Below are 72,089 nucleotides of genomic sequence, written 5' to 3'. Positions count from 1 at the left end.
ATGATGGGACGCTGTGCAAAGACGAGCGAACACTGCATCAGGAAGTCTGCGCACGTCTCGACACAACCTCCGTACGGCTCTGGAGGGCTTTTGTATGCTTCAGGGGACGGGGGGGGGGGGGGGGGGGGAGTTCGTTGAACGACCACTGGAATGTCTGCATTCGGCACTCGGTCAGCAGGAGGAGGTGCTGCAGCAGCGTCCTGCGCATGCGCTTCCACCTGAGCGGTGAGAGCCTCCATCCTCCGATTGAGTATAACGTTCTGCTCGGTTACCAAGTCCAACCGAGCAGTGAAGGCGGTTAAGATTTGCTGCAGCTCACCTAATACGCCTCCTGCTGGCACCTGTACCCCTTGCATTTCCATTGGTGGTTCACTCGATGGTTGACGCCCCTCGGGATCCATGACGATTGGCCGAGAAATCCTGTTGGGAAAGTGTAGTGACACGGACCCACACTTTTATGTTGTACACAATTATTGCACAAAAAGGAAATAAATGTTTTGTTTTTGGAACCGCTTTCTGGTTATTCAGCGCTGGGTTCAGTCAGACGCAGGTCCGCTCCTCAACCCGCGTCTGCACATAACAAATGGACTAATAATGAAACCACCCTCTGGACTTGTACGATTACCTGTTTTCACCCGATCGAGGGGGCATTAAAAGGATTTGAAAAGAATTCTGCTAGCTTTTCTTCAAATTACATAAGCTGTCGTCTGCCAAGAATCGATACATTTCACATAGTCACTGTCACTTCAAACAACATTAAATTTTCAGGTAAGTAATGTTTTTATCTGAAAATCAATATAAAGCCCTGTTAGTACTCTATCCATGTTGCATACGTCTTGTTGAAATATCCCAGGAATCCAAAAAACTGACTACCTAATGGATCAGCTTTTTAAAAAGTGCTCAGTGATAATTAGTTATTTATAATCAAATCTGTGAATTAGGCAAAAATAATATCTATTTTTGTGACACTGATTACAGATCTTGAAGAAAGAATCAAATTTCTATGATATATATATATATATATATATATATATATATATATATATATATATATATATACACACGAGGTCTGTCCATAAAGTAACGTACCTTTTTATTTTTTCAAAAACTATATGGATTTCATTCATATGATTTTACGTCAGACATGCTTGAACCCTCGTGCGCATGCGTGAGTTTTTCCACGCCTGTCGGTGACATCATTCGCCTGTGAGCATGCCTTTGGAAGGAGTGGTCCCGCCCCATCGTCGGATTTTCATTGTCTGGAAATGGCAGAATGAAAAGGACTTTTCTTCCATCAGAATTTTTTCAGAAGCTGTTAGAGACTGGCACCTGGAAACCATTCGAAAAATTTATCTGGCTTTCGGTGAAAATTTTACGGGCTTCACAGAGAATAAGGACATTAACTACAGCTTTAAGGACCCCTTTAAGGACGGTCGGTGCGCCGCGCTCTGAGCTGCGACGACGAGGCACAAACCACTGGACCATTTCTAAATGGATCGCTCTGTGGTTACGAGACCATCGTGTGTTCTTTCTCTGGTTATCACAAGAGCTGGACATCAGCCATTTTCCGGCAGATTTCACTTTTAACAAGAGATTTTGTCATGGAAAGCCACGCGGAGGCTTCACGCGTCACGACCGATTCACTTTGGAAGCGAGACAAAGGAACACCTCAATTTCGGAGTGTTAGAGGACAAGTTGGGACATGCCTATCTCGGCTTTCAGTGCTTACCAGTCGAGTGAGTATAAGAGAACTTGTGGAGAGCTGGACATGTCCAAACTTGTCCTCTGACATGCCAAAACGGAGGTGTTCCTTTGTCTCGCTTCATCAGCGAATCGGTCGTGACGCGCGAAGCCTCCGCGCGGCTTTCCATGACAAAATCTCTTGTTAAAAGTGAAATCTGCCAGTAAAATGGCTGATGTCCAGCTCTTGTGATAACCAGAGAAAGAGCACACGACGGTCTCGTATCCACAGAGCCATCCGTTTAGAAATGATCCAGTGGTTTGTGCCTCGTCATCGCAGCTCTGAGCGCGGTGCACCGACCGTCCTTAAAGGGGTCCTTAAAGCTGTAGTTAAAGTCCTTATTCTCTGTGAAGCCCGTAAAATTTTCACCGAAAGCCAGATAAATTTTTCGAATGGTTTCCAGGTGCCAGTCTCTAACAGCTTCTGAAAAAATTCTGATGGAAAAAAGTCCTTTCATTCCGCCATTTCCAGACAATGAAAATCCGACGAGGGGCGGGATCACTCCTTCCACAAGGAGTGCTCACAGGCGAATGACGTCACCGACAGGCGTGGAAAAACTCACGCATGTGCACAAGTGTTCAAGCATGTCTGACGTAAAAACATATGAATGAAATCCATATAGTTTTTGAAAAAAATAAAAAGGACTGTTACTTTATGGACAGACCTCGTACATACATACATATACATAGAGAGAGAGAGGGAGAGAGAGAGAGAGAGAGAAATAATATGAACTGTTACTAATTTGTTGCTTATTTATAATTAGAGGTCCTGTAATGCATATTTCCATGTTGTATAGCATCTACTTTCATTGAATTAAAATGTTGTTTTATGAAAATTCAGTAAGGTATATCTTATATAATATTCCAGTTCTAAGGTGGAACTATGCTAGTATACTAAGGTAAATTTAAATATCTAAGAAGGAAGAGTAAAATAGAAGAGTAGAAAAGAGTAGAGTCATTAAATATCTCTCAGTATATTTATAATTGCAATGTAATACATGTTATACATGTTGTCAGTGCCACATAAGTCAGGAGAATAAATATCTTTTGTTGTATAAACATCACTTTTCTAACGAAATCATCAACCTCTGAAGAAAATTATTAAAATAATATTGCCCTATTGAATCTTACATTTTGACAGTATTTCAATCAAACCAAAAAAACGCTGCTTGGTCAAAGGCTTTGCTCTCATTATTACACATTTTAATTAAAATATGATACCTTGTATCAAAAGTTACTTCTGGCTGGCCCCGTTCATACACAGATCTGCATCACTTTTACACCTGATGCCCTCCCTGATGCAACTCTAGTTCTACACAAAGAAACACACACAGCTCCTGGTCTTACTGTCTCCCAGCCAAGTACTAATCAGCATCTAATCTGCTTAGTTTCTGAGGTGCGACAGGATCTGGTGCACACAGAGAAAACTGCTGCATCATTTCCATCAACAGCATATTTTCATTGTGCTGCATTTGTAAATAATAATATGTGATAAATGATTGTGAATATTTGTTGAAATATAATCCTTTTTAAAAAATTGTCTAACTGGAATTTGTCTGTCTTTGATGACACAGAATAACACAACCTTCGGTTTTGACCCAAGGGCCCAGAGATGTTGTTGTATAGTCTCTAACTGTAACCAGTGAGCAGACTCTGCTGGGACAGATTGGAAATATACTTCATCACATTGCTGGGGATCGTATTCCCCGAGCAGGATGCAGTGCGGTCAGTTTCACTTCATCAAGGACCACCCATCTCTGGGGTTTCTATTCTCTTTCTGCTCCGCTTGCTGTGCAGCTGCTCGCACCGTCCCGTTCCCCTGCTGCTGCAGAGGAGGAGGAGGAGGTGCAGGGCACAGAATGTTCACCAAGGTCTCACTGGGAGCCATGAAGGCTACCGTGCTTTCATCTCCTGCAGCAAATCACATCCATAGTTTCCTGCTGAATAAACACAATACTCACAGAATAAAGGGAGTATTGTGAGCACGATTCAAACAAATATCAGTGCATGATATTTGATCTGTAGTGGAGTTTTGTCCAGCTTTGGGTTAAACGTACAATTCTGCTTTCATCCAAACATCTCATCTTGTAAATGCAGAAGCCACACCTTAATCAGTGCACAAACAACCTAAAAAAAAAATAAATAAGGGAAGCACAGCCCATAATCCAACTAAAGTGCACGGAGACAGGCAGGCAGACAGATCACGTGATCAGCCCACAGAATGACGTCACTGCAGAGAATGTAGGACAAAGAGGGAGGAGAGCTGGCAGCCTGCTGTCCTCAGCAACATGGACGCTGGGAGAGACACCAACCAACAGCAGATCACACACACACACCAAAACACATTTTCTTAAACTGCCTACTACACTGATCTACATTTAATATGACAAATAAATATTTCTCAGCATGTGCCTGCATAATAAAGTAGCTTTGTTTAAAACATCCCTCTATTCAGAGGTTGTGATCAATTTCAAATTTCTTCCAGCATTTTGACAACAAAAACACACGCAGCATTTCTCATCACATAATAATCATCATTTAACCACAAAAAGAATGAAAGAGACAAACATTTTTCTTACTGCAGCTCCACCAAGTGTTTGCTGTGGAAACATATGGTCAACATGTAGAACTACTACTATTATTACAGTCGCAATTAGTATTACAGTAGCAATTACTGTAGTAATACAAGTAAAGCGATGGGCAGCGGCATGACGTTCGCTCATGGTACAGAGAGTCCCAAACAGGAAGTGCCAAATTTTGAGTCCACAGTGAAACGGGAAATGTCAAATGTCAAACATTTCCTGGATTGACAGATGACTTCTTATGGAATCTCGCAGGAACTCAGTGTCAAGTTCACACTGAAACAGGAAGTGCCAAATTTGGGGTCCACAGTGAAACAGGAAATGTCAAATGTCAAACACTTCCTGGATTGACAGATGACATCTCATGGAATCTCGCAGGAACTCAGTGTCAAGTTCACACTGAAAAAGGAAGTGCCAAATTTGGAGTCCACAGTGAAACGGGAAATGTCAAATGTCAAACACTTCCTGGAATGGGTGGAGCTAGAGCGGAGGCCAGCGTTGCGCTGGACTCCCCTGAAATCTGATTGGACAGATGATTGACATGTCACAGCACCACACATCTGGTTGAAAAGAGCTGCATTTTGAAATCAGTGAGTCACATTGACTGCTAGGTTCCACCTGTCCAGTAGTTAGTGCTGTGTATCACAAAAAGTTCTAATCCACCTTAGTTGAAGAAAAAATGTTTGCCTTAGATTGAACTGAACACATCATTTGAACCATGGACTAAAAAAACCACCAAGTTATATTGGTGAGTAAACGACAATATTTATGCCAGAAATGAGGTCCAGGTTGTTAAAAGTGGCATTTCTCCTTTAATTCAGGGTTGCCTTATATATAGTGTTTCTCCGGTGATTTTTAAAGAAGTAGGCAGCTGCTGATTAATAACCTCTTAATTTGCTGTCTGAGTGACACACGAGTTACAACTTTAGATAAATAAATCTAAGGTTATCTTCCTTAAACTCAAACTGAAAGCAAACCTCTACAACTTGATATAAATTAATTAAAAATAAAATCCAGCTTCTGTGAAGTGGTGTAGAGGAGGATTTTCTTAAAAGGACCTGATAGTTCAGCTACAATGTGACAGAAGCAACATTGAGATGAAAGCCTAGATTGATGTTTTGGTGAAAGAAACATTTGTATTTCTTCACAATTGATAAAGTGTTTTAATAATTCTCCCCACACTTTTGATCTGAGTTTTTAAATTCCTGTTCTTTGGTATGTTGTTTTTTTTCTGTTGTATTTAATCCTCTGAAAAGTTTCTGTGTAACTTGATGAGGATGAAAACGATGTTTTTTATTGCCTAATTAAAATATTGTGCTGCTAAGTGTTAACACATATAGGCCATGGTTCTTTTTTCTTAGAGATGAATTCTGTGTTTTTATTTAGTTTTTCTTTTATCAATTTTATTATTAACTTTCACTGTTATACTGTGTAGATTCTTTCCATGATACAATGGGCAATGATGAATGATTGCTACTCTTGATGTGGCAACGAAGTACTGTTCACATCAATTTTGCTATTGATATAGGTATGCAATGAAGTAACCGTTAATACACCATTGGGGGTACAGGATTATGGGGCTTTGTTTTGTCTAAAAGAGGGAGTAGCTAGTGTGTCTATAATTCAATTTGCCCGTACATGGAGAGACTCTGACATCACACACTTGCATTAATTTCTCGCTATATCACAGCACACTGCAACTGCCAATAATTTTAAAGTTAATTAATTAATGAATTGTTATAATGCGCCAAATCACAGCAAAAGCTGTCTCAAGGCCTACCTTAAAACAAGTCAACACAAAATTTAATAATAATTAAAAATGAATAAAAATTTTTCAAATACATAAAAACAGAAGTAAAAGAATAAAACAAATAAAAATCAAATCAAATCAATTTCATTTATATAGCACCAAATCACAACAAACAGTTGCCCCAAGGCGATTCATATTGTAAGGCAAAGCCATACAATAATTACGTAAAAACCCCAATGGTCAAAACGACCCCCTGTGAGCAAGCACTTGGCTACAGTGGGAAGGAAAAACGCCCTTTTAACAGGAAGAAAACCTCCAGCAGAACCAGGCTCAGGGAGGGGCAGTCTTCTGCTGGACTGGTTGGGGCTGAGGGAGAGAACCAGGAAAAAGACATGCTGTGGAGGGGAGCAGAGATCAATCACTAATGATTAAATGCAGAGTGGTGCATACAGAGCAAAAAGAGAAAGAAACACTCAGTGCATCATGGGAACCCCCCAGCAGTCTATAGCAGCATAACTAAGGGATGGTTCAGGGTCACCTGATCCAGCCCTAACTATAAGCTTTAGCAAAAAGGAAAGTTTTAAGCCTAATCTTAAAAGTAGAGAGGGTGTCTGTCTCCCTGATCCGAATTGGGAGCTGGTTCCAGAGAGAAGCCTGAAAGCTGAAGGCTCTGCCTCCCATTCTACTCTTACAAACCCTAGGAACTACAAGTAAGCCTGCAGTCTGAGAGCGAAGCGCTCTATTGGGGTGATATGGTACTATGAGGTCCCTAAGATAAGATGGGACCTGATTATTCAAAACCTTATAAGTAAGAAGAAGATTTTAAATTCTATTCTAGAATTAACAGGAAGCCAATGAAGAGAGGCCAATATGGGTGAGATATGCTCTCTCCTTCTAGTCCCTGTCAGTACTCTAGCTGCAGCATTTTGCATTAACTGAAGGCTTTTCAGGGAACTTTTAGGACAACCTGATAATAATGATTACAATAGTCCAGCCTAGAGGAAATAAATGCATGAATTAGTTTTTCAGCATCATTCTGAGACAAGACCTTTCTAATTTTAGAGATATTGCGCAAATGCAATAAAGCAGTCCTACATATTGTTTAATATGCGCATTGAAGGACATATCCTGATCAAAAATGACTCCAAGATTTCTCACAGTATTACTAGAGGTCAGGGTAATGCCATCCAGAGTAAGGATCTGGTTAGACACCATGTTTCTAAGATTTGTGGGGCCAAGTACAATAACTTCAGTTTTATCTGAGTTTAAAAGCAGGAAATTAGAGGTCATCCATGTCTTTATGTCTGTAAGACAATCCTGCAGTTTAGCTAATTGGTGTGTGTCCTCTGGCTTCATGGATAGATAAAACTGAGTATCATCTGCGTAACAATGAAAATTTAAGCAATGCTGTCTAATAATACTGCCTAAGGGAAGCATGTATAAAGTGAATAAAATTGGTCCTAGCACAGAACCTTGTGGAACTCCATAATTAACCTTAGTCTGTGAAGAAGATTCCCCATTTACATGAACAAATTGTAATCTATTAGATAAATATGATTCAAACCACCGCAGCGCAGTGCCTTTAATACCTATGGCATGCTCTAATCTCTGTAATAAAATTTTATGGTCAACAGTATCAAAAGCAGCACTGAGGTCTAACAGAACAAGCACAGAGATGAGTCCACTGTCTGAGGCCATAAGAAGATCATTTGTAACCTTCACTAATGCTGTTTCTGTAGTATGATGAATTCTAATCCCTGACTGAAACTCTTCAAATAGACCATTCCTCTGCAGATGATCAGTTAGCTGTTTTACAACTACCCTTTCAAGAATTTTGAGAGAAAAGGAAGGTGGAGATTGGCCTATAATTAGCTAAGATAGCTGGGTCAAGTGATGGCTTTTTACATAATGGTTTAATTACTGCCACCTAAAAGCCTGTGGTACATAGCCAACTAATAAAGACAGATTGATCATATTTAAGATCGAAGCATTAATTAATGGTAGGGCTTCCTTGAGCAGCTGGTAGGAATGGGGTCTAATAGACATGTTGATGGTTTGGAGGAAGTAACTAATGAAAATAACTCAGACAGAACAATCGGAGAGAAAGAGTCTAACCAAATACCAGCATCACTGAAAGCAGCCAAAGAGAATGATGTCTTTGGGATGGTTATGAGTAATTTTTCTCTAATAGTTAAAATTTTATTAGCAAAGAAAGTTATGAAGTCATTACTAGTTAAAGTTAAAGGAATACTAAGCTCAATAGAGCTCTGACTTTGTCAGCCTGGCTACAGTGCTGAAAAGAAACCTGGGGTTGTTCTTATTTTCTTCAATTAGTGATGAGTAGTAAGATGTCCTAGCTTTACTGAGGGCTTTTTTATAGAGCAACAGACTCTTTTCCAGGCTAAGTGAAGATCTTCTAAATTAGTGAGACGCCATTTCCTCTCCAACTTACGGGTTATCTGCTTTAAGCTGCGAGTTTGTGAGTTATACCACGGAGTCAGGCACTTCTGATTTAAGGCTCTCTTTTTCAGAGGAGCTACAGCATCCAAAGTTGTCCCTCAATGAGGATATAAAACTATTGACGAGATAATCTATCTCACTCACAGAGTTTAGGTAGCTACTCTGCCCTGTGTTGGTATATGGCATTGGAGAACATAAAGAAGGAATCATATCCTTAAACCTAGTTACAGCGCTTTCTGAAAGACTTCTACTGTAATGAAACTTATTCCCCACTGCTGGGTAGTCCATCAGGGTAAATGTAAATGTTATTAAGAAATGATCAGACAGAAGGGGGTTTTCAGGGAGTACTGTTAAGTCTTCAATTCCATACCATAAGTCAGAACAAGATCTAAGGTATGATTAAAGTGGTGGGTGGACTCATTTACATTTTAAGCAAAGCCAATCGAGTCTAACAATAGATAAATGCAGTGTTGAGGCTGTCATTCTCAGCATCTGTGTGGATGTTAAAATCGCCCACTATAATTATCTTATCTGAGCTAAGCACTAAGTCAGACAAAAGGTCCGAAAATTCACAGAGAAACTCCACAGTAACGACCAGGTGGACGATAGATAACAACAAATAAAACTGGTTTTTGGGACTTCCAATTTGGATGGACAAGACTGAGACAAGCTTCAAATGAATTAAAGCTCTGTCTGGGTTTTTGATTAATTAATAAGCTGGAGTGGAAGATTGCTGCTAATCCTCCGCCTCGGCCCGTGCTATGAGCGTTCTGGCAGTTAGTGTGACTCGGGGGTGTTGACTCATTTAAACTAACATATTCATCCTGCTGTCACCAGGTTTCTGTAAGGCAGAATAAATCAATATGTTGATCAATATTATATCATTTACTAACAGGGACTTAGAAGAGAGAGCTCTAATGTTTAATAGACCACATTTAACTGTTTTAGTCTGTGGTGCAGTTGAAGGTGCTATATTATTTTTCTTTTTTGAATTTTTATGCTTAAATAGATTTTTGCTGGTTATTGGTGGTCTGGGAGCAGGCACCATCTCTACGGGGATGGGGTAATGAGGGGATGGCAGGGGGAGAGAAGCTGCAGAGAGGTGTGTAAGACTACAACTCTGCTTCCTGGTCCCAACCCTGGATAGTCACGGTTTGGAGGATTTAAGAAAATTGGCCAGATTTCTAGAAATGAGAGCTGCTCTATCCAAAGTGGGATGGATGCTGTCTCTCCTAACAAGACCAGGTTTTCCCCAGAAGCTTTGCCAATTATCTATGAAGCCCACCTCATTTTTTGGACACCACTCAGACAGCCAGCAATTCAAGGAGAACATGCGGCTAAAACATGTCACTCCCGGTCCGATTGGGGAGGGGCCCAGAGAAAACTACAGAGTCCGACATTGTTTTTGCAAAGTTACCACACCGATTCAATGTTAATTTTTAGTGACCAGGTGTAACCAGGTGTCATTACTGCCGACTGTGAATTACAATCTTACAAAATTTACGCTTAGCCTTAACCAGCAGTTTCAAATTCCTTCGATGTCGCCTGCTCTGGCCCCCGGAAGACAATTGACTATGGTTGCTGGTGTCGCTAACTTCACATTTCTCAAAACAGAGTCACCAATAACCAGAGTTTGTTCATCGGCGGGTGTGTCGCCGAGTGGGGAAAAAAACGGTTAGAGATGTGAAGGGGTTGGCGGTGTACATGGGGCTTCTGTTTAGGACTACGCTTCCTCCTCACAGTCACCCAGTCGGCCTGCTTTCCCGGCTGCTCGGGATCTGCCCGGGGGGAACTAATGGCGGCTAAGCTACCTTGGTCTGCACCGGACTACAGGGGCCTGGCTAGCTGTAGGATTTTCCAAGGTGCGGAGCCGAGTCTCCAATTCGCCCAGCCTGGCCTCCAAAGCTACGAATAAGCTACACTTATTACAAGTACCATTACTGCTAAAGGAGGCGAGGAAATAACTAAACATTTCACACCCAGAGCAGAAAAGTGCGGGAGAGACAGGAGAAGCCGCCATGCTAAACCGGCTAAGAGCTAGTAGCTGCCGCTAAGCTAGCGGATTCCTAAAAACACGCAAAGTGAATAATGTGTAAATAATTTAGAGGTGATTCAGCAGAGGGAGTGCTTTAGTTAAGGCACGTGAAGATTATACTGTGAAACAAATCGTTATCTAGTTAACTAGATCAATCTAACTGTGCAGATTAAACAGCTAACAGATACAGCAAAACACAGCTGTGCTCCGGAACAGGAAGTGATACAATACCGCAGTGAGAGCCAACCACCAGTAGAGGCAGGATTCCCAAAATCCAAAAAGAAAAAACTATTCATAAGAAAGAAAATAAAAATAGGTTTTGAGTCTTGACTTGAAAATGTCCATGGACTCAGACTGCCTCACAGTCGCAGGAAGACTGTTCCACAGGGTGGGTGCACGATACGAAACGGCTCTTTGACCTGCTGACTTCTTCTTCACCCTGGGAACACAGAGAAGTCCCGCATCCTGCGACCGCAAAGCCCAGGCCAGCACGTAGAGTTCCACCAGATCAGGTAGATAAGATGGCGCCAGTCCATGAACAACCTTATAAGTCAATAGCAAAACCTTAAAATCTGCTCTCACAGAGACAGGGAGCCAGTGCAAAGATGCCAAAATGGGTGTGATATGTTCAGATCTTCTGCTACGTGTCAGAAGTCTGGCGGCAGTGTTCTGAACCAGCTGAAGATCCCTAATGCTGGACTGTGGTAACCCTGAAAATAGAACATTACAATAATCTAGTCTAGAAGAAACAAAAGCATGAATCTGTTGTGTTTGCTTTGTGGTGGTCATTCTGATAATTTCATGATGGACACTTAAAGATTCCCGTGATACTTGATGAGCGCCCTAATTTTCACTATTATTATTTGCTTCTCAACCTTTGTATCTGATCATTGCCTCATTCCATTTGATATGGCATTGTCATTGTTGTTGGTTGAGTGCAACAATGTCCGATGTATCCAACAGATGTATCTTCAGGTAAATTACAGGGGAAGTAATTAACTTCACATCCAGTGATCCTATGAATTTAAAGATCAGTGACAATTTGAACTATTGGATATAACACCTTGAATGGTAGTTCCCTCACACCTATGTGCCCCTGCCTTGTTGGCATGTTGTATCAGGCGAGTATGGAAGGCTGGATAGCTCATGACAGGTAAGATCCCACCTTATACCCTGGGACGACCTAACAGGCAGAGTCATGATTACTTGATCTTGTTTCAGTGAGGCCTTGACCATAGTCTGGCTACATGGGCACCATAAGGGAGCATCAGGATGGGGTCAGTTGATGTACCTACATGTTTGGCAGTACATTGACTTGATTGGGATATTGGATCATACATGAGAATTGAATTATTATGCCAAAATTATCTTAATTGTTGACATGACAGATTCATGTCAAGAGTGGGAGTTGTTAGATAATATCTGTGTTAATTCCTTATTTAAATTTTTTATGTTAGTTATCAAATACTTGCTTTTGTTATCTGTATAGAACTGCCTGGAACCTGGTTTTAACTGGTTCAAAGTCTCAACAGACAGTTAAGTTTAGCTTCCATTATGCATGTGCAAGCTTCAGATATTGTCTTTTATAAAAACCACTTGTTGGCTCAGTTCGGGGGCTCTTACAAGATGGAGCCCCTGTGTGGGACACATCTCTGGGGACCCAGGCCCTGTTTTTCATGGTGACTTTGAATTAATATAAAATTGAGAAATAGTTCAACTTTGTATTTTGTGAGGGACAGCATTACAATAAGAACCGGGTTGGACTAACACCATGATGATGTTTATCTGGCACTGCTAATTTATGAAAGAGTGACAGAAAATGTCTAGATGCAACCAAGAGATGATGCTGCCAACTATGATGATGAGTTTGAAGTGTACGATTCTGGTCCTACTGTTTGATCATTGTGATTAAAATGTGATGAGTGTGTACAGAAAACCTCCATGAAATTGTACAATTCTGATGTAGGAAATTATGGTTAAACAGGAGGGAAATGTTATAAAAGTTAATGTTGTTAATGCTATGTCAAATACAGTATATTTACCATTATAATTGTCTTAGTAATTGATTGAACAATGCCATGGAAGTGTACAAAGGGCACAGATAAGATTGATGAGGCATTCATCAGTGCATGATGAACAAGAAGGAAAGGACTATTCATCTGTTTGTCTTATGCTATATGATGAGGCGAGACAATGTTCATCAGTACATGATTGACGACCGGCAATGGACTTTGAGAGTGACTGTCTTATACTATCAAATGATTTCACTGAATGTACTTTATAACACCTTGGGACTGTATAGAAGTGGCATGAAAAGTGAATGTACTCGTATTTGTCTCCAGACCTACACTCTGTATGACAACTACCTTTAAAGCTTTAAATAAAAGATCTTATAAACTGAAACCTGTTTCTCATTTGTTGCCTGTGTCAAAGAGTTTTTAGGTAGGTCCTAACAGAGGCTCATCTCTGAAGTTCAAAATTTAGCAACAGTGTGGGGCAGTTTGTGTACAAGGTACTACGAAGACAAATGAGGATTTTAGAGGCATGGTTGTGGTGAGGATGAGGCTGTTAAAAGCCCATTATCCAAGCACCTGGTGCTCTGAGGACAGGACAGGTTATTTTGGACAGGTTATTTTGGACAGGCTATTTTGGCTCCGCTCTCTCGCGCCACTTTGTTGTGACAGTCCCACCTGTTTTATGCGCCGGACGCTGTATATAAAATAATTATTTTGTAGCGGAATAATCCTTTTCTGTCAGAGCTTGGCAGTTGAAATCACAGAGTACTGTTTCCTCTGGACCCTTTTTTCCGCTCTCTGTCTCATATGCTGAGGTGGAGAATGTATTTGGAACAGCTTAAAAGGTAAGGATTTGGAATGTTTTTATTGTTATAGCTTGGTAAAACAGTTGCATGTTCATTCCTTCGTTATAAGCAGCTGTAAAAGTATACAGCGACACAAGCCATTCGAGGCTGGATGGGGCTCAAATGGCAGGTCAGTCGTGGCCCATAAGAGGCTGATACGTGGCACATGTGAGGTACAGAGAGGCACATTGAGGCACCTTAGTAGCGGATACGTGATAGCTTAAATGTGGATCATTCTTCGAATAATCATTGACACACCCATGCGTGGCTCATTATTCATGGCTTATTATTCAGTGGGGCCAAGGCTTAACACACACACACACACAAAAAGAAAACAAATCCACACGCTGTAAGGCGTCTGGAGGCAGGAAGGGCCATTAGGCTGAAGAGGATGAAGTTAGGATGAAAACCTGGTCAAATTTTTGAGGAAGTACACAAAGTTTTTTTTTTTTTTTTTTTTTTTTTTTTTTTTGAAGTACACAAAGGCAGTGCATGGCCTCACAGACTACGTCAGAATTATTTTTGATCTAATTGACGTCAAAGCCCCAGTGACGAATACCAAAATGTAAGTCTCTTTTCTGTTGTTTATAAATGAATAAAATATGAAATGACAAGGATCTATTTTTGCCGTTATATAAAACAAATATGTTTTTCCATTCTTTCAATGGAACAAATATTTCATGAGGTGAAAGATGGAACACACAATTCAACGAGCCTTGTTGAATAGTACGCTCCATCTTTCACGTTATGAAATATTCATACCATTGAACTCATAAACATTCACTATTTGCATCCTATAAAATTGGTTAACTTTATGCACTTTCTCAGACACATATAGAAATAAAATGTATATGCGAAGGACTGTAAAGAATGGAATCAGATGTTTGACTTATGGGGGGGGGGTGTTGATGCAATGCATTCTGGGTCAATTTTACTTCAGAAATATGTTGCATCCAGCCCAGCCTCACAAGATTCAATCACTAGTTTTGGCCCTAACCCTAACTGTAACCATAACCCCAATTCCCTCCCCCTCCCCAACCCCGTGTCACCCCAAATTTTGTGATGCCATCATGAAATAATTTCATGATACCATCATAAAAATGTATCATGAACTATTTAACTTGAGATCGTGAGATCAGGTTGGCTACATCAGTCAAATGTGAAATTTCATGTCAAAATAATAGTGCATCTACATGAGGTGTTGCTACAAGCAGGTTTTATAGTCAGATCCTATAAGAGCTTCAGCCTGAACCCAGAAATCTTGGAATTAATCTATTCTATTACATAAAAAATAACTGAATTTGTATTACTCAACTGAGTTTTTGTTTTACATGAGTGTGTATTATATTTCATGTAGGATTTATCAATATGCATATATGTTGTGGACATGAATGAGCGAAGCTCCTCAGCATCTCACCATGTCATTTAGGTCCTTCAGACTTTATTTTGAGTAAATGCTTCAGGGGAGCATTAGCATGACAAAAACCTTTCAGCTTCTGGAGGAGCTCTGCCCCCATACTTCCCCACCTTTTTAAGCATTTGTCGTTTCTTTTTTTTTTTTTGCTTTTCAGCTGACCCCCTAATTACAGCCCTCTGAAAGCATTTTTTTTTTTTTTTTTTTTTTTTTTTTTTTTTTTTTTAAATGGAGCTGTAAATGAATATTCAATGTTTTCAGCTAGTTGACAGTAAGGATGTTCAATATGGCCAAATTATCGTATCTCAATATTGTCATAAATGTCACTTATATACATGGTGTACATATTCTAGAGCTGCTTAGGTGGGTAGGGAGAGTTCCCATGGGATAAAAAAAAAGCTTTTCAACCTACCATCCCTGGTTCTCAAGACCAGGCACCTAAGTGGCTCTACTCTCTTTTTTTAAAAGCTGAGTAGGTGTACCTTAGTAAACACTAGTAAAGTTCCACCTTAGATTTGTAATGTATAATAGAAGATATACCTTACTGAACTGTCATATCAATATGATATACGATATGACTATGATCTGACACAAAGTGCAGCAACAGTGAAAATTAAACATTCTTAAACAAAATAGTAATAATACCACACTCATTTTGCACTCATCAAATCAAATTTTATTTATATAGCGCCAAATCACAACAAACAGTTGCCCCAAGGCGCTTTATATTGTAAGGCAAAGCCATACAATAGTTACGGAAAAACCCCAACGGTCAAAACGACCCCCTATGAGCAAGCACTTGGTGACAGTGGGAAGGAAAAAACTCCCTTTAAACAGGAAGAAACCTCCAGCAGAACCAGGCTCAGGGAGGTGCGGTCTTCTGCTGGGACTGGTTGGGGCTGAGGGAGAGAACCAGGAAAAAGACATGCTGTGGAGGGGAGCAGAGATCAATCACTAATGATTAAATGCAGAGTGGTGCATACAGAGCAAAAAGAGAAAACACTCAGTGCATCATGGGAACCCCCCCAGCAGTCTAAGTCTATAGCAGCATAACTAAGGGATGGTTCAGGGTCACCTGATCCAGCCCTAACTCATCATAAGGTTAGGATACTGTGCCCTCCAAAGTATTGTAACACTTGGCATTTCACACATTTTAATTTGTTTATGCCATTTTAAATACAAGAAATGCAAAAAAAAAATAAAGAATAAAATTTTCTAAAATTATCTTCCTCAAACTGAAAGCAAATCTCTAAAACCTGATAAAACCTGTAAATAATAATCAGTTTTATTGCCTGTTTTCTTTAGACAAGTCAGGGGGTGGAAACATGAACATTTCCAAGTCACTGAATATGTCTTGGACTTTATTTACATCAATTATGAAGAAATACAAAAGTTTCTTTCACCAAAACATCAAATCGAGGCTTTCATCTCAAATGTACTGTCTGTCAAATTGTAGTATTGTAAAGTTTCAGGTCTTCTTTTTAAGAAAATCCTCTACACCACTTCATCTGGAAGCTGGATTTTATATTTTTAGTTCATTTATATCAAGTTGTAGAGATTTGCTTTCAGTTTGAGTTAAGAAGATAATTTTAGAAAAAATGTATTTGAAATGGAATAAACAAATTAAAATGTGTAAAATACCAAGGTTCAGTTTGTACAGAGGTCAGAAGTTAAAGTTGTTCCATTAATTTTGCTCCAGCTGTATTTGTGCTGAATCTGATGCTTGTATCACCATTTGAAGAACTGTTTCAGTTATCTGCTGTACTACTAAACCAACAGAGCATGAACCAGCTGTTAGCCTAAACGTGTATATAAGGCAACCCGAATTAAAGGAGAAATGCTGCTTTTAACAACCTGGACCTCATTTCTGCCATAAAATACGGTCGTTTACTCACCAATATAAGTTTGGTGTCATTAGAAGTCCATAGTTCAAATGACGTGTTTAGTTCAAATCTGAAGCAAACACTTTTCTTCTTCTACTAAAGTGGATTAGAACTTTTAGTGTTACACAGCACAAACTACTGGACAGGAGGAACCTAGCAGTCAATGTTACTCACTGATTTCAAAATGCAGGTCTTTCAACCAGACGTGTGGTGCCGTGACATGTCAATCATCTGTGTCCAATCAGATTTCAGGGGAGTCCAGTCAAACCCTGGCCTCCGCTCCACCCATGCCAGGAAATGTACAACAATAGATATTTCCTGTTTCACTGTGACTGAGGAAGTTGGCACTTCCTGTTTGAGTGTGAGCTTGCCACTGAGTTCCCACGAGAATCCATGGGGTCTCGTCTGTCAATCCAGGAAATGTTTGACATTTGAACATTTCCTATTTTACTGTGGATTTGAATTTTGGCACTTCCTGTTTAGGATGCCCTGTACCATGAGTTAACTTCACCCCGCTGCGCGACCCTAAGCTCATATAATTCACATACAGACAGACAGAGTATGGAATCTTGGAAACCTCCAAAATACTTTTAAAACCTGTTTTAATTGGTGGAGTAATTGCAGAGGTGGACAAAGTCAATGTTAAGTCATTCATCAGAAAGTCCCAAGTCAGCTTGCAAACAATTGGTGGTCATTATGACTTGAGACTTGACTTGGGAGTTGCTGATTCATGACTTGAGAGTGACTTGATGGTGACTTCATTCCACCTCTAATTGGGTGACAATTGTTTTTGCGCTCCAGGTTCTACAGCTATCCTACAGTGGTGCAAACAATCATTTATAGAAATAGTAAAATGGGCAGACGCAGAACCTACTGCACACGTCGGTCACTACGTCAGTCATTGTCCAAAACTGATCTTCAGCCTTGGTGGTGTTTTCTTTGCTTCTGTTTGAACAGTGTCACCGTTCAGACTTTCTCATCAGAGTCTCCACCACAAATGTTTTTGTTGTGCAGCACAATCATGAATGTTAGCAGTATTACCTTTTTGACTGCCTGCAGCCCGTCTCTACTGAGAAATAAGGACAATTATTACCACCATCACCAAAGAGGGAATGTTTTCAGTGCTGCTTGTCTGTCTCTTTGTCTGCAGGAATATGCAAAAACCACTGAACGGATTTTCATGAAACTTGGTGGAAGGCGGGGTGTGGGCAAAGGAGGAAAACATTCACTTTTAGAGCAGATCCAGAAATTTTTTGTTCACTTTCTTCTTTGTCCCTTGTTGTCTTAATGTGGGTGCCCTGTGTGCCTCATCCGTGTAACATTGGGGTTCTCAAGGGCAGTGCAGCGCTGCTGAAGTTGTTGGGCGAGCTGGTACCAGTCTGGGTCCCACTGCACTGCAAGGTGGTTTTTAAAAATTTTCAAATGAGGCAGGATGATTTAGCAATTTTCATACATTTTTCTGAAATCGATACATAATCCATCATGAAAAAGTCAAACATTCACATTATGAGACATTTCAACAATATATTTAATTGGTGCAGATCCATAAAAATCTGCATCAAAATATGAATTTTACATACTGAATGAGTATAAGATGAGATAGAAATCTATAAATCTTTTTACATGTTTCATTTCAGACTATGATTCAGAACCAATTTGAGAAATTCACTCAGTGAGGAAGCCAGTTTTCAGATTAATGCTCTCATTACCTCAGAAGAAGAACAGTCGGAGGTGATGCCTGTATTTTTCTTCTCTGTCACATTTCTCTTTATGGAACCTGCAGTTAAACATGCACTCTCTTGAAGCACATCTTGTTATTCTTTAGCTGAAATTGTGTGTTCTTCATGCACAGTTTATGCAGATGGTTTAAAATTTTGTGAAGCTTTATCATGGAACGATCTTCGGGGACATATCAGTGTGTCTCACTCTTGATTTTACAGTTTTTCGTCATGGCTTTGTCACAAATGTGAGGAATTTCTGAACCACAGACACCAACCCCCATTCCTCCTCCTAAGATCTAGCGAATGAATAAATGAAGTTGCTTGGATACAGCCAAGGATCTACATACCCCGCCTTTATCTGGGGTCACGTGATGCAGTTTAAATGGCAGCATTAACGGCTGCAGTGCAGCTGCTACTGTTGGGGGATGTGAGCTGTAATCCTTCTGCCTCATGTCATGAGCCTGCGAGTCGTGCTGCTTTAAATGACAACCAAAATCAATCATTTATGATGAAAATCAGTCAATGTGCCTGTTTGGTCCAAAAATATTTGAATATAGGCAAGGGTTTGTTGCTTAGCCATAACCACACGTCAGAGTTGAAGGTAAATAATGTAACTCGTGCTTTGTTTATTGAAATCCACAGAGAATAGAAGTGGGTGTTAGTGGGTAAGTTGTGAGCTGCTTTTGTGGTCCTTGTAGGTCACATGCCATGATTGGAGGAGCTCATTATAGTTGCACATATTTATGAATATGCTGCACATTTAGCAGTCAGTGAAGGTCAGGTCAGATCACATCTTCACATCTTCAGATCCAGTCTTCATGCATAGTCCATTTTGCAACGGCCTTAGTTGACCTTCATTGCTCTCATGGGTATAGCCGCACTGGTGCCAGCACCACAGAGAGGGATTGTCCACACCATCAGAGGGCACCATCCACCACCATCAGTTGGGCAATGTCCACACGGGAACGTCCGCACAATCAGTGGGCAACGTCCACACAATCAGTGGGCACCTCCCACATGAAGATCCGCAGCATGCAGCACTCTCCCATGTTTACGTGGGTTCCCTCCGGGGATTCTTCCCACTTCCAAAGACATGCTGTATGAATTTGGACCCCAAAAAGGCTGGGACACAAATGCAGAACTCACACAGAGGCATAGAATAAGTAAAATGACTTAACTGGGTAAACTGGCAAAGGTCGGGACACAAAAAGGGAAGGCAAGCATCAGCAGAAATGTCCAAATCAGGAGAAAAAAAGGCACGAGGTACAAAAAACAGAGCAATAATGAGAACTGTGAAAAGGCTAGTAGCGGCAACACAAGATATGATAAATGGTAAAGAAAGGAGGGAAAACAAAGGGCTTAAATAACCACAGGTGACGAGGGGGAAAATTAGGAACAGGTGTGAGAGAACAATCAGGAAGGAGGCATGGAAAACACAGGGGAAAGGACCCGCCCAGACCTAACCCCAGGCACAAGACAAGAGCGTGCAGTAAGAAAAATGCAAAGAAAACAAAACCTGAACCACAAAGCAAAGAAAAACCCAAACAAGAACATAAAGCCATACAAAACCCCAAACATGAATACAAAGAAAATACAAAACCTCCAAACATGAACATAGACCCACATGACACATGCAGGTTAGGCGAAGTGGAAACTTAAATTGACTGTAGGTGAGCATGCAGGTGTGAATGAGTTTGTCTGTCTATATGTAGCCTTGTGGTAGATAGTTTTCATTACAGACAATTTAGCAATAGAGAGTCTAAATATAAACTCTAATACTCAATACACAAACACTGCATATTTTCAACAAAATGTCCAAAGCATACAATAATCAATACATGACATATTGTAATGAGTATGATTGTAATTTTAATGAATATATTTGGTAGTTTTATCAAATGTATTCATTTTCTCAAATGTAATTTTATATTGTTGCACGTTGTTGGAAATTATACAGAGCAGTGCGTGAGGGTGCAGAGCCGCCGTGCGTAACAAGGATGATGACAGACGAGCACGGTGTGTTCTCATAGCCCATTCAAGCTCAGTTTTTGTGACTGCAAACAGGAAGTACACTTTCATCACCGGAACAGGAAGTACACAAGAAACACTATGGCTCCACCGAGGTGCATGATGGGAAGAACTTTTACCCCAGCGAAAGGCTGGCGTAGGAATATACTGAGCAAGCACCATTACCACCATAACTGTATACCTTTGATCAACAAATTTGTTCGGAAAAATTAATCAATATATTCCATTTGCATACTAATTAAAGACAGGACACATGCAGAAAACGGCGTTAGCTGGTTACTGCTTTCGCTGCATTTTTACAACCAGGTATACAGCTATACAGCCGTAACTGTATAGCTTTGATCAACAAAGTAGTTAGGGAAATTAATTAATCGATTAATTAGCCGTTCTTGTTCTAATTAAAAGGCAATGGTGTTGGGAAAGTGTAGTGACACGGACCCCACAACCGGGGGCGTAAATGAACGGACAATGAAAATGCCAAAGATAACAATTTAATGTTGTGAAAATGTGCACAACGGAATACAGATACAACTTTAGGTAACAGTCACTTAACAATAGTGACGTGTGGGCAGGCTCGAGGATAGGAGACGCCTGTCCAGAGAAGAGTCGGGCCCCCACACGATTTCCACTGCCAGCGGAGACCTGCAACACACCGGAGCCGCCAAGTCCTGAGTCCCCAGGTGGTACTGCCTCCAGCTGTCAGATCAGGTACTGCTGGCAGGAAGCACAAACAGATTATGTGGGTGTGTGGAACACCCAGCAACAGTCAGCAACTCACAGTTCCTTCCTGAGAGAAAAGTCCTCCACTTCCAGGTAGCAGGCGAACACAGTATGTGCAGTGCCTACTGTAACACTTAAGAATTTAGGAGTGGTATCGCCCAACTCCTCCAAATTCCTACAAAACCAGCTCCAAGCTGTAAGTTACAGAAAGTTACGACTGCAAACGTTCAGAAACAATTATTGGCATACGGCACCAGATCTGGCTGAGATGTTACCTGTTGGGTAAGCTGGATTTTCTCGGCAGGGAAGTGATGTCTCTGCCAGGCTTTATGGTGGATGGTGATGATGGGTTGAGTGGCGACAGCTGTCAGCTCCGGGTTCCTGGGGCTCCTGGTAGGCGACTGTGTCCTCTGGTGCCTGAAGCCTGCCTTCAGGCAGGGCGCCCTCTGGTGTTTGGGCCAGCAGTCCTCCTCTTCGGGTGACCCACACAACAGGACCCCCCCCAACGGGCGCCTCCTGGTGCCCGACTAGGCTTGTCAGGATGCCGCTGGTACAAATCGGCCAGGAGGGCCGGGTCCAGGATGAAGCTCCTCTTCACCCAGGAGCGTTCTTCGGGTGCGTAACCCTCCCAGTCCACCAGATATTGGAATCCCCAACCCCTCCGATGAACATCCAAGAGCCTGTGGAAGGTCCACGCAGGCTCGCCGTCAGTGATGCAAGCAGGAGGCGGTGCTGGTCCGGGGGTGCAGAGGTTTGAGGTTGGACACGGCTTGATCTTGGAGACATGGAATACGGGATGTATCCGCAGTGAAGCTGGTAGTCTCAGCTTCACTGCGGTGGACTGAGGACTTAGTGATGGTTGAATGGTCCAATGAATCTGTCCTTCAGTTTCTGGGAGTCCGTATGCAGAGGAATGTCTTTGGTAGATAGCCATACCTCCTACCCGGGCTGGTATGCATGGGCCGGGGTACGCTGGCGGTCTGCATGGCCCTTAGCCCTCGTCCGGGCCTTTAGAAGGGCAGAGCGGGCTGTGCGCCACACCCGACAGCACCTTCTCAGGTGGGCCTGGACCGAGGGGACCTCGACCTCTCCCTCCATGGCTGGGAACAATGGGGGCTGGTACCCCAAACACGCCTCGAAGGGGGAGAGGCCGGTCGCTGAGGAGACTTGGCTGTTATGGGTGTACTCGATCCAGGCCAGATGTTGACTCCAGGCCATCGGGTGCGCGGAGGTTACACACCACAGGGCCTGCTTGAGATCTTGATTCGCCCGTTCTGCCTGTCCATTTGTCGGGGGTGGTACCCGGACGAGAGACTCACGGTGGCCCCTAGTTCCCTACAGAAACTCCTCCAGACTTGCGAGGAGAACTGGGGACCACGATCTGAGACAATGTTTGTTGGGATACCATGCAGACGCACGACGTGGTGGACCAGGAGGTCTGCAGTCTCGTGAGCTGTCGGGAGCTTCGGGAGGCCCACAAAGTGGGCCGCCTTGGAGAACTGGTCCACTATAGTCAGGATGACGGTCATACCCTGGGACGCAGGGAGACCCATGACAAAGTCCAGGCCTATGTGGGACCAGGGGCGATGGGGCACAGGCAGCGGCTGAAGCAGTCCTTGTTCCTTTTTGTGTTCTGCCTTGCCCCTGGCACAGGTGGTGCAGGCCTGGACGTACTCCCAGACGTCAGCTTCCATCGACGCCCACCAGAAGCGCTGCCGGACCACTGTGTCGCGGCTCGTCTTTTTGGTCTTCTCAGGATGTCGTCTTTTAGATAACACAAACTAATTGCAAGTGATATGCTAGAAAGAGGACACAACACTTTAGAATAATTCAGCCTTAAGCAAGATAAAATGCACAGAGTTTTTAAGTTTATTTAAGCCTTCGACACAAAGCTTAGACAAACTGAGTCCTCTAGAGAGACTGAATATGACAACCGCGCTCGTCTATTTATTGGAGACCCGCGGGCATCGCTCCTCCTTCGACTTTTTTTTATTTCATTCCCAAGACATGGTTTTCTATTGGAAGCGTCCTCTAGTGAACCCTAAGCAGGTGTTAGGCCATTATTTCAATGTGACAAACGCTCCCATTAAAACATGAAGGATTTACAACTGATTTTTTTAAAAGACCTTCAGCCACAGGTGCAGCTGGCCTGAGGCCCCCTCCGCACGTGGCCTCAGCCACACGTGCAGCTGGCCTGAGGCCCCTGCACGCGGCCTGCGGGAAAGCACCTAAAAGGCCTTGGAAAGCCCCTGACAGACTAAATGACTAATAGAGCCCTTTTTTTGGGTTGAACACCTGCTAGTTCAACCAGAGGACATACAGTTCGGATCAGGACACTTGATAGTTCATCACAGTTCAAATATGGACCTAAAAATTCTTCTACAGTCCTCCTCTGGGACTCGAAAGAGTCCCATTACATCAACTATACTCTTGGGTTGTTTACTGACAAGACATCCTCATTTGTGCATTGCAATATAAAAGAAAAACACAGCACTCGACTTACTGATAACTCTGGTGCGGATATGAATATCAGTGATACTTCACATGGTAAATATATTGCAGTGCAGGTGAACCTACATAGGCACAAGGTGAGCAATTAGCTGGATTATATCAACACAAGGTGACATTCAAACATTGAGTTTTGGTGTAATTCAAGGCACTTAAAATGGCCACATAAACCAAGTTACAGCAACCTCTTAATCATGGCAAAGTAAAGGCCTTACATTGACATCAGTGCAACCAATCATCTTCTGGCATCTATTGACTCACTCAACCAGAGGCTCCAACCCATTATTCTTGGTTCTACATATTATTTTGTTAAAGAGTCACACATTTATTATTTAAATGCATCAAATAACCCCTACGTTACCACTATTTAGTCAACCAATCAAGAAACTATTCTAAGGTTAGCGCAGCTATGTCTAGTTAAATGATAAACACAATAAATGGTTTCCCTTCATGTCCGTCCTTAAGTCATTTGCCTTAGTCAATCATATAATGGTTTTCATTATAGGCCATTTCTCAACATTCTCCACTTTGTTTTTCTTCTTTTTCAGCTTGTTTTCTAATGCCCGTTTTGGCCAGACACCAAATTTAGGCAATGCATGTCTCTTGAGGCATGCTATAATTTAAGAAAAAGGGGTCCCTATGGTGCATCTTTACTACTAAATCTACAAACACGCCGTGTAAGGGTCCCCTTTTTATAACTTTGCAATGTGATATCTATGTGTATGCATTTAGCTTTATCTGTGTTACGCAGATGATGGTAAGGACAGACATTTACCCAACCTTCGTTACTAACATATCCTTCTTTGTTTTATTTACACTCAGATTTCTGAAACCAGTCCGCAATTCAAACTCAAGAACCAAGATCATAGTCCGTGGTCAGTGCCATTACATCAGTCCGCGCTCCTCAGCATTTACTCAGCATCTGAAGTTTTTGGAGAAGTTGGGGAACATGGGGAGGTTGGCCTTTCAGGGGTAGTGGGGGAAGGATCAGGAATTCTGGCTTTCAGACAGTCGTGCAGTTCTCTGATGGATCTTTCCAGCTCCTTGTGCTGCTTGGCCAGGTTGTACAGGGCCCCCAGAGAATTCTTGCCCACATTCAGGGTGGTGGTGGCCAGCCCTAGCTGTTCCCTTTCCATATGCTCCATCATGCAGGCTAGCATGTCCATACTAGACTGAAGACCACACAGTGAGTATGGAGGCCCTCCTGAGCACAAGAGATGTTGGCATTGTCACGGTGTATCCTGAACAGGTATGCAGCTGTCTGACTTAGTTGTGGCATGATTTCTCAAATAGCTCAGGGGAATGTGATTTGTGAGGGCAGGAGCTGCTCCAAGGTTTTTGGAACAGACTCTTGTGGAAGACGAAGCTCTCGAACCAAGATTGCCATGTCCAGTGGGGTGACCATGACCAGATTAAGGTTGTGCAGTCCAGGGGACAGGAAGTACAGGGGGAAGGCATTTCGTGTGTGGGGGGAGTATTGTTGATGTCGCACAGGCAAGTGGTTGGGACACTCTGGGCATTTAGTAGCCTGTACAAAGCTCCCCTCTGTCCTGTGGGTGAGTTTGGCTAAGGTCTACCCCTGCTGATCCTCCTCCAGAGGTACTGGGCTGATCAGAATATCTCTCCTGCCTTGGGGGTGGAAAGCTGGGGACAGGTCCTAGCAGTGAATTGGGTCTAGGATGCACTCGGGCGGTTGCTGCATATGGCCGACCTTGGCTGCCTCCCCTGGAGGGTATCGTTGCCCCTGGCACATGTGACTGTCTCCATGGCATCTGCGGAAGGGGTGTGTTCCTGAGTCCAAAGGGTCCTTCAGGTGATGGTGGAGTCCTCGGGCTGACTCTTGCTGCAGGCAGATTCTGTGAAGCCGTCATCGCCAGGTGCTGGAACGATGAAGATCCTTCTGTTGCCAACTGGTTTAGCTGCTGGATGGAAGGCGGCTGTGGCGACCAATCATGTCTCGACCATCCCTCCTGCATACCTCTTCTCAAACAGTTCTGAGAGTCCAATCAGACTTGATAGAGGCAGATCAGGCATAGGTCCCTGATCAGGGGAGTCTGGTCTCTCAATACTCCTGTGTCCTAGTAATATACATATACGTTCATTATTACAGCTCCATGTCATTCTTTCAGATTGTCTATCCTATCCCTCATTTTGTGGGTGCATGTGATGTGAATGAAATGTGCGTGCATGTCTTCTTCCTGTCTACAATATCACCAAGCACGGTCCATCCCAGTCCTCCCTATCTGGGGTGTACGCCACAAATTAGGGAGCTGGGGGCTGTCGGGGAGGATAATTGGTATTTCATCCATTTCCATATATTCTGGTTCTCTGTCTGTTTCGTTTGTGCTTTCTTCTAGGGCTCGGATGGCTAGCGTGGGAGCTGTCCTACTGTGGATGAAATCAATTTATTGACCAGAAATTTTATCAAGGGAATACCACAACATATTACCAGCAAGACCGCCACCCTGTTAGTGCCAAGATTACACTATCTGGTACAACCAGTCTTCCATGATATCCACCCTCTCCTTAGAGTCCCAAACAGTGAAAACAGTGGGCCAATATTCATTCATTCCCTACAATGTATCCAGAATCGTCAGTTTCATTTCCCTCCTATGGAGTTACTTAACAGTTCCTGTTGCATCTCCTCAAGTGTGATTAAAAGCTCTGTCAAATTTCCGTCTTCCCCTGTACGCATGGAATAGCTGTGCAACATTCGGTGGCTTTGATAATACAAACTCCTTGTTCATCAGCCATCATCATCTCAATAGCTAATCTATTTTGCATTGTCATTAGCGAGGTGGTGGCGTGCAGTTGTTCGGTTAAGGCTCCTACTGCTGCCAATGTCCAGTTCAGGTATCTTTGTTGATTATACCACAAGTAATTAATCCACTGCACCTCCTGGAACCTAGAACGGATTTTGGAGTAACCCGAACAGAGCCAATGCCCATCCCCATTTATCGTTCATCTGCTTTAACTCTGCTACTGTCTATGGCTTCTAACTGTCGGGGTATCCTTCTGGTATCCCGTTCTTACTGTGATGTTGTAGTCTGTTTTAAACGTCATTATTCCTCTTTTCTTACGAAGTTTCTGTGGCATGGGTTGTATTGAATTTGGCATTTCAATTACTGTTATAGCTCCTGTGAGCATCACAGGAGCACAAAGGCCCTTCCAATTAGGGGACAGCGATGACAGGAGTCCTTCTTTGTCTGCATATCCAAAAGATGTCAGCTAAGGGTACCGTTCCCTTAGCTAAATTTGGAGTAGATACCCATAAAGCATGGGTGAGATTCAGTCCAATTACCGACCCCCTGTGGCCGGTACTATTTGTTCACACTGTATGATGCTGCTGGCAGGGTGTGACAGACGGTAATGTTCCATGCTGTTTTGGCCGGTTTGTATTCTTGCTGCTTTTGCATACACTGTATGTGGTGTTTGGCTGGGTCGTCCTACCTGCCAATCGCTTATGTATTGTGCTACTAAGCCTTTAGCTATACAGAATGGGTGTATCATCCTTTCTCTATTTTAATCATAGGTGGAACGGTTCCTTCTGTACTTAGGGGCACTGGACAAAGTTTACTGCTTGGTCTGGGTTATGTTGGGGGCTCCTATAACAGTTGTTGATATCAGGTAGGGGTTTAGCCTGAGGTATCACACCTTTCCGGTGACAGGCTATGCAAGGCTTTTCACTGATCTGCCTAGCCGAAAATTTCAACCATTGGTAAATAAATTGGTCTTCAACCCTTGTGTGCGGGCTAGGTCTGTACGGGATCCCATCTCCCTAAGTGACTGTGTTTCTAGGCTTCTAATTGTCCTCTTTTCCTTGGTTTGATTTTTACCCATTTTGTGGCTTCATGTACTGTAACAGTTACGTCTTGCTTGGTTTCCCTGCATCCTCTTTTATCACAAATTACCTCTATGTTGAGTGTTCCCTCCTCTTCACATTTGATGCTAATGGCTTCGCCTAATATGTAATCCCCCAGCTTTCCCTGTATTCCTATGTTCTTGTAGGCTTTTGATTTAATGTATACCAAATTATATGTTTTTCCTGTGTTTAGAATGCCTTGTTAGCTGCTATTGCGGCCATGGCCACGGCACAGTCCGTTGTATGTTTTGGATGTCTATTTTCTCCCATACTGACCACCAGTAGTATTGTCAATCCCTTGAATAATTCCTTAATCATTGCTCTGATGACTGTTGAGATGTGCTACTAGATGTGCTACTAAGTGAGCCGTCACTAGATGAGCTGTCACTAGGGATGGTGGTGTATCTGTGCTTTGTCTGGGGTACTTCCTGCGGTTCTTCTGTCGGTAAATCTACTGAGTGCTGTCCGAGTCTGATGTCTCCTGTGGCCTGTCTATCTGTCGGTCTGTATTTCTGTCTGTCTGTTGGCCTGCGTCTCCAGTTGTCTCTGAGTCTGCATCTGAGTCTGTCGCTGCTCTATCTGGCAGGGATCCACTACTCTCTGAAGCTGTGCGTCGTCTTTGTTCAATCAGTCTTGTGAGCGCCTTGGCCGGTGTTCGCCTGGCTGCAGGGAGGCGTGGCCTTCCCTCGGTGCTTCTTCTGGCTGCAGGAGGCGTGGCCGTCCTCGGTGCTGCTGTAGGGTCTCTGGCTTTCCTGCTTCCCCCCTTGGCCCGGCGGCTCTGCCAAGACGAGCTTGCCGAGGCCGCAGGGCGCTGGGCCACCAACCTACAGCAGTGGTTTAAATGAAACCAAGTGTCCTTACCGTCTACTTTGACTGCTGTAGTGAGGCAAGAATAACTTTGAAAGGACCTTCTCGGCGGGGCCTGTCCCACTTCTTTTTGAACACCTTGACGTAAACCAGATCACCAGGCTGGATGCTCTGATTTTCAAGTGGAATCTCTGCTTCTCTGTCTTCTGTAGCACCTTTGACCTGCAAAAAGATAGTTTGTGTGTATTTGGGTTAACTGTCTCAGATAATTATGCCATTCGTCTTGTAGCTGCTCCAGCGATGGTCCTTCGTAGGGTCCTCTCAGGTATGGAATAGGCATCGGCCGACCTGTAAGAGCTTCAAATGGTGTCAAATGGGTTAGTCGGTTAGTTTGTGAGCGCATTGACAATAAAGCAAGCGGCAACGCATCCAGCCAGGTTAGTTTGCCATTGCTGTCTGCTATGATTTTTGCTAGTTTGTTCTTTAAAATGCCATTAGCCGTTCCACCGCCCCATTTGATTGGGGGTGATAACACACCCAAACTTCTGTTTGATACCCAATTGTTTGAATGTTTCTTGTGTAACCTTGGCTACAAAAGCCCTACCGTTGTCAGATGAGATAGTATTTGGAATGCCAAATCTTGGAAAGACATCTCGGCACAAGAATTTGGCTACCGTTTTATGGTCTTGATTTGCAGAGGCTACTGCCTCAATCCTCGGCTGAATCTGCATATCAGTACCAAAACATATCTCATTCGTTTAACTCGATTTTCAGCTCCCATGTCTATGAAATCCATCATAAGATGTGAATGGCCCATCGGGACCGGAATGTGGGCTAAAGGGGCTGTGAATGATTTCCGGACATTGTACTGTGCACATACTCACACTCATTCAACAAACGGTCCACTGTTGCTGCCATATATGGTGACCACCAGACAGCTTTTAGTTTGTTCATAATTTGGACTCGCGAACAATGATCGGGTCCGTGGGCCCAAATGATTGCATGTAGTAATAAATTGGTGGGTAACACAAAATGTCCATGACTACTGCGCCACAGCTTGTCCGCTGGCCCCTGACGGTGTCTCAATAGCGCCTCGTTTAACCCACATTCGTTTTTCTTCTCCATGGCCCTACTTTGAGCCATATCAGTGCGTCAAGTGAAACCAGTGGGGCACAATCTTGGATGGTTAGCAGGGGAAACATATTTCTCCTTGTGCTCCTTTGCGCGCTGCGTCATCTGCTAGGTTGTTACCTTGAGCTATGATGTATTATTCTTTGATGACTGCACATTTAATGATGGCTACCTCAGACGGTAATTGGAGAGCTTGTAACAGTTGGGAAATCGCTTCTCATGAGTGACAGGGGTGCATCTGCTCTCAGGAATCCCCTTTGTTTCCAAATGTTTGCATGTACATGACATACGCCATAAGCGTAGGCTGAGTCTGTGTAGATATTAACACGTTGATCTTTAGCTATCTGGCAAGCCATAGTTAAGGCGTTGATTTCTGCCAGTTGGGCTGAACAAGGCTGATCAATTCCTTGGGACTCCAGTAATTCAAAGGTCTCGCCATCCGTGTTTAGTTTAACAATCCCATACCTGCATGCAATCCCGGCATCCCGAAAGCATGAGCGTCCACGAACAGGGTTAGATCTGCATCTATGGCGTGATTATACAAATGTTCTCTGGCTCTCAAAAATTTGTCTGTCTCTGCCACACAGTTATGTGGAGTACCATCTAACGGTGTGGTCAATTTGGTGGCGGGATTCGCCGTGTGACAACGTTGTATTGTTATTTCTGGGGCGGACAACACAACTTCATATCCAGTGCGTCTGCTTGTGTTAAGACAAAACGTTGACTGGTTAGCAGGGCATGTAACTGATGCGACGTGTACAACGTTACTGCATGTCCCATGATTATGGATGATGCTTTTGAAATGCAAAGGCAGCTGCTGCTAGACCCTGATAGCATGGTGGCAATCCTGTTTCAATGTTGTCAAGCTTTGTACTATAATAGGCCAATGGTTGTTTTCCTTCATTTGTTTCCTGCATTAGTACAGCACAAGCATAACCAGCTTTTTCAGTAACATACAAATGGAAAGGTTTCCATAATTGGGTTACCTAAACGCGGGAGCAGATTGCATGTCTGTTTTTAGGGCCTCAAAAGCTCCCGTTGCCTGATCTGTCCAGACGAGGAGAGCTGCATTGCTTGTTTGCCCCACTGCTCTAATCATGGCACAAAGGTGCGTTTTTATAGCATCACAAATCCACGGCCGACTGTACCCTGCCATCCAAGGAATGAAAGCATCTGTCCCACTGTTTGGGGTTTGGGAGCCTTGATTATAGCCTCCACTTGGCTTGGGGCTATACATCGCGTGGTCCCACACAACTGTCTTCCCAAGTATTCTACTTGTTGTTTGCAGAACTGCAATTGTCCTTACTTACTTTATGACCTCCATCTGCCAATGCATGCAATACAATTAATGAATCTTTTTCACACTGTTCTTGAGTCTCTGATGCAATAAGGAGATCATCCATAATTGCACCAATGTACTGGGTATGTCAAGGTGTTGTAAATCTTCAGCCAGGACTTTGTTAAAGCTGGGGGACAGGTTCAGTCCCTGAGGTAGCCGTGTATACGTTAGCTGTTGTCCCAGAAATGTGAATGCAAACAAATGTGTGTGAGTCTGGGTGCACAGGCACACTGAAATAGGCTGAACACAGATCTATTACTGTGTACCATTCTGCTCAGCAGGGATGCTTGATAGTATAGTAGTATGCGGATCAGGTACTATAGGTGCATCCATTTCTATTATTGCATTGATAGGACGCAGATCATGTACCAGCCGATACTCTTTGGTATTGTTTTTAGGGATAGGATAGATAGGAGTATTGCATGGGCTTGCAGTTTTTATTAGAACTCCAGCTGCCATTAGTCCCTTAATTACTGGTTTTATGCCTTCAATAGCCTGAGGTTTTAATGGATACTGCCTTTGGTGAGGCAGTTTGCTCCCGGTTTTACTTTTATTTTTACTGGTAAGGCTGTTTTACTAGTCCTACATCCGTTTGCTTTTGGACCACACCACTGGTGGTATTTGCTCTAACAATTTCTTTTGTTGGGCCGATAACACCATCTGTCCCTCTGGTCTAGGATTGAGCTCCACTTTTGAGCTATAGCCTCATCATTTACTTTTAAATTAATTTGTATAAACTGCTGGTCTTTTGACAGATGTACTTGTGGACTTTCCATGTTTTGCCATTCTTCAACTTCTGAGGCTGTCTTACCATTGGACCTAGGTCATGGGATTCATACTTTCTGGACTAAAAGGGTCACATGAGGCATGGCATTCGGCACTTGATAATTGTTGTTCAGCTGAAGTTAGCTTGACAGAAGCTGCGGCCCTTGGGGGCCTAAATAAATTTCTGGTGGTTATGTGAAACAGCCGTTGATTCATCAATGCATCCCAGCAGCATGCATAGTCAGTTTGTTCTTGTTTGGCATCGAACATCAGGGTGACATGTAAAGGTAAACTAGGTGTATATACTGCTCATAGTGTTGTTCGGCCCAGGGCGTCCATTTTTCCCATTGCAGTTGAAGATTTGAATTTCTGGTTGTAACTTCAGCCAGTATACCATGGGTTGCACAGGTCGGACCTTGTGTTTCATGTCATAAGCACCATAATGTTGGCGAGTGCTTCGGGAAAGTGTATTTGCAGTCCTTGATGGGTACACACTATCTGGGTTTGTAGCTTACATAAAATGTCTCTTCCCAGCAAATTCACAGGTGTATTTGTGAGTATAACAGGGGTGCTTCAATTGTTTTTCCTGCAATCGTTACAGGAAGTGGGCGTGTAAACGGTATTATTTGAGTCTTCCAGAGAGAAGCCGATGGTCTTAATTACAGACCCAGAGAGGGGGAGATGAGCGCCCATTTCCCTATGCAAGAGTATGTTGCCCCTGTATCCACCATGAAAGGGAAATCTCTGTTTTGTATATTAACAGGACGGTTGGCTCTTCCTTAGGTATCATCGAAATAGCCAATGCCACCGTTTCCCTCTGTCTTCTCTAGGCCCCCTATTGCCAATAGGCAGAGGGTCCAACCCAAGGTGGGGCCGGACAATTTCTCATTCGATGTCCAGGTTGTCCACAGCTCCAACATTCATTAGAGGGTTGATCCCCTATTGGGGGTGTTGGTCCCATAGGCGGTCCGCTTGACTGTTCCTGGGAGCTGAGTTTTGGAATCTGTTCCAAATGAAGGTTGGCGAGATCCTCTTCGCACCCTCCTCTTTGACCTTGAAAGTTCCGTGACTCTCTCTCCACCCATGACTGTAGGTGGTCCATTTCCGGGTGGTGCCAGTGCTATGGTAGTGATGTGATGCTCCACTGGTGCTGAGACTTCTCCTGCAGCAGTGCTCCCTGCTCCTTGGGGGCTCTGTGTGGCTGTTACCACAGGTGCCTGTATGGTGGCAGCAGTGTTTGCCGTAGGGCCTAGGCTTGCCGACTCAGAAGGAACAGGGGTCATCATTGGTGCTGGGTCTTGTTTTTCTTTCTTGACTTTGGTTAGCTCTCCCAACTGCATCTGCACCAATTTTTCGTCAGGGATTTTGCTGCATCTTCTTCTTTTTGTTTTTCTTTTTGTAGATTTCAAGATGGTGACAAAATAGCTCAGAGTATAAAGCCCAATTCATTTTTGATAGTCCCACGACTCCATCTAGGGCTTTCTGAACTCATCTGGTAGAGCCTTTTTACAGTTATTTTAAACAGGATTTCTGTTGCTGGAGAATGGTTCCATGCATTTCCTGTTTCCTCCGCCATCTCTTCTGGAATCGGTGCAGGAACTTCTTTGGGCACTCTTCAGGTGTCCACTCCTCATATCCAATTAGAGGGATCCAAGACCTCAGGGTATTTTTCTCAGTCCTTCCACATGGAGTTTCTATAGCGATTAAAGGGGACATCATGTTGATTTGTGCCATCATTTGTGTTAGTCCAACCTTTCCTGCTAATTCTTCAGTGTCATGTTTCCCATGACATGCATTAGCAAGGCTTTTATGTCACCTAAAGACAAGGTTACCCTGCAGTGCCTTCTTCTAAGGCAGTTATCCATCTCCCAGCTCCTTGGTGATGTCTGGCAGTCTGTTGGCCAGCCCCACCATGTCTGTCCAGCTCCATGGGGTATCACATGATGACCATTTCTAACCACCAATGGGCATATGAGGTCTTCGTCCTCCTCTTCTTCTGTGCGGACTCCATACTGTCTTCCAGATCGAGTGCGACTGACTGGTTCCAGGCAGTCCATCCAGTCGGTTATTTCTGTTCTAAAGCCGCTATGTCTTTGGCTACACATTGTTGTCTTTGCCTGAGTCGGGCCTCTTTTGCAGTCTCAATGATGATCTCACCAGAAATTTTTCGGGTGGGTGGCTATTAATGTGATTCCCTGATTGGGCGTCGATTGTTGTAATATTCTTCTTTCCTCGGCGTCCCTATGTCTTTGTATTCTTTCCTTCGCTAGCGAAGTTGCTCAGCTAGTTCTTCATTATCTCTTCTGGCCAGATCCAGTGTGTCACAGAAGCTCTTGTGCCACTCTTCGGAGCTATAGCCTGTGAAGGTCCAGTCGGTGATGGTGGGAGGGGACGGTTTTCAGTGGACCTCGATGTGCAGGCGGAGCTTCAGGTCTCTCTTATCTCGTCTGCCTCCGTGTCACTGTTATTTGTGGCCCCCCCCTGCTGGTCGTGGTGTGCGACCACTTACTTTCGGACTTGGAGACCTTGTATGATCCATTTGACAGACTGAGGACCTGTCTCCTTGTGGCTCTCGAGCTTTTAGTGTCAGTTGTGAATTTGCCCTCCACATCCATGCCTTGGTCCTCTTCACGAGTTCCTAATACAAATGTCCAGCCTGTCTTCCCTATATCATGACGTTTATATGGGGGTGGCTCTGCTTTCCCAGCTCGGTGCACTGGCTTTAGTCTCTTTGGATCTTTCCTCTGTCATTTTTTTCTCTTTTCTGCTGTAGCCTCTGTGCTTCCTGCTGAACAAGGCCAAAACTTCTTTTTCTTCAGTGCGTTTTTTGTTGTTTTTTACGTTCTTCTGCTGATCTTTAATTTCTTTTTTCTGTATTTCTACCGCAACTGCTTCACACATCACCGGATCAAATGATCCCACCAAAGGCCATTGCCTGCCCCCATGTGACCTTTTGTGCCACTTTCTCATACATTGGTTGGCCCTTAGTGCGTTTTCCTGGATATTTTCTTAGTACTAAGTCTAGCGGGGTACTTTCCCGACCTTGACCTTGAGAGTTACCCATGTAACCCTGACAAACGCTATGTGAGGTGTTTCTATGGTGTTCTGGTAGTCCCTCAGGGGCTGTCCTGATCCAGACCAATAACTTGCTGGCTGTCACACCTGTTTTGTATTTTAAACCCTTAAAAGGATTAAATTTCCAACTGCTATGCCCGTCTTCTTTTTCTTTAACTAAATATGAAAATTTACCTGTTTCCCACCGAACCTTCCTTGGGACCACAGTCAGAGTCAACCTAGGAAACAGTTCTTCACCTGGATCGGTTGGTAGTGTTACTAAATGATTTAATGGTATGCTAAGTTCTTTATTAGGGTCAGCACAAAGCAGCTCCAGCCACGGGGTTAAACCCTGATGCCACAGACGTCTTATCAGCAGCTCCCAATTAATTCGAGGGAATTGTTCTTTCTTTTGCTTCAGATTGATTACCTTAGTAATCTGCCATAATTTCTGATTGATCTCTTGTTCGTCCTGCCAATGTTCTGCTCCTACCCTGTCAAAATAGGTCCTTTCCAGCCAAAATGTGTCCTGATTCCCTGGGTTTCGATGTCTCCGTCAGTCAAGTAATGTTCTGGGAGTATTATTTCATCATCACTTAAGTCTCCCATCAAAGACTGTCCCAAGCATTGATCAGTCTGTCAGCTTTTTCACTATAATCTAAGCTTTAACTCTTTTGATTTATAACCAACTTTATTTATTTAATCCTCTTACAACCCTAACACCTCCTAATGTCTTTGCTCCCGACTTTCTATTTCCCTTCTAATTTTTATTTTATTTATTTTTTTTTTTTAACTTTCTGCTTCTCGTCTTTTTCTGCTATGTTTGTTTATTAGTTTTCTCTCTTTGAAATAATATCTACCTTCTCTGTATTTACATAGCACTCTTCTCCTGTCTTTTTCTTCACTGCCTCTGTTTCACACTTTCCTCTCTGCCTGTCATGCACCTCCCAAGTCCTCCTGTTGGGTCTAAATACCTCCCCCTCGTACTCTTTCACATTAATCTTGTATGTCAGCCAGCCTGCAAGTTCTCACAGCTTTACACAGATTACTCTCCACTCTCCCACACACCAATCTTCAAAAGCTTTATACACAAAAATTATTAAAACAACTTTCTATATATCTCTATCTAGACTTCTGCACTTTTCACTCCGCAGCTTTAAACAACCTTTTTAGTCACTTAACACCAATGTGTTCTGTTAAGCATGTATCTCTTCTTCACGTTAGACAGCTTCTCTGGCGCTGTCAGCAACTTCATATATTACTTTTTCAAGCCCTCTTTGAGCGTACAATATTTCATTTACTTCTACGCCTTACCGCGCCTCGCGTGCGTATCCTGTGCTTAATATATTATTTTTCACCAGCTCCTTTCTGAGCATACAATATTTCATTTACTTCTACGCCTTACCGCGCCTCGCGTGCGTATCCTGTGCTTACTATATTATTTTCACAAGCTCCTTTCTGAGCATACAATATTTCATTTACTTCTACGCCTTACCGCGCCTCGCGTGCGTATCCTGTGCCTTTCTGCACTTTCTTCTGCCTTTTTTTTTTTTTTTCACTACTGAGCTCCTCGTGAGCTTAATGTGCCTTTGCACTGAAAATATTCTCTTTTCTTTTCTTATAAAAAAACTCATATTACTGTGTACTTAATTACTTATTCTTCTCCCACGCCCACAAGCGTGTATTTGGTGCCTTACTGCACTATTTTCTGCTCATTAATTCTCATGTATTCTGCACTAACTCTCTATTTATTTTATTATTTTTTTATAGTTTTTCTCTTTTCTTAAAAAATGACGTCCTTTATTGAGCTCTTTTACTTACTGTCAGCTGTGCTTCTTTGCACTTTTCTCTTTAAATCTCTTTATCACGTACGGTATTTCTACTGCGCCCCCTCAGGCGCTTATCTTGTGCTTTCTCTGCACGTATTCTCTTGTTAAACTCTTTTTTCTCACTTATTTCACTTCAGTCTCTGTTAAACTCTTTAAATAACCTTGTATTACCTTGTATCTATTTGTCAGTATACTCCCCTAAATTAACCCCTACAGCGCATGCTATCAGCCGGCACGTTAGTAACGAATTTCAACACCAATTATTCCCCAAGCATCCAGGTTAGTTCTCAACGCACTCTTCCGCACCAGAGTTCATGAACATTCCTGACCTTTCACTCACATAGACATTCTTTTCCCGGGAACACACACACCTTCTGAGCATTTTATCTACAAGGCCTGATAATTTTCAATCTTATCTTTTTTTAGTCTCTTATCAATTTTCTTAGTCCAGGTTCTTTTGGGTAAGAGGCAATTAAAAAATATCACCTGTCAACTTGGCGGAAATCCCGACTCACTCCTCCAGATCGTGCAGAAATTATAAAAGGTTTCTGCTTACCTTTTAGTCGTGATCACTGTTATTTACGGTCTGGAGGGATGAGCTGGACTGCCCCAGGCTGCCGGAATGCCCCTGGACCCTCCTGAAGCTGGCTCGCCAAGTTCTGTCGCGGCTCGTCTTTTTGGTCTTCTCAGGATGTCGTCTTTTAGATAACACAAACTAATTGCAAGTGATATGCTAGAAAGAGGACACAACACTTTAGAATAATTCAGCCTTAAGCAAGATAAAATGCACAGAGTTTTTAAGTTTATTTAAGCCTTCGACACAAAGCTTAGACAAACTGAGTCCTCTAGAGAGACTGAATATGACAACCGCGCTCGTCTATTTATTGGAGACCCGCGGGCATCGCTCCTCCTTCGACTTTTTTATTTATTTCATTCCCAAGACATGGTTTTCTATTGGAAGCGTCTTCTAGTGAACCCTAAGCAGGTGTTAGGCCATTATTTCAATGTGACAAACGCTCCCATTAAAACATGAAGGATTTACAACTGATTTTTTTAAAAGACCTTCAGCCACAGGTGCAGCTGGCCTGAGGCCCCCTCCGCACGTGGCCTCAACCACACGTGCAGCTGGCCTGAGGCCCCTGCACGCGGCCTGCGGGAAAGCACCTAAAAGGCCTTGGAAAGCCCCTGACAGACTAAATGACTAATAGAGCCCTTTTTTGGGTTGAACACCTGCTAGTTCAACCAGAGGACATACAGTTCGGATCAGGACATTTGATAGTTCATCACAGTTCAAATATGGACCTAAAAATTCTTCTACAACTGCTACGGTTCTTTGCACCCCTGGGTGGCAGGAGAGCTTGGAACCATGACAGAAGTCCAAGACTGCAGCTCTGGCCTCTGGTGGGACGTACAGTCTGTTCTTCACCCGGGACAGTGCATCGGACCGTTGGTTCTTGGTCCCGGGGCGATACGTGATTTGGAAGTCAAACCGACCGAAGAACAATGACCAACGGGCTTGCCTGGGGTTCAGACACTTAGCGGTCTGGATGTACTCCAGGTTCCGATGGTCCGTGAAAACCGTGAAAGGTACCACAGCTCCCTCCAACAGGTGTCTCCACTCCTCAAGGGTCTCTTTCACCGCCAGAAGTTCCCGATTGCTGACGTCATAGTTCCTTTCAGCCGGGGTCAACCTGCGGGAAAAATAGGCACAAGAAGGGAGAACCTTGTTGAACTCCGCACTCTGGGACAGCACGGCTCCTATCCCTGAGTCAGAGGCATCCACTTCAACTATAAACTGGCGATTGGGATCGGGCTGCACCAGAACTGGTGCAGTCGAGAACCAGCGTTTCAACTCCCTAAACGCGGCTTCGCACCGATCCGACCAGGTGAAGGGGACTTTAGTGGAGGTTAGGGCCGTCAGGGGGCTAACTACCTGGATGTAGCCCTTAATGAACCTCCGGTAGAAATTTGCAAAGCCGAGGAACTGCTGCAGTTCCTACGGCTTGTCGGTTGGGGCCAATCTCTCACCGCCGCAACCTTGGCCGGATGCAGGAAGTCCCGCAAGACATCATTAACCAAAGCTTGGAACGTAGCGGGCGCATTGGTGAGGCCGAACGGCATGACCAGGTACTCAAAGTGACCTAACGGGGTGTTAAATGCCGTCTTCCACTCGTCTCCCTTCCGGATCCGAACCAGGTGATTCGCATTCCTAAGATCCAATTTGGTGAAATTTGGGCTCAATGCAGGGGCATGAACACTGAATCTAACAGAGGTAACGGGTATCGGTTGCGAACCGTGATTTCGTTCAGCCCTCTGTAGTCAATGCATGGACGTCCGCCGTCTTTCTTGCCCACAAAAAAGAAACCAGCACCCATCGGGGAGGTGGAGTTCCGGATCAACCCGGCAGCTAAAGAGTCCCGGATGTAGGTCTCCATTTATTCGCACTCCGGACATGAGAGGTTGTACAGCCTGCTGGACGGGTACTCGACGCCCGGGATCAAATCAATGGCACAATCGTACAGACGGTGCGGGGGCAGCGTGAGTGCCAGATCCTTGCTGAAGACGTCAGCAAGGTCGTGGTACTCGGCTGGCACAGCCGCCAGATTGGGGGGGACTAGAACCTTAGCTGTCACACCGGGTGGAACCGAGGATCCTAAGCACTGCCGGTGGCAGGTTTCGCTCCACTGCGTCATAACCCCAGACGTCCAATCTATCCGGGGATTGTGCTTTACCATCCATGGAAAACCCAAAATCACTCGGGAGGTAGAAGGTGTTACATAAAACACAATCTCCTCCCTGTGATTTCCAGACACAACCAATGTCACGGGCTGTGTCTGGTGTGTGATTAATGGGAGAAGGGTGCCATCTAGTGCCTGTACCTTCAATGGTGAAGGTAGGGCCACTACAGGGAGCCCAACATCCCTTGCCCATCTGCTGTCCAACAGATTCCCTTCCGACCCCGTGTCCACCAGTGCTGGGGCGTGAAGGGTTAGATCCCCACTCAGGATCGTGACTGGGATGCGTGCAGATTTACGGGTTTCCCCATGTGAGTGTTATGGCCCACCCTTAGCCCAGTCTCTAAGGGCGGGCATTGTAGTTTTAACCGCTTGGGGCAGTTCTTCTGTAGGTGCTCACTCGAGCCACAGAAATAACACTCCCCGCGGGCCAGCCTCTGTTGTCTGTTATTTGATTTTACTATGGTCCTGCTTGTGTCCATAGCTTCGTCAGCAGGGGGAGCTGTTGCCACACGGAGCTCTCTGGCTGTGGAGCGTGGGGACGGCGGCACCCTTTCGGACCCAGAAGGAAGAGGGACGGCTCGTGCCCGGCCACACCCCTCGCCCCGTTCCCGACGATGTTCTTCTAATCGGTTGTCTAACCATATGACCAGGTCGATAAGCCCGTCAAAATCCTGCGGCTCGTCCTTAGCCAGCAGGTGCTCCTTCAGGACTGGAGACAGTCCGTTTATGAAGGCGGCACAGAGTGCAACAGTATTCCAGCCGGACCTCGCTGCCGCGATGCGGAAGTCGACTGCATACTCTGCTGCACTCCAACGCCCCTGTCTCATTGACAACAGCACGTTCGAAGCGGTCTCGCCTCTATTGGGGTGATCAAACACTTGTTGGAACTCCCGCACAAATCCAGCATATGTTGTTAGGAGCCGTGAATTCTGCTCCCAGAGCACCGTAGCCCAGGCACGTGCCTCTCCTCGAAGCAAGTTTATAACATAAGCCACCCGGCTGGCATCTGACGCGTACATGATGGGACGCTGTGCAAAGACGAGCGAACACTGCATCAGGAAGTCTGCGCACGTCTCGACACAACCTCCGTACGGCTCTGGAGGGCTTTTGTATGCTTCAGGGGACGGGGGGGGGGGGGGGGGGGAGTTCGTTGAACGACCACTGGAATGTCTGCATTCGGCACTCGGTCAGCAGGAGGAGGTGCTGCAGCAGCGTCCTGCGCATGCGCTTCCACCTGAGCGGTGAGAGCCTCCATCCTCCGATTGAGTATAACGTTCTGCTCGGTTACCAAGTCCAACCGAGCAGTGAAGGCGGTTAAGATTTGCTGCAGCTCACCTAATACGCCTCCTGCTGGCACCTGTACCCCTTGCATTTCCATTGGTGGTTCACTCGATGGTTGACGCCCCTCGGGATCCATGACGATTGGCCGAGAAATCCTGTTGGGAAAGTGTAGTGACACGGACCCACACTTTTATGTTGTACACAATTATTGCACAAAAAGGAAATAAATGTTTTGTTTTTGGAACCGCTTTCTGGTTATTCAGCGCTGGGTTCAGTCAGACGCAGGTCCGCTCCTCAACCCGCGTCTGCACATAACAAATGGACTAATAATGAAACCACCCTCTGGACTTGTACGATTACCTGTTTTCACCCGATCGAGGGGGCATTAAAAGGATTTGAAAAGAATTCTGCTAGCTTTTCTTCAAATTACATAAGCTGTCGTCTGCCAAGAATCGATACATTTCACATAGTCACTGTCACTTCAAACAACATTAAATTTTCAGGTAAGTAATGTTTTTATCTGAAAATCAATATAAAGCCCTGTTAGTACTCTATCCATGTTGCATACGTCTTGTTGAAATATCCCAGGAATCCAAAAAACTGACTACCTAATGGATCAGCTTTTTAAAAGTGCTCAGTGATAATTAGTTATTTATAATCAAATCTGTGAATTAGGCAAAAATAATATCTATTTTTGTGACACTGATTACAGATCTTGAAGAAAGAATCAAATTTCTATGATATATATATATATATATATATATATATATATATATATATATATATATATATATACACACGAGGTCTGTCCATAAAGTAACGTACCTTTTTATTTTTTCAAAAACTATATGGATTTCATTCATATGATTTTACGTCAGACATGCTTGAACCCTCGTGCGCATGCGTGAGTTTTTCCACGCCTGTCGGTGACATCATTCGCCTGTGAGCATGCCTTTGGAAGGAGTGGTCCCGCCCCATCGTCGGATTTTCATTGTCTGGAAATGGCAGAATGAAAAGGACTTTTCTTCCATCAGAATTTTTTCAGAAGCTGTTAGAGACTGGCACCTGGAAACCATTCGAAAATTTATCTGGCTTTCGGTGAAAATTTTACGGGCTTCACAGAGAATAAGGACATTAACTACAGCTTTAAGGACCCCTTTAAGGACGGTCGGTGCGCCGCGCTCTGAGCTGCGACGACGAGGCACAAACCACTGGACCATTTCTAAATGGATCGCTCTGTGGTTACGAGACCATCGTGTGTTCTTTCTCTGGTTATCACAAGAGCTGGACATCAGCCATTTTCCGGCAGATTTCACTTTTAACAAGAGATTTTGTCATGGAAAGCCACGCGGAGGCTTCACGCGTCACGACCGATTCACTTTGGAAGCGAGACAAAGGAACACCTCAATTTCGGAGTGTTAGAGGACAAGTTGGGACATGCCTATCTCGGCTTTCAGTGCTTACCAGTCGAGTGAGTATAAGAGAACTTGTGGAGAGCTGGACATGTCCAAACTTGTCCTCTGACATGCCAAAACGGAGGTGTTCCTTTGTCTCGCTTCATCAGCGAATCGGTCGTGACGCGCGAAGCCTCCGCGCGGCTTTCCATGACAAAATCTCTTGTTAAAAGTGAAATCTGCCAGTAAAATGGCTGATGTCCAGCTCTTGTGATAACCAGAGAAAGAGCACACGACGGTCTCGTATCCACAGAGCCATCCGTTTAGAAATGATCCAGTGGTTTGTGCCTCGTCATCGCAGCTCTGAGCGCGGTGCACCGACCGTCCTTAAAGGGGTCCTTAAAGCTGTAGTTAAAGTCCTTATTCTCTGTGAAGCCCGTAAAATTTTCACCGAAAGCCAGATAAATTTTTCGAATGGTTTCCAGGTGCCAGTCTCTAACAGCTTCTGAAAAAATTCTGATGGAAAAAAGTCCTTTTCATTCCGCCATTTCCAGACAATGAAAATCCGACGAGGGGGCGGGATCACTCCTTCCACAAGGAGTGCTCACAGGCGAATGACGTCACCGACAGGCGTGGAAAAACTCACGCATGTGCACAAGTGTTCAAGCATGTCTGACGTAAAAACATATGAATGAAATCCATATAGTTTTTGAAAAAAATAAAAAGGACTGTTACTTTATGGACAGACCTCGTACATACATACATATACATAGAGAGAGAGAGGGAGAGAGAGAGAGAGAGAGAAATAATATGAACTGTTACTAATTTGTTGCTTATTTATAATTAGAGGTCCTGTAATGCATATTTCCATGTTGTATAGCATCTACTTTCATTGAATTAAAATGTTGTTTTATGAAAATTCAGTAAGGTATATCTTATATATTATATTCCAGTTCTAAGGTGGAACTATGCTAGTATACTAAGGTAAATTTAAATATCTAAGAAGGAAGAGTAAAATAGAAGAGTAGAAAAGAGTAGAGTCATTAAATATCTCTCAGTATATTTATAATTGCAATGTAATACATGTTATACATGTTGTCAGTGCCACATAAGTCAGGAGAATAAATATCTTTTGTTGTATAAACATCACTTTTCTAACGAAATCATCAACCTCTGAAGAAAATTATTAAAATAATATTGCCCTATTGAATCTTACATTTTGACAGTATTTCAATCAAACCAAAAAAACGCTGCTTGGTCAAAGGCTTTGCTCTCATTATATTACACATTTTAATTAAAATATGATACCATTTGTATCAAAAGTTACTTCTGGCTGGCCCCGTTCATACACAGATCTGCATCACTTTTACACCTGATGCCCTCCCTGATGCAACTCTAGTTCTACACAAAGAAACACACACAGCTCCTGGTCTTACTGTCTCCCAGCCAAGTACTAATCAGCATCTAATCTGCTTAGTTTCTGAGGTGCGACAGGATCTGGTGCACACAGAGAAAACTGCTGCATCATTTCCATCAACAGCATATTTTCATTGTGCTGCATTTGTCAAAATAAATAATAATATGTGATAAATGATTGTGAATATTTGTTGAAATATAATCCTTTTTTAAAAAATTGTCTAACTGGAATTTGTCTGTCTTTGATGACACAGAATAACACAACCTTCGGTTTTGACCCAAGGGCCCAGAGATGTTGTTTGTATAGTCTCTAACTGTAACCAGTGAGCAGACTCTGCTGGGACAGATTGGAAATATACTTCATCACATTGCTGGGGATCGTATTCCCCGAGCAGGATGCAGTGCGGTCAGTTTCACTTCATCAAGGACCACTCCCATCTCTGGGGTTTCTATTCTCTTTCTGCTCCGCTTGCTGTGCAGCTGCTCGCACCGTCCCGTTCCCCTGCTGCTGCAGAGGAGGAGGAGGAGGTGCAGGGCACAGAATGTTCACCAAGGTCTCACTGGGAGCCATGAAGGCTACCGTGCTTTCATCTCCTGCAGCAAATCACACATCCATAGTTTCCTGCTGAATAAACACAATACTCACAGAATAAAGGGAGTATTGTGAGCACGATTCAAACAAATATCAGTGCATGATATTTGATCTGTAGTGGAGTTTTGTCCAGCTTTGGGTTAAACGTACAATTCTGCTTTCATCCAAACATCTCATCTTGTAAATGCAGAAGCCACACCTTAATCAGTGCACAAACAACCTAAAAAAAATAAATAAATAAGGGAAGCACAGCCCATAATCCAACTAAAGTGCACGGAGACAGGCAGGCAGACAGATCACGTGATCAGCCCACAGAATGACGTCACTGCAGAGAATGTAGGACAAAGAGGGAGGAGAGCTGGCAGCCTGCTGTCCTCAGCAACATGGACGCTGGGAGAGACACCAACCAACAGCAGATCACACACACACACACCAAAACACATTTTCTTAAACTGCCTACTACACTGATCTACAGTTTAATATGATACAAATAAATATTATTCTCAGCATGTGCCTGCATAATAAAGTAGCTTTGTTTAAAACATCCCTCTATTCAGAGGTTGTGATCAATTTCAAATTTCTTCCAGCATTTTGACAACAAAAACACACGCAGCATTTCTCATCACATAATAATCATCATTTTAACCACAAAAAAGAATGAAAGAGACAAACATTTTTCTTACTGCAGCTCCACCAAGTGTTTGCTGTGGAAACATATGGTCAACATGTAGAACTACTACTATTATTACAGTCGCAATATAGTATTACAGTAGCAATTACTGTAGTAATACAAGTAAAGCGATGGGCAGCGGCATGACGTTCGCTCATGGTACAGAGAGTCCCAAACAGGAAGTGCCAAATTTTGAGTCCACAGTGAAACGGGAAATGTCAAATGTCAAACATTTCCTGGATTGACAGATGACTTCTTATGGAATCTCGCAGGAACTCAGTGTCAAGTTCACACTGAAACAGGAAGTGCCAAATTTGGGGTCCACAGTGAAACAGGAAATGTCAAATGTCAAACACTTCCTGGATTGACAGATGACATCTCATGGAATCTCGCAGGAACTCAGTGTCAAGTTCACACTGAAAAAGGAAGTGCCAAATTTGGAGTCCACAGTGAAACGGGAAATGTCAAATGTCAAACACTTCCTGGAATGGGTGGAGCTAGAGCGGAGGCCAGCGTTGCGCTGGACTCCCCTGAAATCTGATTGGACAGAGATGATTGACATGTCACAGCACCACACATCTGGTTGAAAAGAGCTGCATTTTGAAATCAGTGAGTCACATTGACTGCTAGGTTCCACCTGTCCAGTAGTTAGTGCTGTGTATCACAAAAAGTTCTAATCCACCTTAGTTGAAGAAAAAAATGTTTGCCTTAGATTTGAACTGAACACATCATTTGAACCATGGACTAAAAATGACACCAAAGTTATATTGGTGAGTAAACGACAATATTTATGCCAGAAATGAGGTCCAGGTTGTTAAAAGTGGCATTTCTCCTTTAATTCAGGGTTGCCTTATATATATGTGTTTCTCCGGTGATTTTTAAAGAAGTAGGCAGCTGCTGATTAAATAACCTCTTAATTTTGCTGTCTGAGTGACACACGAGTTATACAACTTTAGATAAATAAATCTAAGGTTATCTTCCTTAAACTCAAACTGAAAGCAAACCTCTACAACTTGATATAAATTAATTAAAAATATAAAATCCAGCTTCCTGATGAAGTGGTGTAGAGGAGGATTTTCTTAAAAAGAAGACCTGATAGTTCAGCTACAATGTGACAGAAAGCACATTTGAGATGAAAGCCTAGATTTGATGTTTTGGTGAAAGAAACATTTGTATTTCTTCACAATTGATAAAGTGTTTTTAATAATTCTCCCCCACACTTTTGATCTGAGTTTTTAAATTAACCTGTTCTTTGGTATGTTGTTTTTTTTTCTGTTGTATTTAATCCTCTGAAAAGTTTCTGTGTAACTTTGTTTGTCTCATTAAATAATTTTTTAAAAAAGTCAAATGTTGAACACTTCCTGGTTTGACAATAAATGAGATCTCATTGGATCTCGCGGGAATTCAGTGGCAAGTTGAGACTGAAACAGGAAGTGCTCAATTTTGATTCTACAGTGAAACAGGAAATGGCAAATGTTGAACACTTCCTGGCATGGGTGTAGCTGGATTGTAATAGAGTGCGTTGATTAGAGAGAGCGGCAACATGATGAGTAAAAAAAAATCAGTCGTGTGACTCATGGTGCCATCTTGGGTTCAAAATAGCGTTTGCTGTTAATGTGTCAACATGTAAATCCAGATATTCTATTTATTTATTCACTGAAAATGACGGGTTGCTGTGCATTTGGATGCCCAAATAGACACAACAAGGGTTTCAAGATGTACAGATTCCCTTCAGATCCAAACAGAAGAAAAAGTCAGCCATGTGGGATGGAAGCCGACTTCATCATCAAAGCTTTGAAAGGTAAATTTATTGTTCAGTCCCATATACAGTAAAACTCACCTAAATCGTTATCATATAAGCCAGATATTCACAGTCACACACACACAGGACAAAAAGTCCCAAAGTTTTTGTATTGTTTTCCATGTAATAAACACTGTATATAACTGATTTTCTACAGCGGATTTTTTGCTCACATCTGATAAAAATGTCCCGTCCAATCGCAGTGTATTTCCATTAAAAACCCTGAACAGTCTGCAGAGGTACAAATTAAAGTTCAGCTCTGACACTCGCTGATTCGTGGAAAGTGGGAGAGGAATCATTTCTGTGATTAAAAGTCCTACTGTTTGTTTTTTCAAACCGTGTTCAGACTTTGACCCTCAGCCTGACGTGCAGCTGTTAAATCAAAGACAAAAGGCTGTGATTTGACACTTTTCTTCTTTTACTCCTTCGTCTACCATCATATTATAACAGTTTTTATAGCTTGCACGCTGATAAATGGATCAGAAACGTCTGCACATTTACAGCACTTACAGTAGTGTTCAGAATAATACAGTAGCAGTGCTATGTGACTAAAAAGATTAATCCAGGTTTTGAGTATACGAGGGCTGTCAATAAAGTAAAGGTCCTTTTTATTTTTTTCAAAAACTATATGGATTTCATTCATATGTTTTTACGTCAGACATGCTTGAACCCTCGTGCGCATGCGTGAGTTTTTCCACGCCTGTCGGTGACGTCATTCGCCTGTGAGCACTCCTTGTGGGAGGAGTCGTCCAGCCCCTCGTCGGAATTCCTTTGTCTGAGAAGTTGCTGAGAGACTGGCCCGTTGTTTGATCAAAAACTTTTCTAAACCTGTGAGACACATCGAAGTGGAAACGGTTCGAAAAATTAAGCTGGTTTTCAGTGAAAATTTTAACGGCTGATGAGAGATTTTGAGGTGATTCTGTCGCTTTAAGGACTTCCCACGGTGCGAGACGTCACTCAGCGCTCTCAGCCGCCGTCGTCAGTCTGTTTCAAGCTGAAAACCTCCACATTTCAGGCTCTATTGATCCAGGACGTCATGACAGAACAGAGAAGTTTCAGAAGAAGTCAGTTTCAGCATTTCATCCGGATATTCCACTGTTAAAGGAGATTTTTTAATGAAAGATGTGCGGACGGATCCGCGTGTCGGGACGCAGCCGACGTGGTGCGGCGGCACAGGAAAAACACCTCCGTGTTGATAACCATTTGTAAAATCCAGGCAGCTTTTGATGGCTTTCAGTGGAGTGAGTATATGAGAAATTGTTTAACAGGCAGGACATGTTCCAACTTGTCCTTAAGGCTTTCAACAGAGGTGTTTTTCCTGTGGCGGAGCGTCGCGGCGGCTGCGTCCCGACGCGCGGACCCGTCTGCACGTCTTTCATTAAAAAAATCTCCTTTAACAGTGGAATATCCGGATAAAATGCTGAAACCGACTTCTTCTGAAACTTCTCTGTTCTCTCACGACGTCCTGGATCAATAGAGCCTGAAATGTGGAGGTTTTCAGCTTGAACAGGCTGACGACGGCGGCTGAGAGTGCTGCACGACGTCTCGCACCGTGGGAAGTCCTTAAAGTGACAGAATCACCTCAAAATCTCTCATCAGCCGTTAAAATTTTCACTGAAAACCAGCTTAATTTTTCGAAACGTGTCCACTTCGATGTGTCTCACAGGTTTAGAAAAAATTTTGATCAAACAACGCGCCAGTCTCTCAGCAACTTCTCAGACAAAGGAATTCCGACGAGGGGCTGGACGACTCCTCCCACAAGGAGTGCTCACAGGCGAATGACGTCACCGACAGGTGTGGAAAAACTCACGCATGCGCACGAGGGTTCAAGCATGTCTGACGTAAAAACATATGAATGAAATCCATATAGTTTTTGAAAAAATAAAAAGGACCGTTACTTTATTGACAGCCCTCGTATTTCTTATTGTTACATGGGAAACAAGGTACCAGTAGATTCAGTAGATTCTCACAAATCCAACAAGACCAAGAATTCATGATATACACACTCTTAAGGCTATGAAATTGGGCTATTAGTAAAAAAAAAGTAGAAAAGGGGGTGTTCACGATAATAGTAGTGTGGCATTCAGTCAGTGAGTTCGTCAATTTTGTGGAACAAACAGGTGTGAATCAGGTGTCGCCTATTTAACGATGAAGCCAGCACCTGTTGAACATGCTTTTCTCTTTGAAAGCCTGAGGAAAATGGGACGTTCAAGACATTGTTCAGAAGAACAGCGTAATTTGATTAAAAAGTTGATTGGAGAGCGGAAAACCTATATGCAGGTGCAAAAAATTATAGGCTGTTCATCTACAATGATCTCCAATGCTTTAAAATGGACAAAAAAAAAAAAAAAAAAAACAGAGACATGTGGAAGAAAATGGAAAACAACCATCAAAATGGATAGAAGAACAACCAGAATGGCAAAGGCTCACCCATTGATCAGCTCCAGGATGATCAAAGACAGTCTGGAGTTACCTGTAAGTGCTGTGACAGTTAGAAGATGCCTGTGTGAAGCTAATTTATTTGCAAGAATCCCCCACAAAGTCCCTCTGTTAAATAAAAGACGTGCAGAAGAGGTTACAATTTGCCAAAGAACACATCAACTGGCCTAAAGAGAAATGGAGGAATATTTTGTGGACTGATGAGAGTAAAATTGTTCTTTTTGGGTCCAAGGGCCGCAGACAGTTTGTGAGACGACCCCCAAACTCTGAATTCAAGCCACAGTTCACAGTGAAGACAGTGAAGCATGGTGGTGCAAGCATCGTGATATGGGCATGTTTCTCCTACTATGGTGTTGGGCCTATATATTGCATACCAGGTATCATGGATCAGTTTGGATGTCAAAATACTTGAAGAGGTCATGTTGCCTTATGCTGAAGAGGACATGCCCTTGAAATGGGTGTTTCAACAAGACAATGGCCCCAAGCACACTAGTAAACGAGCAAAATCATGGTTCCAAACCAACAAAATTAATGCCTCGCAGATGTGAAGAAATCATGAAAAACTGCGGTTATACAACTAAATACTAGTTTCGTGATTCACAGGATTGCTAAAAAAGCAGTTTGAACATAATAGTTTAGGCGTCAACAGCAGATGCTACTATTACAACTCCTGGCAAAAATTATGGAATCAGCGGCCTCGGAGGATGTTCATTCAGTTGTTTAATTTTGTAGAAAAAAGCAGATCACAGACATGACACAAAACTAAAGTAATTTCAAATGGCAACTTTTTGGCTTTAAGAAACACTATAAGAAATCAAGAAAAAAAATTGTGGCAGTCAGTAACGGTTACTTTTTGAGACCAAGCAGAGGGAAAAAAATATGGACTCACTCAATTCTGAGGAATAAATTATGGAATCACCCTGTAAATTTTCATCCCCAAAACTAACACCTGCATCAAATCAGATCTGCTCGTTAGTCTGCATCTAAAAGGGAGTGATCACACCTTGGAGAGCTGTTGCACCAAGTGGACTGACATGAATCATGGCTCCAACACGAGAGATGTCAATTGAAACAAAGGAGAGGATTATCAAACTCTTAAAAGAGGGTAAATCATCACGCAATGTTGCAAAAGATGTTGGTTGTTCACAGTCACCTGTGTCTAAACTCTGGACCAAATACAAACAACATGGGAAGGTTGTTAAAGGCAAACATACTGGTAGACCAAGGAAGACATCAAAGGGTGATTCTTTAACTACAGGCACTATTGGCCTTGTAAATGTAATTTCCACCACACCATTGCCTTACAACATAAAGCACCTTGGGGCAACTGTTTGTTGTGATTTGGCGCTATATACATGTGCTCTGATGTCACTGTTTATCTCCACAGAAACTACCCAAACAATCTTTCATACAAACTGTTTAAAGGGACATTACAGTGTTGTGGTGGAAATTACGGCAATAGTGTGGGACAACTACATTTTGTTTAAAAAAATCACACCAGTTGTATGACATTGAATACCCCAATTATGTTTTGATTATTTTACTGATATTTTATTCAGAGATATTTTAAAACATTAGAAAAAACGTTTCTTTACCATTCATTTTTATCAATGAAGATCAAAGGTCTGGGTGTGGGACAAGCACAAAACAGCAATATTTGCATATAATGATGCTGAAAAAAGGTGAAAAAGTCATCATAGACTACTAGGACAAATTTCTTAACACACTTTCATTGTAAAGATAACTATAAAAGTGTGAAATTTCCCCTTTTTCTGTTTTTCATACAATATGATCAAAGGACATAAGTGCCCGTAGTCTAAGAATCACCCCAAAGTGTCAAGACAGAAAACTTAACGCAATATGTCTCAAAAATCGAAAATGCACAACAAAACAAATAAGGAACGAATGGGAGGAAACTGGAGTCAACGTCTGTGACCGAACTGTAAGAAACCGCCTAAAGGAAATGGGATTTACATACAGAAAAGTTCAACGAAAGCCATCATTAACACCTAAACAAAAAAAAAAAACAAGGTTACAATGGGCTAAGGAAAAGCAATCATGGACTGTGGATGACTGGATGAAAGTCATATTCAGTGATGAATCTCAAATCTGCATTGGGCAAGGTGATGATGCTGGAACTTTTGTTTGGTGCCGTTCCAATGAGATTTATAAAGATGACTGCCTGAAGAGAACATGTAAATTTCCACAGTCATTGATGATATGGGGCTGCATGTCAGGTAAAGGCACTGGGGAGATGGCTGTCATTACATCATCAATAAATGCACAAGTTTATGTTGATATTTTGGACACTTTTCTTATCCCATCAATTGAAAGGATGTTTGGGGATGATGAAATCATTTTTCAAGATGATAATGCATCTTGCCATAGAGCAAAAACTGTGAAAACATTCCTTGAAAAAAGACACATAGGGTCAATGTCATGGCTTGCAAATAGTCCGGATCTTAATCCAATTGAAAATCTTTGGTGGAAGTTGAAGAAAATGGTCCATGACAAGGCTCCAACCTGCAAAGCTGATCTGGCAACAGCAATCAGAGAAAGTTGGAGCCAGATTGATGAAGAGTACTGTTTGTCACTCGTTAAGTCCATGCCTCAGAGACTGCAAGCTGTTATAAAAGCCAGCGGTGGTGCAACAAAATACTAGTGATGTGTTGGAGCGTTCTTTTGTTTTTCATGATTCCATAATTTATTCCTCAGAATTGAGTGATTCCATATTTTTTCCCTCTACTTGGTCTAAAAAAGTAACCGTTACTGACTGCCACAATTTTTTTTTCCTGATTTCTTATAGTGTTTCTTAAAGCCAGAAAGTTGCCATTTGAAATGACTTTAGTTTTGTGTCATGTCTGTGATCTGCTTTTTTTTTTCTACAAAATTAAACAACTGAATGAACATCCTCCGAGGCCGGTGATTCCATAATTTTTGCCAGGGGTTGTAATAGCCCAATTTCATAGCCTTAAGAGTGTGCATATCATGAATGCTTTGTCTTGTTGGATTTGTGAGAATCTACTGGTACCTTGTTTCCCATGTAACAAAAAATATACTCAAAACCTGGATTAATCTTTTTAGTCACATAGCACTACTATTATTCTGAACACTACTGTAAGTCGGTAAAAGAGGAAACTGTTCATCTTACCTTTGATTTGGAGGTGATGATTGTAGAAAGAAAAGCTTGTTGAGGGTCAAATTAGTCCATAATAAAGCATAATCCAGAGACGGAGAACTGCAAAACTGTCACGCATGTCATTGCATGACACTGAGTTAAAGAGCAGCAGCTGCAGCAGGCTTTAAATTAATTAAATAAATCATCATAAATTCTAAATTTATGTAAATTTGATATCTTAACTATTTTTATATTTATTTTGATAGCACCTGTACCTGGATGTGTTGCTGTATGTGGTTAAATGATTTTAAAAAATGTAGTTCAGCACAGTTGAACCAAAAATGGCGCCATGTTCTGAGTTGACGCCACTCTCTCTATCAAGGCACTCTAGGTTGTACTGCACTCCCCTGAAATTTGATTGGACACCCCAGGTGCCACCCAGATGATTGACATGTCGCGGCACCGCACGTCTGGTTGAAAAGAGCCATTTTGAAATCGGTGACACATATTGACTGCTAGGTCCCTCCTGTACAGTAGTTGGCACTGTGTTCCACAAAAAAGTTCTAATCCACCTTAGTAAAAGAAGAAAAGTGTGTGCGATTTGAAGTTGAACAACACATCTGAACCACGGACTCCTAGTTATATTGGTGAGTAAACGGCCGTTTTCTAATTTCTAAAATGATCTTCCTTAAACTCAAACTGATAGCAAATCTCTACAACTACAAATTTCAAGTTAAAATACAGCTTCCTGATGGAGTGGTGTAGAACAGGTTTTTCTTAGAAAGAAGACCTGAACATTTGGCTAATTTGGCCATATTGTGCAGCCCTACTGTCAACTAACTAGCTGAAAAGATTTAAGATGAATTTACATCTACAAAAATGCTTAAAGTGGCATGGTGTTAAGGGGGGGGGGGGGGGGGGGCTTAAGTTTTTTAGCCATGGTTATGCTCCCCAAAAGCATTTACTGAAAAAAAGTCTGAAGGACCTAAATTAGATCCAGAAGAGCTTCACTCATTCATGTTACAGTATTATAGTAGCAATAGTATCACAGTCGGAATATAGTATTACAGTAGCAAGTATCACAGCAGTAATATAGTATTACAGGAGTAACGGTATTACAGTAGTAATGCAGTATTACAGTAGTATCACAGTAGTAATATATTACAGTAGCAACAGTATTACAGTAGTAATATGGTATTCCATAGTAAGTATGACAGCAGTAATATAGTATCACAGTAGTAATAGTATTACAGTAACAATAGTATCACAGCAGGAGGAGGAGAGGAGTGAGGATTTGACTGACTGATTTAGAAATTCCATGTAAAACATACAACAAAATAACATGTTAAAACATATGCCTAATACATTTCATGGAATTTCAAGGATCAATCAATCAATCAATCAATTTTTTTATATAGCGCCAAATCACAACAAACAGTTGCCCCAAGGCACTTTATATTGTAAGGCAAGGCCATACAATAATTATGTAAAACCCCAACCGTCAAAACGACCCCCTGTGAGCAAGCACTTAGCTACAGTGGGAAGGAAAAACTCCCTTTTAACAGGAAGAAACCTCCAGCAGAACCAGGCTCAGGGAGGGGCAGTCTTCTGCTGGGACTGGTTGGGGCTGAGGGAGAGAACCAGGAAAAAGACATGCTGTGGAGGGGAGCAGAGATCGATCACTAATGATTAAATGCAGAGTGGTGCATATAGAGCAAAAAGAGAAAGAAACAGTGCATCATGGGAACCCCCCAGCAGTCTACGTCTATAGCAGCATAACTAAGGGATGGTTCAGGGTCACCTGATCCAGCCCTAACTATAAGCTTTAGCAAAAAGGAAAGTTTTAAGCCTAATCTTAAAAGTAGAGAGGGTGTCTGTCTCCCTGATCTGAATTGGGAGCTGGTTCCACAGGAGAGGAGCCTAAAAGCTGAAATATAGTATTACAGTAGCAATAGTAGCAGAATGTATCACAATAGTAATATAGTATTACAATAGTAATAGTATAACAGTACCAATAGTATTAGAGTAGCAATATAGTATTATATAGTATTACAGTAGTATCAGTTGTAATATAGTATTACAGTAGTAACAGTATTACAGTAGTGATATAGCAGTACAGTAGTAATAGTACAACAGTAGCATTAGCATTACAGTAGTAATAGTATCAGCAGTAATATGGTATTACAGTAGTAATAGTACTATAGTAGAAATAGCAATACAGTAGTAATATGATATTGCAGTAGTAATAGTACATAGCTGTCATTGTGCTTCAGTGTGCGTGCGCCAGTGGAATATTCCACACTGATGGTGCGCGCACCTATAAACACATAAATCAGTAGCAACAGCATTACAGTCGTGATAGTATCACAGTAGTAATATAGTATTAGAGTAGAAGTATCACAGTAGTAATATAGTATAGTGGCAACAGCATCACAGCAATAATATAGTATTACAGCAGTGACAGTATCACTGCAGTAATATATTACAATCGTAGTAATAGTATCTCAGAAATAACAGTATTACAGTGGTAATAGAATCACAGTAGTAATAGTATGACAGTAGCAATTGTGTTGCAGTAGTAAGTCATATCACAGCATCAATTACAGTAGTATTACAGTAGTACTGCAGTAGTTAGTGTTGTATTACAGTGGTAATGGTGTCACAGCAGTAATGTAGTATTATAGTAGTAATATTATCGCAGTAGTACTGGGAGCGCCGGTATAAATGTGCGCGCGCCGCCCCCTCGCACCAGTTGTTGCCTCGAGCCCTCTGTGTTCCACACGCGACGTCACAAAGCCGTCTGCAAAAAGGACATTTGTTCCTTTTGTCATCTTCTCTCATTTATACAGTCAACCTGAGAGGATAACATGGTAAGATCGGAATATTTGTTTTCTTGTGTCTGAACATTTAATGACGATGTAAAAATAATAATTACAGCATTTTGTTTTAAGCTTAAAAAAATGTGCTTAAAACATTAATAATGAATAAAACGGAAGCTTTTCAAAACCACCATCTTGTTTTTAAATGTAATGACTCCATAAGTCATAATCCATCTTTTTGAAATGTGCGCATTGTGTCTGGACGCAGGGAGGCAGCCGGGATCTGATGGAGACGTCAGAAAGCAGAATTCATTTTTAATTAATTGCAGTTAACGTTTTGCTTTCATCTGTGAATGTGTCATTTTGCAGCTGTTTGAAACAATATATGATTTCAGATGTGGATTATTAAAGAACACCCGCGTGTCCACTCATCAGTGGGTGTGACTGCGTGGATTTTTTTTTTTTTTTCGTCAGCTATCATTGTGCTTCAGTGTGCGCGCGCCAGTGGAATATTCCACACTGACTGTGTGCGCGCGCCTATAAACACGTAAATCAGTCAGTCTGGTGTTGAATTAATGTTAACAAATGTGGATTAAAACGCACAGGACAAAGAATTTGATGGAATCGTGGAGTGTGTGTCTGTGGGGCCGCAGCCTGGTTTTTGTTGTCTGTGGGTTGAGGAGCAGTCAGACGCCTCCTCATGCAGTGTCTGCTGATGACCGACAGGGGGCGCACCTGCATCTGTTTATGTTCATTTACTTGTCGATGAAAAACAAACTGAGTAGTGATTTTTTTTTTTTATCTTTCTTTCCACAGCGTGAGTGTATCTCCATCCACGTTGGTCAGGCTGGTGTCCAGATTGGCAATGCATGCTGGGAGCTTTACTGCCTGGAACACGGGATCCAGCCTGATGGACAGATGCCCAGTGACAAGACTCTTGGAGGAGGAGACGATTCCTTCAACACCTTCTTCAGTGAGACTGGAGCTGGAAAGCACGTCCCCAGGGCCGTCTTTGTGGACTTGGAGCCCACCGTCATCGGTTCGTCTCATCGGTTTTTACCAATATGTGTTTCAGGAAACATTTGAAATGCAGCATCTGAACAACAGTTTTGTCTCCTCAGATGAAGTCCGCACTGGGACCTATCGCCAGCTGTTCCACCCAGAACAGCTGATCACTGGTAAGGAGGACGCTGCCAACAACTACGCCCGTGGACACTACACCATTGGCAAAGAGATCATCGACCTGGTGCTGGACAGGATCCGCAAACTGGTGTGTAAACAAGAGAAAATTACTATTTGACAAATGAATATGTTTCACACAGTTGAACATCATCTTTCTGCCCTCAGGCTGACCAGTGCACCGGTCTTCAGGGCTTCCTGGTTTTCCACAGTTTTGGAGGTGGCACTGGCTCTGGTTTCACCTCCCTGTTGATGGAGCGTCTCTCTGTAGACTACGGCAAGAAGTCCAAGCTGGAATTCTCCATCTACCCAGCTCCCCAGGTGTCCACTGCCGTGGTGGAGCCCTACAACTCCATCCTGACCACCCACACCACCCTGGAACACTCAGACTGTGCCTTCATGGTGGATAACGAGGCCATCTACGATATCTGCCGTAGGAACCTCGATATCGAGCGTCCTACTTACACCAACCTGAACAGGTTGATCAGTCAGATTGTGTCCTCCATCACTGCTTCCCTTCGATTCGATGGTGCCCTCAATGTTGATCTGACAGAGTTCCAGACCAACTTGGTGCCATATCCCCGTATCCATTTCCCTCTGGCCACCTACGCCCCAGTCATCTCCGCTGAGAAGGCTTACCACGAGCAGCTCTCAGTGGCCGAAATTACCAACGCCTGCTTTGAACCAGCCAATCAGATGGTGAAATGTGACCCTCGCCACGGCAAGTACATGGCCTGCTGCCTGCTCTTCCGTGGTGATGTGGTGCCCAAAGATGTAAATGCTGCCATTGCCACCATCAAGACCAAGCGCACCATCCAGTTTGTGGACTGGTGCCCCACTGGTTTCAAGGTTGGCATCAACTACCAGCCGCCCACTGTGGTTCCTGGTGGAGACCTGGCCAAGGTCCAGAGGGCTGTGTGCATGCTGAGCAACACCACCGCTATTGCAGAGGCCTGGGCTCGTCTGGACCACAAGTTTGACCTGATGTATGCTAAGCGCGCCTTTGTCCACTGGTATGTAGGTGAAGGTATGGAGGAGGGAGAGTTCTCTGAGGCCAGAGAGGACATGGCTGCTCTGGAGAAGGATTACGAGGAGGTTGGTGTTGACTCCATTGAGGGTGAAGGAGAGGAAGAAGGGGAGGAGTATTAAGTGTAGTTGTACATGGTCCATAAACAACACAGTGCTGCATGATCTTCTGACCGTTGGTAATAAACAGAGTTTAAACTGGCATTTTGTGTATTTCTTTATGGCTTAATAGTTGTTTTAAGGTTAAATTCAAAACAAAATTTAATCAATGAATCTGATTGTGAGTGACTTAAGAACGGGTTGTTCACTGTCAGTTTAAGAAAAGATCAGCCAGTTAGAGTTATGTTAAGTATGATGGTTGTCTGTCGGCAGCAAGCAGCGTTAAAATCAGGCAGATCACATGACTGATTAATTTAATGTCTCCATACCGCTAGTCTGTATGCTTTTTTCATTCAAACTACTTTGAGGAAAATAATTATTCAATAAACTGTGATCTGAGATTTTCTCAAGTTCAATCAGTTACATCATGAATTTATGCAATGTTGAATTTATCACTCAGGTTCCTGTAGTTACACTTTTATGTCAGAAGTTTTTATTTTTTAATTTGCCATAAATAGCTTACTGTGAATATAAAAAATAAATAGGTTCCCACAGAAAAACAGTTCTATCACTAATGTGTAAAATATTTCAACATTAAAACTGTTGTTGAAACCAGATTGACAGCAATGACTTGTAGCATCAATTAAATTGATGTTCAAATTCAGAACGAACACATTTGTATGTAATTGTTACTTTCTACACTTGCTATACTCTCCGACCCAACCTGATTTCACCAGAGGTTAAGGTGTCATTGTGTTTAGTTGGACCAGCAGTTCAAACCCACATGTGGTGCCGGAGAATGTTTTCAAGTTTTCCATCAAGTCATACAATACGAGGTCTATTAGATAAGAAACCGACACTTTTATTTTTTTTTAACTATATGGATTTGAATGACGTGCGATTACACCAATCACGCTTGAACCCTCGTGCGCATGCATGAGTTTTTTCACGCGTGTCGGTGACGTCATTTCCCTGTGGGCAGGGCTTGAGTGAGATGTGGTTCAGCCCTCTCGGCTGAATTCCTTTGTTTCACACGCTGCTCGAGACGGCGCGCGTTGCTTTATCAAAATTTTTTCTGGACCTGTGAGGAATATCCGAGTGGACACTATTCGAGAAATTTTGCTGGTTTTCTGTGAAAAGTTTAACGGCTGATGAGAGATTATGGGGTGTTTCTGTCGCTGTAAGGACTTCCCACGGAGCGGGACGTCCTGCAGCGCTTCTAGGCGCCGTCGTCGGCCTGTTTTGACCTGAAAACATCCTAATTTAAGGCTTAATTCACCCAGGACGTCGTGAGAGAACAGAGAAGATTCAGAAGAGGCCGGCATGAGGACTTTATGCGGACATTCCACTGTTTAAGGACATTTTTTAATGAAAGACATGCGCACAAATTCGTCGAGTCGTTTCCGTGACGACTCGGCGAATCTGTGTGCGCCGCGACAGGAAAAACACCTCCGTGTTGAAAACCATTTGTAAAAGTCAGGCGGCTTTTGATGGCTTTCAACAAGTGAGTAACTGAGAAATTGTTTAACAGCTTGGGCATGTTCCAACTTGCCCGTTAAGGTTTCCAACGGAGGTGTTTTTCCTGTCGCGACCCCCCGCGCTCGGGTCCAGCCCGACATGCGACTCTGCCCGCGCGTTCTTTCATTACAAAATGTCCGTTAACAATGGAATGTCCAAATAAACTCCTCATGCCGACTTCTTCTGAAAGTTCTCTGTTCTCTGACGACTTACTGGGTCAACAGAGCCTGTAATGTGGAAGTTTTCAACTTGAAACTGCGAGATGCTGCAACCTCGAAGCGCAGATCGCCGTCAGGCACCGTGGGATGTCCTTAAAGCGACACTACCAGACCAAAATCTCTCATCAGCCGTTAAAATTTTTACCGAAAACCAGCTGAATTTATCGAATGGTGTCCACTCAGTTGTGCCTTACAGCAGCAAAGCAGCAGTCTCTGAGCCATTCCTAAACAATGAAAAAAATCAACGAGAGGGTGAGCCACTCCTCACTCAAAGACTGCCCACAGGCGAATGACATAACCGACAGGCGTGAAAAAACTCGCATGCCCACGAGGGTTCAAGCATGTCTGATGTAATCACACGTGATTCAAATCCATATGGTTTTTGAAAAAAATAATAGGGTCGGATACTTTTCTAACAGACCTCGTACTTCAACGAGCAACTGTTATTGGAATAACTCTTAAGTTATTTCTTTTTCCTTGTGTTTGTTGCTACCAAAGAGCCAGTGGTGTGGTAGTGAGTGTGAGGTGCTATAAATGCACTTCATTACTATTCAAAGCAACAAGGTTTAAAAGATCATGTGACATTGTCCAGAAGACAGGTTTAACCTATCTTAAACCTTAAACCAGAGTCAAGCTCATAAACAGTACTGAGGAGTGTCTGAGCGATGGGGTATGAATGATTTGTTGTTCAGTGGCCCTCAATGTGGGGAGCAGGGTGACAGTCCAATGGAGCTGATTCATGTGTACAAAATAAAAATTTGGAAAAGCCTATGCATGTAAAATGCAGCGAATAATAAAATGGGCAAACATGGGTGACCTAGGCTTTGGAAAAAAGTTTTTTTTTTTTTTTTTTTAGGGTTTTTTGGATTGATCAACTGTTCAAAGATAATCAATATTTGATCAGTTCATCCTTATTACATGTCAATTTAATTTGGAGAATTACAAGATAACAACAAACATACACATACAGACCATTTGCTCACTGTAAACTCTAACATAAAATTCATCATTTTAGGGGTTGTTGTTTTAGAGGTATGTCTCATGGCCATGTTCTCGGTCTATTTGATAGCTTCACATCTCCTCTGGGACACCGTTTTACACATACCGGTTCAGATATACAACGCGAGCAGTCACCACATATAAATGTCAAATGTAACATTTTTTCAACCAATCACATAACTTTACTGATCCACACTCAGGGCAACGACCCACCCATCTGGGTGCAGGTCGAATGCAGGCGGAAGAGGCAGGAGGGGCGCGGGGTGAGGGCCTTGACTGGAGAGTGACGTCAACTCCGAACATGGTGCCATTTTGGGTCTAACTGCGCTGAACTACTGAATCAACCTTTTATGTTTTCAACATTTTTTAAAATTCATTTAACCACATACAGCAACACATCCAGGTACAGGTGCTATCAAAATAAATATAAAAATAGTTAAGCTATCAAATTTACAATTTATGATGATTTATTTAATTAATTTAAAGCGTGATTTATGCAGCTGCAGCTCTTTAATTCCGTGTTATGCAACGACGTACGTGACAGTTTTAAAGTTCTCCATCTCTGGATTATGCTTTATTACGGACTAATTTGACCCTCAAGCTTTTCTTTTTACACTCATCACCTCCAAATCAAAGGTAAGTTGTACATTTTCCTCTTTTACCGACGTTGTGCTGTAAATGTGGACTTTTCTGGTCCATTTATCAGCGTGCACGCTACAAAAACTGTTATAATATGATGGCAGACAAAGGATTAAAAGCAGAAAAGTGTCAAATCACAGCTTTTGTGTTTAACAGGTGCACGTCAGGCTTCCGGTCCCAATCTGAAGTGTGAAAAAACTAAATGGTCGGACTTTTAATCACAGAAACGACTCCGGTCCCACTTTACACAAATTGGCGAGTGTCAGAGCTGAACTTTAATTTGTACCTCTACACATCCAGACTGCTTGACGTTTTTAATGGAAATACACTGTGATCAGACAGGACATATTATCCAATGTGAGTGAAAAATCCATTATACAAAATCCGTTATATACGGTATTTATTACATGGAAAATAATACAAAAACTTTGGGACTTTTTTTGTCCGATGACTGTAAATATCTGGTTTATATGATGACGGTTTAGGTGAGTTTTACTGTAAATGGGACTGAACAATAAATTTACCTCACAAAGCTTTGACGATGATGTTGGCTTGCATCCCCCACAGCTGATTTTATTGTCCCAAATTTTTCTTCTGTTCGGATCTGAAGGGAATCTGTACATCTTGAAGACCTTGTTGTGTCTATTTGTGCCTCCAAATGCACAAGAACCCAGTATTTTCACCAAATAAATAAATTAAACAGCTGGATTTACTTGCAGACACATTAACAGCCAACGCTATTTTGAACCCAAGATGGTACCATGAGTCACGTGACTGATTTTTTCCGACTCACCATGGCGCCACTCTCTCTAAGAAAGGCACTCTAGGGTCGGGGTGAAGCTAGCTTGCAAACTGTCATAGCAACTCTCTGTTCAGTGAAGGCATCTTTTAGAGTTGCTGCTCCTCCATGTTGAAAGAGCCAGTTGAGGTGGCTCGGGCATCTTTTCCGGATGCCCAAAGGACGCCTCACTGGAGAGGTGCGCCGGCACGTCCCATCGGAAGGAGGCCCTGGGAGGGACTACGTCTCTTGGCTGGCTTGGGAACGCCTGGGGGTTCCCCCGGAGGAGCTGAGGGAGGTGTGTGTGGATCGGGAGGTTTGGGCGGCTTTGCTTGAGCTGCTGCCTCGCGACCCGACTCCGGATAAAAATGGATGGATCTAAAAATTGAAGTCCGTTTCCTGTCAGTCTTTGTGTCTTCTGACTGAGCTTGCTCCCCACATTAAATGACCGGGAGGCAGGAAACGAAGGTTACGTATGTAACCACGGTTCTATGAATCCCGAATGACCGGCAGAGGGCGGTGCTGAAAGCACTGAATGATCCCTTCGCGCATGCGCAGTTCGAGTAATAATACCAAAATAGTCACACCTGTGACACCACGGCGACCAATCACAGTGTATATAAGCATACATCATCCGAGGCTCTGTTCCTACAGAATCTTCTTGTGCAACGCGGAGATTCCGAGTGACAGAGACTCTCTGGCGGTCATTAGGGATTCATAAAACCGTGGTTACATATGTAACCTTCGTTCCATTTCATCCCTCCTGACCGCTAGAGGGCGGTGCTGAAAGCACTGAATGCCTAATACCAACAATGTCACGAGGAATCCTGAGCACCTACCCCACAGAGGAGATCCAGAGGACCCTGACAGGAGCACACGACCCAAAGGATGAGGGTCAGCCACATTGACATTGAAGAAATGAGTGAACGAACTCGGGGAAGCCCATGATGCCGCAGCACAGATGGCATCCAGCAGAACCCCTCTCATAGCTGCCCAGGAAGTAGAGGCACTCCTGGTAGAGAGAGCCTACACGCTGGCCGGCCAGGAACAGCCCCCTGTATGACAGGCATGGCAGATGACATCAACGAACCAAAGAGAGAGACGTTGTTCAGACAAAGGAAAGCCCAACCTAGGACCCCCATGATACAAAAACAGCTGGTCAGAGCGTCTCAGACTCTCAGTAGCTGTAATATACACCGCCCCGGCCACAGACGACTGGGGTCGAAACCGTGCCAATCTCAATGGCTGGTTACTAGCAGCAAGGGACAACACCTCAGGCAAAAACACCGTGTTCGGTCACAGGGTAACATCAGCCCGAGCGGGACCCCATCTGAGACACGAGTGGCTGACAGAAAGAGCATGCAACTCACCAACTCTTGTAGTGGAGACGATGGCCAACAAAAACACAGTCTAACCCGTGAGCCACTTGAGGTCCACCACTGCCAAAGGCTCGAACGGAGGACGACAAAGTGCTTCGAGAACCAGAGCCAGATCCCAGGCTGCTGCACGTGGGGCAGCCGGGGATGCAACCTGCAGTGTCAAGGGAGAGCAGCCCTCATCAAGGACAGATAAGAGAAAATCCAGAATAGTAGAAATAGAACAGGTGACCGGATCCGCTCTGCAGGCAGAACACCACTGACAAAATAGTCGCCACCTGTTGCCATATTGCTGCCGGGTAGAAGGTGCCCTGGCAGACAAAATGGTATGCCGACAGGATCAGCGAGGTCAGCCAGTCTTGACCCCTGGCATCCAGCAGCCACACCCACAGGTTCAGGCGTTGAGGACCGGGGTGCCATATCCGACCCCCCAACTGACAGAGAAGATCCTTCCTGGGTGGGAGACACCATGGGTCGCCTCGACACAAACTCTGCATCAATGGGAACCACGGACGCATGGGCCCGGACGGAGCCACCAGCAACAGCCTGTGGTCTTCCCTGAGAATCCTCGTTAGAGTGGGCCAAACCAATGGAAAAGGAGGAAAAGCGCACAAGAGCACCCTCGGCCAAGGATGAGCAAACACGTCCCGACCCAATGCGCCCAGCACCCCTGTAAGGGAATACCACAGAGGGCAAAGAGGCAATACCACCGTCATGAATAGATCCACCTCTGCATGACCAAAGAGGCCCCAGATCATGCTCACCACATCGGCATGAAGACACCCCTCCCCTGGAGCAGGCGCCTGACGAGAGAGTGCGTCTGCAGCTCAGGTCCGCTCTCCCAGTAGATACTCTGCCCACAGAGTGGACAGATGAGGAAAGGCCACTCCAGCAAACCTCTGGAGACGTCTAGAAGATGAGCCGATCCGGTGCTCCCTAGACGATTGATGAGATAGACAACTGAGGCGTTGTCCGACCGTACCAGAATGTGTCTCTCCCCAGGTGGGGAAGAAAGTGCCTCAGAGCTAGATGTACTGCCCATAGCTCCAGCACATTGACATGTCTCAAGCGATCCTTTCGGCTCCAGAGCTCCTGAACTGCCCTGAGCTGCCAGACCACGCACCAAGCCGTGGAACGGGCAGCCGAGGTGACCACCTCCCTGTGGCACACCACTAGCCCCTGGTCCGAGAAGGAGTAAGGCAACTCCTCACCAGGTTGACCTTGAGACCCACCTGGGACGCGTGAGCAAGCAGCCTATGCGTATCCCGAGATGCACGCGATCAAGATGGGGCGCACAGAAGCCAACTGTCTATACGGCAGAAACCGCATTCTGCGTGCTTGCAGCGGGGCAAGAGCAGCCTGTACACATTGAGTAAACATCCTTGGAGAAAGGGAGAGGCCAAACAGGAGTACCTGAAACTGCCAATGATGACCTTGAGAGGCAAACCTCAGAAAGCGGCGGTGGTCTGCCGCAACAGGTACATGAAAATAGGCATCGGTCAGATGTACTGATGTAAACCACTCTCCCCTTGCCACAGTTAGAAGGACCTCCGCCGTGGACATGTGAAACAGCAGCACCTTCAAACAACGATCGAGTCCCCGCGGATCCAAAATGGGATGAAATCCGCCCATCTGCTGCGGTATGCGGAAATACGTTGAACAATAGCCTCTGGGTTGCTGCAGAGGATCCACCACCTCGACAGCACCCATGGCCAAGAGGGCGGAGAGCCCCTGGTCTAGTGCTTGGGCCATCACCGGGTCGGCAATCAAAGTCACCGTGACTCGGTCCGAGATGCGTGGCCGGCGTCGGAAGTACAACCTGTAGCCATGGGTCATAGTAGCAACCACCCACTGATCCACAGTGTGAGCAGCCCAGTAGGCGAGCTGCTGATGGGAAACCCATCCGACTGCCGGCCCGGTGGCCTCACCTCCACTCCCCACGCCCCTAGGGGCCCTGGGGGGTTGACAGCCACCATCCAAAGCTTGGGTCTGCCTGGTTGGGTGGCGGACTAGCTCACGAAAACCATCACCCGGCACCGCCAAGAGCCCCACTGATAACCCTCAGATCAGTAACGAGGCAGGGGTGGCTGCACCTCGTGGCTAACAGATGAACGCCCCGAACGCTGCGGGGACACAGTACTGTTGAGGCCAGAGAGATGCTGCCTGGGCTGCTGGGACTGGATGGTCCGCTCCAGCGCCTCCAGGGCAGCCGGGCCTAACAGCTCACCCGGATCCATGGGAATACCACGGAGGGTCCTCCGACATGCCTCAGTCAGGGCAGACTGCGCCAGCCAAACCCGCCGACAAGCCTGAACAAGGAAACACATAACACGGTTAAGCTCCCGTGATAACAGGGCAAAAGCCAGCAACGCAGTATTATGAAATCCTACCACACATGCCGCAGCACCAGTATCCTGCAGAGATGCAGAAACTGCAAACAGGAGGTGCGCCAGGGATTACCCAATTGGCCAGCACGCGCTCCTGCATTATAAGCCCTGCAAAGGAAAGGAGGTCGCTGGTCACATGGCACCGAGTCCGTGGGCACTGAGCCACGCTGTGCAGAGCCTCCTCAGGGGACACAATAAGCGAGGCCACCGCTGGGTCAACCACTGGCATGCGGTCCAAACTGGCCCTGGCGGACTCAATCATAGAGGCCAACGCTCGACCGTCCGCTGAGAGACGTGACAAAGCCCGAGGGTCCCGCCAACACGCGTGCAATTCCCTCAAATAGTCCACTGATGGGGAACAAAAAAGGCAGTGGGTGCACGCCCACGTCTGAAAAAAGCGCTCCCAGGGGCAGCCTCCCCTGCCACTGGAATATCTAACTGCAGGAGACTTAAGGCCCTACGCATATCATCCTGCACAGCGGCATCGCTCGACTCACTGACCACACTTTGAGATGAGCCGAACGAACCCGTTTCAGAAGCAAGGGATGACCGAGTCTCTGCTTCCACCCCAAAACAAGAGGCCAAGGCGGTGAGAGACAAAACATCCTCCTCCACCGCTAATACAGGCATAGGTGGAGAGGCCTCGACTCAGGCAAGATAGCTTCCGGCTGCTGGACTTGAAACAATGATTTCATCGCAGCCAATTCTGCAGACAGACGCCCTACCAGTGCGGCAAGGCCTTGATTTATCTCTGACCCGCCTCTTCCTAGGAGGAGCCGTGGTAGCAGCGACCTCACTCCCACGCTTTGAACGCCTGGGCGCAATCACCTGCACCGAAGGCGGGAGCTGGTTGGCCTCTCACTGATGGTGCACCGTGCCAGCCGAGTCACTCTTACAGCACGAGGCATGTAACAGCAGTTCATACAGGGATGCACTGACAGCACCTCTGTCAGGTGGTCAAGCCCGAGACAAGCTGGGCACAGGTCATGACAGGCATCTGCTTGGAGTGCTAGTCCACAAGCACCGCAGCAATGGGAGCCGTCCACAAACCAAACCGCTCAACAGGCAAATCCACACGGCTAGCAGTCCCCAGAATATATGCCAGCACCAGGAGAGGGGGCGCAAATGCTGCCGTCACCAGTAATAGCAAAACAGAAGACCAATTCCGTCAGCAGTGACAAAATGCAGGCAAAAAAAAAAAAAAAAAAAAAACTGGGATAGGGGAGCGCGCACGCCGCCGTCACCAAAAGTAGCCAAAGACACAAACCAAAAAAAGGCTAAGAAGCGTAGTAGTGGACAACACCAGGGCCAAAACCGGGAGAGGGGGTGCTCACGCTGCCGTCACCGGTAATGGCAGAAACCAGCCAAACAAAAAAAAAAAAAAAAGGCTAGCACAGTTAGCTCTCCCTGTAACCAGGCTCAAAACCGGGAGAGGGGGCGCTCACGCCGCCATCACCGTTATTAGTAAAAACCAAACAACAAAAGGAGGCCAACACTGTTAGCCTCAAACAGAAACAGGCTCAAAACCAGGAGAAGGGGCGCTTATGCCGCCGTAATTGGTAACAGCAAAACCTAAACAACAACAGGACGAAAGGCTAATCCAGGTAGGCCGAAACCATATATGCAAGTCTGTATACACGCGCACTACTGGGAGAGGGGGCGAACACGCTGCCGTCACTGGTAATGGCAAACAAAAGAGCAAAAGAGACACCTACCACAGTAAGAACCGTTGCAGCCCCAGGAGGGCAAAAACGCTGCTCCTGCCAAAGGAAAGGCAAAAGGGCATCCAACGACGGTAAGACCACAATAAATATCCAGCACAAAGTGGCGGACACCAACAGTAGCGAACTGTGCGCGAGAAGAAAAAAAGGAACAGAGCCTCGGATGACGTATGCTTATATACACTGTGATTGGTCATCCGTGGTATCACAGGTGTAACTATTTTGGTATTATTACTCGAACTGCGCATGCTCGAAGGGATCATTCAGTGCTTTCAGCACCGCCCTCTGGCGGTCAGGAGGGATGAAATGGAACCCCCCAGCAGGATGTACATTTGTGAACTGTCCAGCAGGTGTCACTGTTTACCATGTCTACCTTATTATAGACGCTGGAATAATGTTCCAAAAGAGGGTGTTGCAAACCATTACATTGCAAGCGTTACAGTGTCCAATCACTAACTTGCAGTACTGATAAAAGATTTTGGTGTAATCTCCAGTATATCCACTTTTTAATTCTAGTTTTACTTCCCTGTTCTGTTGTATATTTCATACCATATTTAGGAAACATACTCCAAATCATCAGTGTTGCAAATGTGAAATATTATGTAATATTGTTTCAAGTTTGCAATCAGTAACATGCTGGACTGTTGAAAAATAGTCCTCAGCTACATATTTGTTCAGTTCTTAAATTTTGGCTTTATTTACCTATTCTGTTGTATATTTTGTACTGTAATAGATGACTCAGTGAGCATCGCTGCGGCTGCTCGCTGAACCAGTTAACGGAAAGTCACGGGAAGGCCAAGCCCAGACCTTAATAAAATGAAGCCAACACAGTCAGAAGTGGCTTCACTGTCTAGCTTGAGGTTGGCTCCAAAAGCAAGATACTCCTCATAGACCTTCATGTTAAAATCCTCAGCTTGAGAGCAGAAATAATCACGTTTATAGCCTGGTACAAATAATTTTGTCTCTTGCTAATTTCCCCAGTCATGACAGCTGTATAAGGGGCTGATTAAAAACAAGACCAGTTTAAGATATTTTAAGCCATAAAGTTATGAATAATTAGGGGTGTGGTCACGTTGAGTTACAGTTTGTGTCCAGAGCTCCACAAGCAAAGGCCGCCAGCCGTGGCTACAAGCTGTTGTGGATAGGCCGCATTTGTCCTTTCTGGCACTTTTCAGACCTGAACCAAAATTAGCCTGTTAGATTTAGCTTCATTAGGAGCTCTCCCACATGAGGGGCGATCAGGCTTTATTCATGTGGGTCTTGCCCACACTTTGCTGAAACATTACTCAATCATGGGTCAGCTGGGAGTCAGGAGTTATCTGCCAATTTGACAACATACAGAGCAGCAGCCTCATTTGACGTTCAAAAGTGCTCTTCAGAAAACCTAAGGGTAACATCATGGAGGGTTGGCCCATACAGTATATACAAAAATGCACCCCTCCACCCCAGGACCAAAAAAATAAACAAATAAAAAGGTTTATAATTCAGAAATGTTTAACTTTTGAAAAGTATGTTCATTTATGCACTCAATACTTGGCAGAGGCTCCTTTTGTATGAACTGTACCACAGCATGGAGACGACCAGCCTATGGCACTGCTGATGTATGATTAAAGCCCAGGTTGCTTATAATTTCACAGTGGCTCACACTGTACAACTTATGGAGCTGAAATGTTTACAGGTGATACAAGATCTTCTCATTCTCCTCAAATACAAAGAATTACATTTATTCACCTACAGGTGGCACTATAATAAAGGAAAATGCATTTTGGTCTGAAACTCCCTCTCAGTACATCACAAAAAATTAACTGACAATTGATCAGTCAGTCAAAATTCATATGTTCACAGTTACCACATTCTTTCAAGTTTACTGAATCTCCTACTCTGGGCTATGCTCATTTCTACTTTTTCATTTTATGCAAAATTGCAACATATGTAAAAATAACTTTTTCAACCTCCGTCTTGGTATGATTACAGTTACGGAGCTGCTCATGGCGCACGACAAAAAAAACACCTCCATGTTGGAAACCATTCGAAAGATTCAGACGGCTTTCTGTAGCTTTTCAGTCGAGTGAGTATCTGAGAAATTGTGTAACAGCTGGGCATGCCACAACATGTCCTGTGAGACTTCCAACACGGAGGTGTTTGTTGCCATGAGTGGCTCCGCACGTCTTTCATTACAAAATCTCCTGTAACAGTGGAATGTGCCGCAAAAGTGCTGATGTCCACCTCTTCTGCAATTCCCCTGGTAGTCACACGACCTCCCGGATCAACACAGCCTTCACTTTGGAAATGATCTGGTCGTTTCAGCCTGTCGCTGGCCACTCGGAGCGCGGTGCGCCCTCAGCCGCTGTGGGCCGTCTTTAATCTGGTTATAATAATCCTTAATCCGTGTAATGCCGATAGAATCTTCACCAAAAGCCATCTGAATCTTACGAATGCTTTCCACCTGGCTGTCTCACACAGTTTCTGAAAAAATTTTCATGGAGCAAAGCGGCAGTCTCTCAGCCATTTCCCTGACAATAAAAATCCGACGAGGGGGTTGGACAAGTGCTCACTCAAAGCCTGCCCAAAGGCGAATGACGCAACCGACAGGCGTGAAAAAACTCACGCATGCGCACGAAGGTTCAAGCTTGGCTAATGCAATCACACGTGATTCAAATCCATATAGTTTTTGAAAAAAATAAAAAGGTCCATTACTTTTTGGACAGACCTCGTACTTAGTGACACTCAGATGAGGAGTATCACTTGTGTTATTGGGGAGGAGAGAGGCAGCTGAGTAAATCAAAGTTTTGAGGTTTATTATAATAAAATTTAATCAATATGAACAATGCAGACAGTCTTTGATAACCTTTCTCTCACACCAACAGCTCATGATTCTTCATTATTTACTTAATTAGCATTCAACAACAAAAACACGAGGCAGTCAGTCTGAAATAAAAACATTCTCCATTTTCTGTGGAGACAAGTACTGACTGTGTAGTCACGTGGACACGCTCGGCCTCATGGCTGCATGCGGATGGCTCCGTCCAGTCTAATAATCTCTCCGTTAATCATGGGGTTCTCAGCCAGAGATGTCACGAGGTGGGCAAACTCAGCGGGGTCTCCCAGACGACTGGGGAAGGGCACCTGGCGGGCCAGAAATGTCCGCACCTTGTCTGGTAGACTGGCAAGAAGAGGAGTGGAGAACAAACCTGCATAACAGCATGAAAATGTCACTTTTTCCATTTTAGTCACTTATTCAAATATACTTTTTGCAAAGTCAACAAAGGTAACTTTACTTGTACCCAAAAGGGACATTTTGTGAAACAACAACAAAACAACAAATCATTATAAAGATGTATGAAATTCCACTGAAATCCAACATAGTGTTTAGAAGTGGTGTTTACAAGACTCATGGACCAACAGACACCCCCCCCCCCCCCACAAAAAAAACAGTTGGGGAGCAATGAGTGTTTAAAGCACCTGTCCCTCCATGACAGATCAAGGGAATGTATGAGAAAATGACAAATTTTGGATATTTGTTTGTGTTCATTTTTGTCCTGCAAAGTCCTTTTCCCATTCACAAAATGTGTTCCTTGTCAGCTTATGTCTATCAACTCTTTTGCAAAGTTTTGTGCATGCTCAAAACTTTGAGCGGACATCAGTTTTGTTTTTTTACTTTTACGATACTCATGCATTTATTTCTTACTGCTGTCTGATGCTTCAGAATGGGCACCCGATTGGCTGAAGCGCCGGCGCGGAGTGTGAATTCAGCAGGGGCAGAGAGAGGACAATTCTCGATGCAGCAACATGCAGTGTGGCTGTTCTTTTAGCCAAGGTCTGGCTTACTGAAGAAAAAGGGGGCTGTACACTTTATTTTTTTCTGGATGTCAGAGTGCACTCTGCAAATTCTCTTGGCGAGGAGGCACTACAGAGAAAGAAGGTTGTTTGATGTACTCGCTGTTGCAGCTGCACTGAACACTAACACAGTGAGAAAACGTCAACATGGTGAAGACGTATAATGCCATGATCCTCAAGCAAGCCGGATTCTATCCACATTTGTGGTCAGACCTTGGCAAATCCCTCTGAAATCCGGCTCCAAGCATACATATATGTACTGAACGTAGGAAAATCATTCTGCTGAATGCAGCTCTGGAAATGTGATGCCACCCGTCCATCAGAGCTCAAAATCCGGTGGAGACCGACGTCCGCTGGCAAATTTGCGCAATCCATATTTAAATACATAACTAATCCATTTACTCTATTCATCATAGTGTGACAACACCTTAAAGATCTGTTTTACAAAGAAGAATCTAATAAACTCAAAGTTTATGAGGATCCAGCTGTGGCTTTTGGATCAGTCTGGTTTTGATTATGTTGTTTCGGGGTCGAGCAACATGGCATTTTCAGGGCCAATACAGATAACTATTATTACTAAATCTCAGTAGACCAGTAGCTGATATTGGAAATATTTACCTGCAAAATGTCAAAATTTGGAATACCACCAGCTCAATAAAAAACTTCATTGAAATGCCTTAGAGCATATGGTTAATTCACAGAACCTTCCAACATGACCTTCACACAAAAGTGCAGAGAGCTATGAGCAGCATTATTATGAAATTGAACAAATGAACAAGCAAACAAACGAATTAATATATACAGCCAACACAACTCTAGTCTGCACACTGCTACCTTCTTCTATGCCCGTCTGTGGGACAGTAGCCTTCAGTGAAGATAGGTTGCACTTGTGGAGCCTAATAAAACAAGTAGTGCTGTGGGCAAAACTTTGCTACAAACCACAAAGCAGTGATTCACATTTTAAAAGGGTGGTATGGGCTGATAGCCCCTCAGTGCCTGAAGTAAGGGGCCATTTTCTCCATATGATGGGCATTTCTCAGACATCAATGTGAAGCAGAATAAATTAATTCAAGAATTAGAATATTTTGCAATCTATTTTAAGGTTAATTAAATTAAGTTAAATATTATGCAAATTACATATTTTGTTATTTTACGTTATATTTCATGTCATTTGATGTTATGCATAGGCTATAAATAATGTTTCAGAGGTTAAAAAGTGATTAATATTGGATGGACAGCATTTGCTCCCTTCTTTGAAACTTACACACAGTAGCTTTAATCTAGTGAGGACAGAGATCAGCATCAGAGTTTTTCTACCATCTGACAGTGCCCCCCCCCCCCATCTAACTTAAGTTTTCAATATAACTGGACTGAAAACTGAGTTGAAAAAAAAAAATAATAATACAAGCTATAGTTTAGAACTGCAACCCCCTCCGTCTTCCTCTCCCCTTCACTCCAAAGCCACGCTTCCAACACACCTGGATAAATGGACTGCATTTATATAGCACTTTTCCATCTGCAGCAGACGCTCAAAGCGCTTTACAAATAATGCCTCA

At 43.7% G+C, this 72,089-nt stretch overlaps 2 protein-coding genes and 1 long non-coding RNA gene across 6 annotated transcripts in view; 2 read left to right on the top strand and 1 right to left on the bottom strand.

The window, feature by feature from the left end:
• Positions 1-36,922: 36,922 nt before the first annotated feature.
• On the top strand, positions 36,923-57,165 carry LOC117512073 (tubulin alpha-1B chain). Of its 3 annotated transcripts, XM_034172032.1 has the most exons (6): positions 36,923-36,933; positions 46,468-46,475; positions 52,695-52,696; positions 55,573-55,795; positions 55,878-56,026; positions 56,104-57,165. In XM_034172032.1, coding segments are annotated over exons 2-6 (1,356 nt in total). In that variant the 5' UTR covers positions 36,923-36,933; positions 46,468-46,474; the 3' UTR covers positions 57,085-57,165. The 3 variants fall into 3 exon arrangements, with proteins under 3 accessions (XP_034027923.1, XP_034027921.1, XP_034027922.1); XM_034172030.1 differs by lacking the exons at positions 36,923-36,933; positions 46,468-46,475; positions 52,695-52,696 and adding exons at positions 48,861-48,870; positions 51,317-51,322; XM_034172031.1 differs by lacking the exons at positions 36,923-36,933; positions 46,468-46,475; positions 52,695-52,696 and adding an exon at positions 54,788-54,807.
• An 11,402-nt stretch (positions 57,166-68,567) lies between these two features.
• The window catches only part of LOC117512078, a 22,883-nt gene continuing 19,361 nt past the window's right edge, over positions 68,568-72,089 (top strand). Inside the window, exon 1 of the long non-coding RNA XR_004561202.1 lies at positions 68,568-68,669. This is a non-coding gene — a long non-coding RNA (uncharacterized LOC117512078). The remainder of the gene's footprint in view (positions 68,670-72,089) is intronic.
• The window catches only part of hsd17b10 (hydroxysteroid (17-beta) dehydrogenase 10), a 62,422-nt gene continuing 59,806 nt past the window's right edge, over positions 69,474-72,089 (bottom strand). For both annotated transcript variants that reach the window (XM_034172034.1, XM_034172033.1), the window contains exon 6: positions 69,474-69,887. In XM_034172034.1, coding sequence (XP_034027925.1) covers positions 69,697-69,887 — 191 coding nt within the window. In that variant the 3' untranslated portion in view covers positions 69,474-69,696. The remainder of the gene's footprint in view (positions 69,888-72,089) is intronic.

The sequence above is a fragment of the Thalassophryne amazonica genome, chromosome 6 (assembly GCF_902500255.1).
Source record: "Thalassophryne amazonica chromosome 6, fThaAma1.1, whole genome shotgun sequence".
NCBI classification, from domain to species: Eukaryota; Metazoa; Chordata; class Actinopteri; order Batrachoidiformes; family Batrachoididae; genus Thalassophryne; species Thalassophryne amazonica.
The sequence above is the reverse complement of the archived record's forward strand: the minus strand, read 5'-3'. Positions and strand labels throughout refer to the sequence as shown.

Bases quoted from the DNA above. Each gene is read 5' to 3' on its own strand.
- LOC117512073 (XM_034172032.1), top strand. The intron at 55,796-55,877 runs GTTCGTCTCATC...TTGTCTCCTCAG, and splicing joins CTTGGAGCCCACCGTCATCG to ATGAAGTCCGCACTGGGACC. The intron at 56,027-56,103 runs GTGTGTAAACAA...TTCTGCCCTCAG, and splicing joins TGGACAGGATCCGCAAACTG to GCTGACCAGTGCACCGGTCT.